This window comes from Syzygium oleosum, unplaced genomic scaffold (genome assembly GCF_021117445.2).
Source record: "Syzygium oleosum isolate NSW1041296 unplaced genomic scaffold, Sole_v2.1 Sole_v2.20, whole genome shotgun sequence".
Classification (NCBI taxonomy): domain Eukaryota; kingdom Viridiplantae; phylum Streptophyta; class Magnoliopsida; order Myrtales; family Myrtaceae; genus Syzygium; species Syzygium oleosum.
In genome coordinates, this window is record NW_026607504.1 from 2297804 (window position 1) to 2351063 (window position 53260).

Consider the following 53260-nt stretch of genomic DNA (forward strand, 5'->3'; position numbering starts at 1 on the left):
CAAATCCTAAAACTTGTCAATTTGATCCAATCAACTCTTTCCATTGATTGAGTAATGGCTACATTACAAGAAGGCCAAGACTTGCTGCTAGGTCTTCGTCTGCAGATGTATCAACGTCTAAGAACCAAAAGAAAGACCAAGACTTGTTGCTAGGTCTCCGTTCGCAGATGTATCAAAGTCTATGAACCAAAAGAAACGTCAATAGATAGCTTTTGATTGATGACATATCAACCGTTGGTAAATTCGAAATAATATATCATGTTATGCGCTAATGATTTTCCATGTATCATTAGTACCGGATCCCGTGATGTACGTCAAGACCGCTTGGATTGTCCCCTGCAAAGTACCGGAGACCTGCTCATGAACACCGGGGACGCAGGAACTAGCGTTGGGGTTTCCGTGCCCAAGCATAGAGTTTCAGATCAAAGCGCTGATACCAAGTCATATTTTGGAAAATATGTTATAGTTGTTCAAAAAAGAAATCATTTTCCTGAATTTAAGCATAAGCTTTCCGTTGACTAAAAAAATATTTTCCGTTGACTCATTTTTCTATGCAAACCAAACGCCAGAAAATAAGAAAAATATTTTCTCCCCGTAAAACAAACAGCGCCTTATATAAGAAAGCTTAGAGCCAAACGTTATAGGGCGATCGGAATATCTTGCTTAAAAGGTGTTTTAATATAGATCAACAAACAAGAGATTAAGGTAAGGAGAAAGACACTGAAGCATGAATGATTTGAAAAATATTTTTTTTCAAAAAATAATTGCTTGTATCGCTTACAAAAATGAATGAACGTAAAAATATTTTCATAGTTCACAAAAATATTTCGATATAAATTGTTATCGATAATGAAATTTTTTTTCATTAATTAATTATTTCAAGTGATACAAGTGATTAATTTTAAGAAAATGTTTGGAAAATCATTCATTTTTCGTGAAACAAACGGAGTCTAAAAGTGCTATAACTTTCATATGGCGTTTACTTTAGTGTTAAAACTTTTCAAGTGATCACTTGTATAGCACATCGGTGAAAAAACGACCACTTGAGTGCTCCGGCGACAAATTTCAGTGATTTGTCCTACGTGATTTTTTTTTTAATGAAATTTTAATTCCGTACGGCTTTCTTAACAAAAATTAATTAGGGAGGTGGCGCGAGACCTCGAGGAGAGCTATGACATGCTAGACCTGAATTGGAAGGTGGGCAGTGATGAAGGCGTGGGTCGATTCCCGGAGGTGATGATCATGAACAAATGTTTCATGCTTGAGATCTTGAGGACGACGACCCATTCGATGGACGATAAACGCGTCCAACGACCCCATTGTCGGTAACTACGGGAAGCTTTACATAATACCTCTGCGCTTGGTCTATTTCAAGAATCACGTTGAGCTAGTCAATTCTTGATGGCCAACATTTCTTGACATCATAAATGGGGACAACAACATTGTACGAAGCTTAAACCCCGAGACAGGAAAATCTCACGCTGTGTTTGGGAGAAAGGGCAGAAGAAAATCGGGGTCGTGGACGTCGACAAGTTAAATTATCTATAATATGGAAATATTATAGTTCTCAATTATTCCCTCAAATTTTCTCGCCCCACCGTTTTCTCTCCTTTTTTACAAGCACAGCATGCTAACATAGCAGACCATTTACAGATTTAGTGACTACTCCCGCCAAAAGCCCTTAATGTATGCGCGCTTTTCTGAACTTACTAGCTATTTTTTCGGATTGGGTATCCCGGGTTTGATGTCTGATATATCGAGTGAGTCGATATTTTGCCAGCATTCAATCTTGTAATGTTCTTATCACACGTAAAACACAGTTACTCAGAAACTTTGCTCATCACGGACGCGAGAGGGAGAGAGATATACCTGGATTTTGTTGGGCTTGAACCACAAGGACAAATCCTAAAGCTAAAGGAGCAAGCAAAGAAAACGAGAAAGCTGTAGTTGATCTTAGTGGCTATGGCCCAGTATATTTTATTGCTACTAAGTATTTTGTTTCCTCGTTTTCCTTTTGTGCACTTTATATTCATATAGGAAAACAGTTTCCACCAATGACGGTAATTAAGATTTTGATATATCTGGAGAACATGATCATAAGTTTCACAAATTTGAATCCAACTCAATATAAATCCTAACGTGATTATATCGATTTTGGAAGTCATATAGGATTGACTCCTATTCAGACGACAATTATTGGAAATTAGTTTCTTCTTCTATAGGTAACACTAAGAGGATACACGACCCCATCTGCAGTTAATAGTTGACTAAGTCATCGCTACAGTACAAGAAGACCAAGACTTGCAGCTGGCTCTTCGGCCGCTTGTGTCCAAGTCTAAGGACCACAATCAATGTCAATAGACAGCTTTTAAATGATGGCAGATGGACCATTTTGTCGTTGCTACCAATGACCACCACACAAACTCTCGGTATCAAAGAACATTACCATGGTTCGGATAAATCACCTTCGCTTGCCATGCGTCTATCACCTTACACAGATCATTGTCTATAAAGTTATGGCAGTACGACCGACTCGATCCTCCACATGTCTCTAGTGTAATCAATGGTCGCTGCTCAACTTGTACGATCCAGCCAAATTCAAGATCGACATTGTTACACCAGTCACTAGAGCAAGAAAGCTCTTAATGAAGCATCTTATATAAGAAAGTTTAGACCCAAATGTTATAGGGCAATCGGAATATCTTGCTTGAAAGGTGTTTTAATATAAATCAACAAGCAAGAGATTAAGGTAAGAAGAAAGACACTAAAGCTCTGCGAAAAATAAAATATTTCAAAAATAATTTTTTCTAAAAGATTATCGCTTATATTGTTTACAAAAATAAATGAACGAAAAAATATTTTCAAAGTCCACGAAAATATTTAAGTATAAATTGTTGTCGATAACAAAAACTTTTTCCACTAATTAATTATTTCAAATGATACAAACGATTAATTTTAAGAAGATGTTTTGAAAATCATTTATTTTTCATGAAACAAATAGAGTCTAAAAATGTCATAATTTTCATACGGCGTTTACTTCAGTATCAAAACTTTTCGAGTGATCACTTGTATAGCACATCAGTGAAAAAAAGATCACTTAAGTGTTTTTAGCGGTAAATTTCAATCCTACATGGTTTTTTTTAATGAAGTTTTAATTTCGCATGGCTTTCTTAATAAAAAATAATCAGAGAGTGGTGTGAGACCTGGAGGAGAGCTATGACATGCTAGACCCGAATTGGAATGTGGGAAGCGATGGACGCATGGGTCAAGTATTGGAGATGATGATCACGAACAAATGTTTCATGCTTGAGATCTTGAGGTCCATGACGCAGTCTATGGACGATATACGCACCCAATGACCTCATCATCGACAACCATAGGAAGCTTTACATAGTCCCTCTCCGCTTGGTCTATTTCAAGAATCACGTTGAATCAGAACACCAATCACTCAATTCTTATTTTTTCTGTGCAAAAACCAAGGACAGGGACCAGCATAAACTGCAATTTCTTAGATTTTTTAGCATTTATAGAGACCTACGGGATTATCCTCACTTGGAGGAAGATTTTTCACCCAAATAACACTTGCTCTCATCCCCCCTCTCGGCGTCATCTTCCTCATCCAATCCAAGGTCTTGCAACTCCTCTTCTTCAATGACCTCAACTCTGCTTCTACTAGGGCTCTCGCTCACAATTCTGCAGGTAATCAGCTGCAATTTTAATAGTAATTTCAAGGGATTAGGGTTAGGGATTGCTTCTTCGCCCTAATTTAACCCCAACTTGTCAAATTTGGGGCAAGAACTAGGGCCAACGGTATAGTTTTTGCTGATTGGATTTCTCTGGTTAGTCACGTCAGCCAATATATAATAAATCAATGCTATGTTGGATTTTCCGGTGAAAAAAATCACCGATGACACTTAAGTAATCACTTTTTTTATTTTATTTTATGAAAGCCACTCAAGTGATTGCTCGAAAAATTTTTGACAATGAAATGCGTGTTATACGAAAGTTATAGCACTTATTGTGTCCTTTCCCTTATTAAGGTATAACACGGAGCAATGAAGGGATGCGTCACCACACAAGCAAACATGAAATTATCTATCGTCTTAAGCTTGCTGGGATGCTGTTATTTAACATTTAGGAGGAACTCGCAAGTTGAATTAGATTATCGTGATTGGGTGTTCATCTCTAACACTACTTATTTAGCATGGCGGTGGTGGTACACTTATCGGCATATGAACAATTACAGCTTCAGCTAAAGATTCACACATTAGACAATTATGTCTTCAACCACAAAGTTTAGGAGGACACAGAAGTTCTAATAAAAGAAAGCTCACGGAAGGTCCGGTCACCCCCCATGTTGTTCCAAAAAAGGAAAAAAGAAGTTAGGCTTATTTGTACCTCTTAGCATATACCATATCTTACGACACGTAAGCTGAGCCTCCAAAAGAAATAATCTCAGTAAACACGTAAGGTGATGATGATTTGAGGTAAATATTACCTAAAACATCATAGGACTTCACCCATCTAATACAAGGCTTGAGGTGTCACGGGATAAGTGTTGAATTTCCACATTTACCTTGCAAGGGGGGCACTATCACAGTCGAACCTCAGAGCGGCCATTTCAATGAAGCCGCTTGATTCCATCCCACCATTTTCCACTCTTTGGCTTGCCATGTCTTCGGCCAAACACCCCTTCAGTTTAGCTAAGATGTTACTTGTGTCTGGCCTCTTAATTGCAGATGGTGAAGCACATGACATCCCTACCTTCACAGGTTTCCAAGCCGTGCTTATGTTGGAGCTGTTCGTATATTCTTTGGGTCTACAATGCTGTCTATGTCTCCTCTTTCGATGATTGGAGTCACCCACTGAAGCACGTGGATGTCACCCTCTTGGGTTCTTACTGAAGATTCACCTCCTCTCTTTCCAATAAATTCTAAATGCTTTTAGGGGGAGTGAACCACTAACTCTAGAATCATATAAGGAGGGGTAAACCACTAATTTCTAAGAGTGATCTAGGGGAAGTTAAAAAAAAGACTTTTATAAAGGCTAAAAGTAGCCAAGTGATCTCATTTGTTGTCTGTGTGCAAGAAATTCTCCCAACCATTGTTGTAAAGAGTGTCTCTAACAAAAAAAATGGTATATTTTCTTTGATTGAGTTCTCGATTTATCTCGACAAGCAGAATCAGAACTTCTGATGCGTGCATCCAATAAATATGGTATCAAAGCAGGTGGTCAGGGATTGTGAACCTAGCGATTAGGAGACGTGGTACGCGAAGATAGTGGTCCGAGACCATTGTACATGAGCAAGCAGTCCACGATCAGAACACGCCAGAGTTTTGCTAGTGCATAATCAGGACTGAGACCAGTTGGTTCGGAAACAAGCTTACTTAGTACAGTGCTAGGCATTGTAACCAAGTCATTGTCGCAACCTCCCCGGACCGGTCTCGCCACCTAGGGGGTTTGGCTAATGAATTATTAAGTTTAAACTTAACTCGAGTTCTCCCAAGCCCATACCAATTCGCGAATTAAATTCTTAACATGCAAATCAATTTTATCTAGGAGTTGCCATAAGTAAAGCGTAGGAGAATTGCTTTACTTCTACGAACTAGAAATTCAATAGGTTCAGGGACTTGATTATACTAATAAACCAATTAGTGCCCTTTAGTACCTAAACTTATTCAATCACTACCTAAAGTGTTCATGCAGCAATCTTACCAATTGTGAGTCCTAAAGTGTCATCCCTAACCAAGCTAGTGGAAGCAACAATCAATATATGGAAAGCGTGCAAGCAACGGCCTAACATGCCTCTAATCGACCATATGCAAGGTTGAATTAAACACGTAATTCAAGACATGCGAATCAAACAACATGAAGTCAAGCATGGCACTAATCACACAAAAAGAGTAAGAAACGGCAATTCCAAAGCCCAATTTTAGTTTTTTAATTTTCGAATTTTTTTAATTTTTTAATATTAAAATAATACTATAATATTATAATAATACGGACCCGGGCTGGGCCTCTGAGGCCCAGTTCGAACAAGGGCTAAGGGTTGGGCCTTGGACGCCAAAGGCCTAAAGAAAGGAATGGGCTCAATGAAATCAAGCCCAATTCGGCCACTACAAGACCAAATCCAAGCCTACTCAGCCAGAAACAAACCCAAACAAGACAAATTAAGCCCAACACTCACTACTCCTACAATAGAACTAAGCCCAAATCCACCAAAATAACAATCCAAGCCCAAGGCTCACTAAGTCTAAATGAGCCCAACGTCCACTACTTTTGGTCGCTCCATCACCAATTTTCCAATCCCAGAACTGCTCCTCAATGTCGTCTTCTTCGAGCACATCCAGAATACTCAAGATCACACAACGCCGACACTTCAACGACAATCCAAATCGATTCTATCTCGGGTCCCGTAATGATACATTTCACCATCAACTAGCACTAGCCACCGGACCACCTCGGCCACCATTCCGATTGCCAATCCTCCGACATTTACGGGCACAACCAAAACACGACCGAAACAAGCAAATAGCAGGAGACCAGTAAACAAACCAGCGGAAGAGATTAACGTTCGGATCACAGGTTTAGGGTCACCGCCTCACAGACGAACGCAACCGGATGAAATGCCCACACAAGAATAAAAACGAACAAAAGGAATATGGACAGATTTAATTGCTATGGCAAAGGAGTCCAACTGCTCAGAAATCAATGGAATCCCTCTATAATAGCACCCGTGTTTGGGGTTAATTCCATAAAAAAAAACGCCAATTTTAGGTCGAGGGACAATTCTGGCCCGAACTTTTTTTTGTCCCACAAAAAAGCACCAACTTTTAATCGAAGGACAATTTTGGCTCGAACTTTTTTTTGTCCCGTAAAAAAGCACCAACTTTAGGTCAAGTGATAATTTTGGCCTCAACTTTTTTTTGTCACATAAAAAAGCAACAACTTTCACTTAAATCCCAAATCTGGCCCCCATTGACTTAGAACCATTAATTATCTAACTTGATTATTCCACTTTAGTAATAAATCCACGTGGCTTGCTGACTGGATTTAAAGTAATATTCATTGTCTTATTTTCCAAGCTACAATTTGAAGAATAACGGTGAAACTGTTCGTCTCCTTCACTTCACGGACAAGTCAAAAATATCTCCAGATTGAATCTCTCTAGCCAAACGTAATCTGAAACTAACCACCGCCTGTCGACAGACGCCATGGACGAGATTCGCCAAGCTCACCACCATAATCTTCTTTCTCATGAAAGTCAACGGGGAGCCATATTTTGGATTATGATGAAAGTTGGTGATTTTTTATAAGCTTAAAAAAAATTGGAGCCAGAATTATTACTCGACCTAAAGTTGGTGCTTTTTTACGGGACAAAAAAGAGTTCGGACCAGAATTGTCCCTCAATCTAAAATTTGTGCTTTTTTATGGGACAAAAAAAAAATTCGGACCAAAATTGTCCCTTGATCTAAAATTTATGTTTCTTTTTTAATTAGACCCCCGTGTCTGTATACACTCAGAGTAGTGCGAAACCGGAGACATATTTGTACGAACTCGGTTCAGAACTTTTGTCAAACACACGGCGGGCATCGACTGAGGTGAACCACAACAGGCATTTGGGACATGGGCCCAAGCCAAAATCCGCCCATAATCAACAAACGAAACTCAGCACCAACAATATAAAGCACGAGAAGCTCAACGCACGAAAACCAGAGTCGGGGAGCCTGGGTCCGTAGATAAGACATAATAAAGGCGTTGGAGCGCAAGACCGCGGCGTCCCTGCCCGGCTCGGAGACGGCGGCTAAAGGGTAAAGGGTGCGCTCGATACAAATCGTGCCATGGCCGACCGCTTTGATGTCTCCGAGCCAAGATCCTCGGGTGTGGGATCTCGGAACCAAGAAAAGGGACTCACCGGAAATACGGACGCCGAGGAGTGAGGTGTCGGGGACGCCAGTTGGAGGTCGTAGGGATGGGACGGGGGACACGTAGTTGGGTCAATGGGGCGAGGCTGAGCGCCGCTCTTCGATTTCACTCTCGAGTTCCCTCTCACGATAAAGGATGGCCAAGCATCCCCAAACTCTCAAGCACCTTCCCTCTCTTGGAAGCACCCGGCCATCACTCTCCCCCCGCGCTCTCTCAGCCCCCTCGGCCTTTTGTGGCCGGTCGGTCATGCCCGACCGCCCCTGCTGTGGCCGGCCTGGCCCCGACCCTGAGATCGCGCCGGGCAATCCCCTGCCATGCCCTGCACCTGCTCTGCTTGTCCTTCGCTGTCTAATGATACGTGCTTCTGCTTCCCTGCCTTCTGTCGCTCCTGTCATGAGCGTGAAGAAGAAGGGGAAAAGTCGGCAAGGGCCGGGCCGGGCCGGGCCGAAAAGAAAAGGCCAGGAAAGAGAGTTGGGCCGTGGAAAAGAAAGATAAGAAAGAGAAGGAGGAGGGCCGGGCCCAGGCGAGGAAAGAAAAGAAGAAACAAAAAAGGGGCCGGGTCGGACCGGCCCGAATGCCTTTTTTTTTTAATAACTCTATTACTTTTAATGCAAATGCTCCTAATATTTATATATTATGCAATTTAATGAAAATTATTTTTTTCTAGGGGTTAAAAATTAATTCGTAATTTTCTATGAAATTAAACCATAAATGGATAGTCAAAATTTATGTGTCAACAGTCATGATGGCATATATTTCGAGTTCGGTTATCGGCATTGAAAACTCAACAACCCAAGTTGTAATAATTAGGGTACCTGTGTTCAATTTTACCTACCGGGTCAAGACTTGTGAGATATCGTTGGCGGTAACAACACCACACACCCACGGATGATAACTAGTTGAGAAAGTAAAAGATAAAAACTGGAAAGGCGCTCTATGTTGTTGCAGTGACCATTGAAGATGAGTTGCTGCACCACATTAAGAATGTTAGGACTCCGAAGGAGGTGTGGGATGCCTTGATGGCACTGTTTGCAATGACGAACGATGCCAAGCTGCAATGTTGGAAAGCAAATTATTTTCGCTCTATGGTGTGAGGTGCTGCCCCCGAACCCCCGCATTCCGTGCGCAGGAGTCACATGTCGTTGGATCATACTTTGGTTTCCCTAAGCTCATGTGAGCGTGCCCTATATGAGAAACAAGGGTCCCCGAAGTATTCGCCAATTCCAACAACGTCAACATTTTCTACTAAACAAATTGACGATGTTAACTTTGGGGCTTGATTGAACAAATTTGATAAGTTTTAGAACTTGATTGCATTTTTTAAAAGTTTTAGAACTCAATCGCACTTTCGCGACAAATTTTAGGACTTCTAGAGAACATATCACTTTGTTTTTTTTTTTTTTTGTCTAACTTTGATTTCTTGTTCAAAGTTGGGCTTTTGGGATCTCTTTTTCTAAAGGGAACAGTACAAAAAATATCATAAACCTATTACATTTTTGTCAATTTAATCATAAATCTTTCAATTGTATAAATTGAATCCTAAACCTTTTGACAATTTGTTAATATAGTCAATTTGATCAATTTTGACCAGAAATCACTGACTTGGATGCCAATCGTCCTACGTGGCATGACCGCCGTTGACATAGACAAATTTTATAATCTTTTAATCTTTTGTTTGAATTTTTGAATTTCTTTCTTTTCTTTTTTCTTTTCTTTCTTTGTTTTTTTTTCTGACTTTGGGCCGGCGAGAGCCTATGCACCCTCGCCGAACACATGTTGAGCCCTCACCCAAATCCAAGAGAGTACCGCGACCCTCGCCCTCGCGGCCGTCGCCTAGATCTGAGCGAGGCTGCGAAGGCCCTCATCCAGACCTTGCCTATGGCTAGCGAGGATTAGCCAGCGACCTCACCGGCCCACACGCTCAACCCCCCAAGCTTCCGATCGGAGCCGACCCACCTATCCAGGTGTATATACCTGGCGGGCTAATAGGACTGCATTCATTATTTTAACAAGCCGGTGCCCACATGTCCAATCCCTCAAGTTGGGGGATAGCTTTTCTTCCCTCACCCCAGGGAATGCCTCCGTGTTTTACGTTTCATGATTCAGACGAAGTAATTTAAAGACATACTTCGGTCCAAAACTCACTAATGTATATATAAAGAAAATAACATTTGAAATAATGTTGGATCAAAGGCTAATATTCAAAATACACTCTTTTGCCAGACGGCTGGTCCGAAAGTCGAGTTAAATTAATTTAGGGCGTAAAAGATGAGGTATGCCCTACTTCTTTGGAAACCACAGAATAAGAGTAATCATGTCACAAACACAGAGTTGACTCTTACTAGTCTATGGTCGTCGGTCGTCGTCATTATAATATTATTAATATTATTAATTCGGTAATCAATTTACATCATGTCGCAAAGATTTATGTCAAAAAAACGTTGTGTTGATTCTTAGGCTCCGTTCGTTTGGCGGAAAATATTCTCCTTTTGGAAAATATTTTCCCGGAAGTCATTTTCCTGGAAAATGTTTTCCCGGAACATAATTTTCCGGTATTCGGCAACCAATATGAAAAAGTTTCGGAAAATATTTTTTGCCGGCGGCCGGCGGCGGCAGCGGCGGGCGGCGGCGGCTCGGCGGCGGCGTCCGGCGGCCGGCGGGGCGTCCGGCGGCGGCGTCCGGCGGCCGGCGGGGCGGCCGGCGGGGCGTCCGGGTCGGCCAAGCGCCCGGCGGCCGGCGGTGGGTGGCGGGCGACCGACGGTGGCGACCGGCGGCGGGCGACCGACGGCGGCGACCGGCGGTGGCGGCCGGCGACCGATGGCCAACATCCGGCGCCCGGCGGCGGCGACCGCGGCGCGCGGCATCCGGCGGCGGTGTCCGGCGGCCGGCAGTGGGCGGCGGGCGACCGACGGCGGCGACCGGTGGCGGGCGACCGACGGCCAACATCCGGCGTCCGGCGGCGGCCGGCGGCGGAGGCGGCCGGAGTCCGGCGGCGGCCGGCGGCGCGGCGGCGGGCGGACCGGCGGCGGCCGGCGACCTTAGTGAAGAAGAAGAAGAAGAAGCTCCGGAAAATGATTTCCGCTTTTGAATAAGCGGAAGTCATTTTCCATAAACTTAGGCTATTTTGTGAGGGGGGGAAGGAAAATATTTTCCCACGGAAAACGTTTTCCGCCCCCCGAACACCGGAAAATCCGGAAAATATTTTCCGGGAGAATATTTTCCGCCAAACGAACGGAGCCTTAAAGTAGACCCTTTTTTCCCCGTAACATAGGCTCTCTAGTCTCTCTCTCTCTCTCCCTTCGGTTAGTTTGTTATATTTGTTTTTTAGCAAAAGATATAGTAAACAAAAACAGCGCCAAGAGTTTATAAGACTTTTCATAGCACTAGCGAATTAATTAAGACTATTGTAAAGAGAATCACTTTTAATTCGCATTCTCTTTCATTATGGAAGCAAGAATCTTATCACATGATTCACCTACATTCTTTACCTTTTACGACGGTATAAAAGAATAATTCCCAAGTGCTTTACAAGAAAAGCATTGCACTAATTACACCATGTGCCGCACTCGAGCACAACAAAACGATTTTTGCTTCCATAATGATAGAGATTATGACACTCCCGTGCATCGCACTATGATTAAGAAAATTAAATAGAGAAGAGTTTTGTCTTATTAAAAGTGAATTCTACGTCCACATTTCTAAATTGAAAAGATGACAAAACCCATTTCACTGATCGAGAAAAAAAAAAATCTTTGGTTGTCATCGTCTAAATTTGTCGGATGCTTTTTTGCCAATCCAAACTAGATTCTTGTTGTGGAAAATGGTTTCCTTTCTCAAAAAAGAGGAAATAAAATAGTAGGAAAATGAGAGCGGCGTCATCAAAAGTCAGTTCCTTTGTGCTAATGATTTGATTCTTGTGTTCATCTAGACAGAGCAAATATTATTAAACTATCATTAAACAGATTAAGTTTAATAAAATTCTTGTACTTCACTGGTCGAGAAAAAGAATCTTGGTTGTCGTTGTATAAATTTGGGGAATGATTTTGCCTTTTCAAAGAGATTCTTATTGTGGAAAAGGGTTTCCTTTCTCCAAAAAAAGGAAATAAAATAGTAGGAAAATGAGAGCCGCGTCATCAAAAGTCAGTTCCTTTGTGCTAATGATTTGATTCTTGTGTTCATAGAGCAGATATTGTTAAACCATCATTAAACGGATTAAAATTAATAAAATTCATGTGCTTCGTTTTATGATTAAACAAAGGTTTTATTCTTTTTCTGTAGGCCATCCGGAGAAGAAGGGTCACTGTAAATTGTTAGTCATATCCGATTGTGTTCTTCTTGTGCTAACACAAGATGTTTTCTTATTGAAAAAGAAACTAAAATGGCAATGGAATGGACCGGATCATCTGTTATGAGACGACAACATTATCATTGCTAAGATTTGCTTCAAATTGACGAAATGTATTCCTTTCATCTGGTGATCATATATCTTCTTCTTTTCCATGTTTATGTCAAACCCCATCTCTATCGAAGTGTTTAATTACTGCAGTTTCTCTGGACAATACCTTAATTCTCATGGTAGACCAACAAAGTCACAAGGAGGAGGGAGAGAGAGAGCGCGTGCGCTTAATTTGTGAGATTAATTATGACGAAACAAAACTAAAGAGATTAATTAATTGAGCAGTGGTGAGGAAAAGCCATTGCCCGTGCAGTGCAATTGGCATAATTTGGGGCTTTTTTTCAACCAACTTTACTTTTGTCGTCCGCCGTATAGCAATTTGCTCATGCTTTGCTTTTTGGTCTTTCAAGGAGTAATATAATAGGGCTAATACCATAAAAAAAAACTTCAAATTATATTCATTGTGACATAAATACCCCGAACTTTTTTTTTGCTTCATAAAAAGCCCTAAACTTATACAAGAGTGATAACTATACCCCGTATGAAAAAGTCGATTTTTCCGCACTATTTTTGTTGCAAACATGTAAATTAACATGTTCACACCATTAATCGATGTTTAACAAACTATTTTATTCCCTTTAACTAATATCTTTAAAAATAAGTGTCGACGTTGTCACATTCTATGTTGAAAACACTAGGTCGGTCTCAGTTAATGGCAAAGGCCTAGCAAAGTATGGCGCCTCTTCTTAGGCGCACCTCAGACACTCGCACAGACGCGCGGGGAAAGAGGGAGTGAGATCTGTCTTTCTCATCGACCAATCGCATTTGATTTTTTGGTCTTGGTCGTCAAACTAGGGACTTTCCGTTCCGACCATTTTTCGTCTGTATAAAAAGCTAAGCCTCCTTTTGTTTCATGAAAATTAACTGATTTAAAAAATATTTTTCTAAAAATGATCATTTATATCTCTTGAAATAACTAGTTAATGAAAAATATTTTCATCATCCACAATAATTTATGCCTAAAACATTTTCATGGACGATAAAAATATTTTACGTTCATTCATTTTATTAAGCTTCACAAGCGATCAATTTTAGGAAAATATTTTTTAAATTATTTATTCTCCGCGAAATAAACGCACCCTAATAAAAATGAGAATCCTTTTGAGAACACAAGAGATTATGAAAAGCCAAAAGAACAAGCAAGATGAATCGACTAGTGTTCTCCGAATTAGTGTCCTAAGCGCCGGCCAACGGAGGTGATTATTCTCTTCTAACAAGACAATCTCGTCGAAAATTAACAGACAGAAGGCAGCATGGTCATCAAAGAAAGTGACAAAAAGACGAGTTTGAAAGAGGGATGGATTCCCCTCTACTACGAGGGATAAGGGAGAGCATCAAAATTCCAAAAATGCCCATTGCGATATTGTCCATCCAATCGACTTTCTGTTGAAATTAGGGGTGTGCAAAGGAACCAGAAACTGTCCGAACTGCTCAGAACTGGACCAAATTGGCTCGGAACCGGTAGTTCCCGTGAGGACCGATCCGATTCCCGGTTCTAGACGTGGAACCGCTCACCCGGACCGGTAATGTATACACACACACACATATAATTTTTATGAAAAATTTTAATAAAAAAAAAGAAAACATTTTTAGAAAAAATGAAAACCCTAAAATCTCTAGTTTGAAACTCAACTCTCAACTACCATCAATTCACGGCCGTACCTCTAACCGCTCATCGCTTTTCTCTCTCACTCTCAGTCACCTACATTTGTGTGAATCTTGGTAAGACCGATTCCATGGACCCACTCGGGAACCGAACCGGACCGGCAATCCGATTCTCGGGTGGTTTCGGGTGATTCTCAATTCCAATTTCTCGAAACCTATCATTAATGGGTGGTTCCTGATTTCATGTTGGGAATCGCTCGCCAGATCATGCTCACGCGTAGTTGAAATGATTTTATAGTCAGAAATGTTATGAAGAAAATGCTGAGGTTTGATTGGTTTTCCTGTAACTACTCCATTATTTTCTCTGGACGTGTTCTTATTTTTTTATTTTTCGCGGCCTCTTTCTCAGTAAAGTACATTGGGTGAGAGAGAGAGAGAGAGGGAGAGATTTGCTAAGCTGAGCAAACTATTGCTATGGTGAGCTCAAATGCAGGAACATTATTGAGCCTCAAAGGATTAAGTTGCGAAAACAAGCGGAAGAACAATAAAATAGATAGAACAAGAAAATAGATCAAACATGAGATTTACGTAGTTCGGTCGATGTAATATATATCTAAGGGAAGAACAGTAAAGAGTTCCATCATACATCAAGTAATACAATGGAAATTACAATTACACTCGAGTTACTCAGATATTCTCAGCTTTCAATTACACTCAATAATTTGGCTCTCACAATTCCTCATGTAATAATCTCTCATTCTCACAAAGTAATTGAAAATCTTATGTGACATCCGGAAAATTCCCGCATTAATTAATATATAGGAATTTGAAGGCAATAAATGTCCCAAGCGGAAATTATAATTGGTTCATTTACGTTGTATTATAGGGAGATGCGAATTGTATTTTCTGTGTCTGTAATTTTTGGAAGGTGATTCCATCAGAGTAAAAGTAATGAATATATGCTTTTGGGTCGATTATCTAGAGTGGCGATGAAGCATGTAATGCCACATTGGTTGTTAACGGAGATTAATATGTCCTGAGTTTACGTCGGATAAGTAGTGGGTTAGAAATTTACTGAAAATATTTAATATTGTCCCTAGATTAAATAAAAATGTTTGATACATGTTCAAACTAGTCCTTGGACTATATGATAATGTTCAATGCTATCCTTGAACTTAATTTAATAGAAGAATGATATTGGACATTTTTATATAGTCTAAGCACTAGTTTGAACATTTCCAAAAGTCAAGAACTACATTAAATAAATTAAAGTATCAGAGACGACAACATATTGGGTTAAAATTCAGAGACCACATTACACATTAAACCTAAGTTTAGGGATCATTTGTGTCACTATTCCTAATTTAACAACAAGCTTCTCGAAGCTCAATTTTCACCTTAGATTTTATAAAACTTAGCTCATAACCTTTCCGTCACCACATTCTTTACCTACCAAATTTCTCGTCACCAATAATTACTCATCCAATCCAACATCACTTCTCCTCCGATGGAGCAACCAAGGCAAGGGACTCAAAGTAATTACCTTGTGAGAGCTTGTGAGGTATCTTAAGAGGAGTGAGCTTTAAGATGTCCTAGATTACCGAGAGGTTTACCAACTGGAGACATCAATCTTATCAGCAAATCCTTATTCCTTCACCATGTTTTACTTTCAATTTGCTGTGCAAAAATGCACAGGTACGAAACTAGTCAAGTTAGCTTATGCGACAATCATCTTTCAAAGTTAAGTTCGAGATGAACGGAAATCAATGCAACATAATGCGGCGATACTGTTTACTGAGTTCAACCTATATAATCAGATATGTAACATGTCGCTTCTTAGTCATTTTGTTTTTCGTGTCGGCCTTAGAGGACCTCTGGTAGCACAACGATTGAATTGGCACTAGAAAAACATGTAGAAGTACGGGAATTACCATCATCTTGGGCTGTTGGATCATTGGGGAGTCCAGCATTGCCATAGTACTCGATGGCATTGAGGATCGGCGGACTTCTAGATTGGTTCGACGTGGGACTGATCGAGTACATGACCCAGGACTCACTAAGTAGAGGGGAGACTACAGTCACTGGTTTTAAGCACTTGAGCGCCATCCTCTTCGTGAATTGATTACCATTGATGGAAACTGCGAAAAATCTTTGTTGGCTACTCGGCAGACTCTTGATTTCGGCAAAATGGAAGCATAAGATCCATTTATCTATATTGTCAAACGTCATACTACGACTCCAGGAGAAACTACCATCCCTCATGGTTTGCGCGGTGCTAAGAACTTCCCCCAGAACCTTATGCGCATGGATTTTGGACAAGGATGTACCAGATGCCCCGTTGTCGGCGAGCGAAAGCCAGTTGCTCTAGTTTTGGCCATACCAGACGCGATCATAAACATCGTCTTTGTACATGGTCAAGGCATTTTCACAAATAGTTGATACGCTCAGCCATTGAGAAATCAATAAAATTGCAAATTTTCAAGCGTCTATGCCTTCGATTAGTGGACTACTGCCATCAGTCAGATTCGTGCACGATTCAAGTAGGCGGGCGCTTGTCTGGAGACTTTAAGCAGACCGTGTTTCGAATTATTAATTGGAGTTTCCAGCAACACTCCTTGTATTTTATATAATAAATACTTTAAAAATTGAATGAGTACCTCATATCGAGCATGCTTAACGAGGGCCTGAAGACATTAAAGGTGATTAACAAATGAAGTTTTATATACTAACACAAATAGTAATTGTCAAAAAACGGAGTGGTCCAATGAAAAGGTCCAAAGTAAATTATCACGTCGTAGTTAGCTTAAACTCTCGCATAATTTACTAAATTATCAAATGCAAACAGTTTCAATCGTGAATAAGCATCTCTTCATGAGATTCTATTAGAGAATTGAGTGTTCTAGTCAAAGCTGTCAAATCATTTTCCAAAACGACTTACCTTGCATGCACAGGGTCTAATCCGACGTCGTACCGCCCGGCCAGCTTCAAGAACGCAGGTTTAATTCCATAGATGGTACCCAGAGCTGTAATGAAAGGTACTCCACTTCCTGTATTCACAACACCACCCGAATATATTCTGCTTGGGGGACACACACGATCTCCTTGTACCAAAACTTACGGTAGTAGATAATAAGAGTGATCGGTTTCCGGTCTGATCCGATTCCAAGGTAGAACCGGGAATCGGATAGGGAGGATTAGTTCCCAAAATTAGGAACCGGGACCGGACTGGTTGGTCCTAGAACTAGTGGTCCGGTCCGGTTCAATGGAAACGATCACTTTTTTTTTTCCCACTACTTGATGCCATCTTTTCGTGTTGAATTAAGTGATATGTATGTAATAATCCTCAAATTAAAAAGAAGAATAAAAAACATGCTTTACTTAGGGTTTAGTTCACATTTTACTAATTTTTTTAAAGAAATAAAACAATAAAAAAAAGTATATATTGTCGGTCCGGTCCAGTTCTCTTTGGAGTCGGGAATCGCACCGCCCGGACACCGGTTCCACTTTTAGGAACTGGGAACCAGACCAATACTCCCGGAAACTAGACCAAACTGGCCGGTCCGGTTCAGGTGGTTCTTGGTTTGGGCAGTCCGTTTTGTACACCCCTAATAGATAGTGAACAAATAAGTAACATCGATGTACATGTCGAACGTGGCCTTAGAAAAAGAAGGCCCTATAAAGTTCGTGTTGTTCTTGCGTCCCTCTGGTTTTAGCGTGTTCTTTGTTCCGCTCGGAAAGCTCCTTGAATTGTTGAGTTGTTGTCCTATGTATCCATTGGGCCTTCTGATAACGTCCTTGCTTTCTTCGGAGTCTGTATCCTTCGTCCATCTCATAGTATGTGTTGTATCCGTCATCAAGGTATGTATTAGGTGCCTGGCAGTCGATACTTATGAAACCTTGCAATTCGGAAAAATTAGATCCAAATGATCAATTTATTCTCAATTTCTGCCCTAGCAGCTCAAGAACTAAAAAGCGGTCATCTCTTATCGGGCCTTGAATCAATTAGGTGTCATGAATGTTATTTTTTTCTACAAAATTAATCCTCTCTCGTCAATTCTAACCATACACACTTGCTAGAACTGAAGTATAAGTTTGGTTTCGTGTTTATCATTTGACGGCGTCCTCAGAGAGAGAGAGAGAGAGAGAGAGAGAGAGAGAGAGAGAGAGAGAGAGAGAGAGAGAGAGAGGTGGATTATGTTGGGCTAGAGCCAGCAGCTTCAGTCGCGGGGCTAATAAAGAAGCAACGGACGCACACAAGAGGGACAAAGCTGATCAATTTACATAATTGAAGATATTACATGCAACCCATATTAGTATTAGCTTTACACTAGTACCCAGGATCGGAGGGGGTAGGAATAGGAGAAGTTCACATTGGATATAATAATAATTGGGACAATGACACAAACGGTCCCTGGATTTTGGCTCGATGTGCAATGTAATATCTAAACTTTTAATTTGTTCAATATGGTCCCTGTGTTTTAACCCAGTATGTAATGTTATCCTAAACTTTTAATTTGATCAATATGGTCTCTAAAATTTTGGTAAATGTTCAATTTAGTCATTATATTATATGAAAATATCAAATATTATCTTTCCATTAATTTAAGTTCAAGGACAATGTTGAATATTTTAGTAAAATTCAAGGATTAAATTGAACATGTATCAAGAGTTCATGATCACATTGAACAAATTAAAAGTTGAAGAATAACAGTTCACATTGGGCCAAAGTTAGGAACCATCTGTGTCATTTTCCCATATTAATTCATTTTAGTTGACTATATTAGTTAAATTTGGTCTGGCCTAAATATAAATGATAGATTTAAACTTTGGGGTCTCTTTTGTTGTTCCACTTGCTCCATTCCATGATTTATATCATAACGTGGAGGGAGACCGCATAAAAATTTGACGAACAGGGTCACATATGGGAAATAAATTGAGATAGAACCCGGTTCTAAGATCATGTTAAAATGTCCAACTCAAAAAATTAAAACTTTTAGATGGAGGGAGACCATATGTATATAAAGAACATGTAAACCTTGTAAATAAGCGATGTGTGATACTTTAACACGGTCTTTAAATATTAAACAATATCTTCATACAATAGTCAAGGGTTTTAAAATAGTTAGCATTGATTGAACAAACTTTCGACACACAATAGACCCACATTAATAGAATCAAAATTAAATCGTCTCTCGAAATATACTTATTTATCCGAGATATCGTTAACTTAGGTCTTTGAGCAAAATTGAATCTAATTAATTAGGTGAAATTGGCACTCCCTTTAGAATCATGGAATGACGTACCTTGGAATGCATTTGAAAGTTTGTACTTTCATATTATTATTCCTAAATGATCCCTGATAAGAGTGATTCATACGGTGCTTTTATTGATGGCTCGAGGAAGAAAAGCATTGGACTAGTTACACGATGTACCCCACGCTCGAGAAAAAAAATAATGAATTTTGCTTCAATAATTAATGCACATTGCACTACGATTAAAGAAATTAAAAAGCAGAGACTTTGCTATAGAAGAAGTGAGTTTTGCTTTAAACTCATTTTATTCGACCAGATAAAAAAAACTTGGTTGATGATTTTTCCATTCAAAAAGAGATAAATTTTGCGGAAAATGGTTTCTTCTTTAAAAAAGAGAAAGCATTAAAAGTTGGTTTCATTGTGACAATAATACGATTTTTGTGTTCATATTGACAGAGTAAAAAATGTTAAACTATCGTTAACTGAGATTATAAAAAAATCTTCAGCATCTTTTTATGCTTGAACAAAGGCTTTATACTTCTTGTGCTAGCACCAGATGTTTTCTAATTACAAAAGAAAGTAAAATGGCAATGGAGTTGACCGCAACTTTGGTCGATCATCTACTACGAGACAACAACATTATCATTGCTAAGATTTGCTTTAAGATTTCCTGTCATCTAGTGACGATATATCTTCTTCTTTTCCATGTTTATACCAAACCATATCTCTATTTCACTCCAGTTGCTCTTGATAATGTCTTGGCTGGAGCGATGATGGTTATCTAATTATCAGAATCATGTTGGCTTTGATTAAGGTTCTCTTGATTTAGCTAGCAGTGTAAGTCGATAACTTAGCGAACGTTCTATTTGTGTAAAATAGATGACGCTATTCAGACTCTTGAACTCGAGTTCAGGACACACTTTCTATGTCATAGTCAAGGTCCCCCGTACCCAGAACAGAAGGGTCATCACATACTTATGTCCCGGTTTGCGAAAATTCCTGTTGGTCTATGATCATTAACAGGCCGTTTTTCCTGGTTTGCTCTCTATGATGAGCCCTCATTTTTTTCTGAATCCCTCCATTGGTCACTGCTGACGGGGCTATTCTGTAGCGCATCTGTGGATCCTTTTTGACGACTCAGGCAATGTTGTACCGGAGGTGCACATCTTCTCCGGCCACGTAGCTCTCATCTAGTCAATGATACTGGTTGTTGCATTGGAACGCCGAGACAGAAAGCCTGTTCTGCATTCTAAGAATTATATGAGATTGGGATTGCCTTTTATCAGGATATAAGCATGTTGCATATTATGCATTAACATAAGTCAAGTTCACCAATGATCCATTTATTATTTTGAGCTCACCCCAGAAAGAAGAAAGATAATTAGTCTCCCCCTCTCCCCCTCTCCCCCCCTGAAGGGACGTATCGAGAACCGAAATAGAACGATCACGCAGAAAACAGAGAAAATAGACGATGCATGAATTTACCCAGGTTCACCCTCGATTAGGGTTACTTCCTGCAAAGAGATTTCATTATGTTTTTCAGTTTACAGCCACTCAACTCGTTACAATGATCAGAAAAACAAGCAAAATATATATATGCCCCAAACGGGCCCAAAACCTAAACCTATATGAAATCTCTTAATCTCGCACTATACGGGCCAGCCCAAACCCGCTGAGGTTTCGGGGGCGCCCCCCCGAGCCCCCGCCCGCTCACCGGCGAGCGGGGCAGCCGTCCGCTGACCGGTCAGCGGAACCCCCGTCAGGGGCGCTGCCCCCGAACCCCCGCCCGCTGACCGGGCAGCGGGGGCACCCGTGTCGGGGGCGCTGCCCCCGAACCCCCGCATCCGCACGCACGGGTCACATGTCGTCGGACAACACTTCAGTTTCCCTAAGCTCACGTGGGTGTACCCGGTGTGAGAAACAAGGGTCCCCGAAGTTCACACCCCCCCCCACACACACACACACACACACACAATTGCGAAATTATTGCTAATTACCCAATGGTGTTGACTCAAACTGAAATCTCAGCTGAACTCCAAGAATGTCCCGTGAAGGCCTCCTAATGCCGATTACCTCATCCATGGATAGCCCCAACCTCCCAACCACCTCTCCCCAAACTCAACATGGAGTTAATAATTTCGCAGTATTACCAATGCCATGAATTGACATAATGAATGGAGAAAGGAGCGACGAAGGACGGAAGGATATCATTGCTAGACAGCAAGTTTGGAAGTTCAGTGACAGAACGAAAAGGGAAATGGATGATGCATTTAAAGTACAAATTTGAGGGAAAAAGTTAATCTAACCTTAAAAAAAAAAAAGGATAGCCTTTCTGGATTGGAAAAGTTCTGCTACCTTGCCAAAGGGGCACTGTCAGACCGGAGCTCCAAGGAGACCATTTCAGAAGAACCGCTTGATTCGCTCACCAGAGACTCCTTCAACTCTGCCAATATTTGATTTATGTCTGGCCTTTGAATTGCCATTGGTCGTGTACAAGACATAGCAATCTTCACTACTTTCCAAGCCAAGTTGATGTCGAATTCTCCTTGTAACCTTGGATCCATAATCCTCTGTATATCACCACTTTCAACGATAGGAATCAACCATTGAAGTATGTGCATGCTGGTGCTGCCATCCCGGCTTCTCATTGTTGCAGGTTGGCCTGTGATCAACTCAAAGAGTATGATTCCGAAACTATAAACATCACTCTTCTTGTTTAAGTTTCCAGAAGATTGAAACCTGGGAGGAGGAAAAAAAATATGGATCTTTAGATCAAAGATGAAATCCTAGGCAATGTCAATATATCTATGCAAATAAAGATCCTGAACTGAACCAGAACAATAGTATTGAGTTTTGGCCATTACTCAGGGTCAAGGTAGCCAGGAGTGCCCGCAGGACAAGTCGACACGTAAGAGTCATTTTCAGTTGCAAAAGCTCTTGACAGGCCAAAATCAGCTATTTTGGCTCGGAAATCTTCGTTCAGCAAAATGTTAGTAGTCTTCAAGTCTCTGTGGATGATGGGTGGCTTGCAACCATTATGCAGATAATCCAAACCTGAAATCCTCGCAGAAACCGTGTCAATAATGCCAAAGCAATGACAGGAAGAAAACCTACAATTGTGTATATCTCATTCAAGTACCTTGTGCTACATCAACAGCTATTTGTAGTCTCTTACTCCATGTCAAGACCTTCAGATGGTCCTCTGGTGGTTGCATCTTAACTTTACCTATGAGCAAGAAATAGAGGTTTTCAGCATTATTATACAGAGGAAACAACACAACAGAACATAAACACGCACCTGATAAATGTTGCCTTAAATTTCCATTAGCCATGTATTCATATATTAGTGCCATGTGCCTAGAATCATCGCAATATCCAAACAAAGAAACCAAGTTTCCGTGGTGAACAATCATTAAGAGTTGAACCTGCAATATCACGATTTTGTATTGTCATAATGTATACTGATAATAGTCTAAGAGGAAGTTTCTGAACGTACATCTGTGTAAGTGAGCATTAGTTGGTGTAAGCGAGTATTAGTTGAGTTTAAAAAGGAAGAACGATTCCATCATCCTGTCTGACCTCGGCTTGAAATTCCTTGTACCCTTGCTTTGATGATTTAGAGAGCATCTTCACTGCAACTACAGTGCCGTTCTCTAGTGTACCAAGATATACCTTTCCAAATCCGCCTTCACCAATCACTCGTCGAAAGTTCCCAGTGATTCTTGAAACCTCTCCATACTTAAAAGGTCGATTTTTTAATCTCAGCATGCTTTCACTAGATCCTGTATCAAAAAGTTTCCTATGAGTTTTGCGACTACACTTTGGATGGTAGACTTTCGAGGCAAATAACTCCAACTGCGTCCTCAACAATTAAAAGACGTAGGAAAGATTGACGGGGAAGAGGACCAAAAATCAAAAGATCTGGCAAAGGATTATCTGTCAGCTGCCATTAATATGCTTACAACTATGTTCTTTGCTCAATACATACAGACAAGTTTGAGATTGTACAATCAAACTTTCTTTTATTGAGCATTGAAATGTTAAGGACAAAGTTGTATTCTCAAGTTGTTATAAGTCCTTCGCATGCATAGCACGGTTACTTTTGGAAAGGAAAAAATCAGAAATTTATTGTCGATAAGTTAAGCTAAATAATGCACTCTCTCTTTGTGATGCTGATGCGACCATGCTGTGGTAATTACTGTCTCTCTCCTCTCCATTTTCTTTTGATCACTATGTAACTCAGATTACTAGCATTTTGAAATTTTGATTAAAGGCACCTTTATTCCTGATTGCAATGACGATGAGATTGTAAAATAATACTCTTAGGGTGAGTGAGAAGCGATAGCAAGTTGCTGAATTGTATATTCTCAATAAAATTATCCTTGAAAAGACATTGTTGCAGATAGAACTCTACCAAAGGAAAAGCAATGTCAAGATTGTCGTCAAATGCAATGTAGATTGTGCAAACAGGAAAAGGAAGAAAACTTACCAGCTATTCTTTTCCGTTTAATTAACCAAACGATGGCCAAAGCACCAAAGAGAACTACAAAGAAACCTGAAACTGATGCAACAACCGGAACAAGGATGTTTTTTTGTTTCTTCTTCCGCAAGCAACGATCAGCTCCGCAAAGATTCGTGTTTCCTGTCAAACTGCCACAAAAGAATGAAGGAGCTGAACTTAAATTCCTATCAACAGTGCCATATGGTGATGACAAGTTGGCCTTCTTATTTGCTTTTAATCACATTAAAAAAAAAAAACATGTTGATAGTCTTGCCACCCTATAGAAGTTGCATCCGACTCAACGAGAGAGAGAGAGAGAGAGAGAGAGAGAGAGAGAGAGAGAGAGAGAGAGAGAGAGAGAGAGAGAGAGAGAGAGAGAGAGCACCTCATGATTAAAGTATTGTCCAGAACCCTTTTCTTAAGAGCTTCAGGAACTGATCCAATCAGGTTGTTTCCACTTAAATTTCTGCAAATTTAGCCATGATTAGAGGTTTCTCCACTTGAAATAATTTGCTGCTTCATTTTGCCACATTAACTTACAGATATCTAAGATTTTGCAATTCGGACAGAGTTTCTGGTATTGCTCCCGTAAGCTGATTGTTGGACAAATCTCTGGAAAATACCAAGTTTAGAACACCTAATATCAAGTTAACCAGCTCCATAGCCAAAGCAGGATGTTTCCACACACATTAGGGCAACATTCAAAAGCCTACATCTCCTAAACCACAACCTTAATCATTAAATCATGAGTTGACTCCCGGCGGTGCTTAATCAAAAGCTAAGTAGTACCGACACGTGATACGACACGCTGATACGTCATTTTTCAAAAAATAGAGAATTCCGACACGTTAGGACCCTTTGTATATTAAATATATATTTTTATATATACATAATAAATTATCATTTTTATGGTTATTTCAATCAAATTAATTTGATTCAAAGTCACAAATAAATAAATAATAAAAAAGAGCCTAGAATGAATTTACACTAAATACATTAATCCACCATTTGTTAATATCATTCATTGTTTCGAATTGACAAATTCAACTACATTCCATTCCAATAATCCATAAATTTACATATTAGCAAGAGAATCTTTCAAATCAGTGAAAGAGAAATTGAGAAAGGGAGAGCTACAGAGAGAGAAAGAGGACATACATATCAGCGATGAGTTTCTTCTTCGGAAAAAGTGCCAGAAAAGTGCTAAACTTATTGCATTTGTGCCAATTTAGTCATAAATCTTTTTTTGGTACAAATTCAATCATAAATCTTTTGTTTTGTAACAATTCAGTCCTTAATTTTGGCCGTATTTTGCTAACGTGGACACCGGCTAGCTTACATAGCACTGCCGGCGATGACGTGGACAACTTTTAATAATTTTTAAATTTTTAAATATTTTTTTTTTTTTTTAGCTTTCCCTTTCTTCTTCCTTCTACCGATCACCGATCTGGCAACCGGCTGGAGGCCAGGACCGGCAAGCCCCACTAGCCACTGGTGAGGCTCAAGCCCTCTCCAACAGCTAGGCGAGGCACGACCTCGCTAAATTTGGTGAGGTTGGGCCTTACCCATGGCCCCCGCCGGATCTAGCGAGGGTCAAGTCTTGCTGGCCATGGATGAGGTCCGACCTCGCCAAATCCTCGCCAGATCCAACGAGGTCGTACCTCACCTAGCCGCTGGCGAGGTCGAAGGCTGCGAGCTCACAACCACTGGTGAGGTTGAAGCTCACCTCGCCAGTAGATAGGTGAGGCTTGTCGTCGCAAATGGCCGATGGGGCTCGCTAGAGACCGGCGAGGGACCTAGCCGGCCCTAGCCTCCAGCTGGTCGCCGGTAGGGGAAGAAGAAGGGGAAAGAAAAAAAATAAAAAAAATTGAAAAATATTTAAAATATTATTAAAAGTTGTCCACGCCATTGCCGGTGGTGCCAGATAAGTCGGTCGGTGTCCACGTTAGTAAAATCGAGCCAAAATTATCCGGAAGAACTGAATTGGCACAAAGAGAAAAGGTTTAGGACTGAATTAGCATAAAAAAAAAGGTTGAAGACTAAATTGGCACCAATGCAATAGGTTTAAGACTTTTCTGACACTTTTCCCTTCCTTCTTCTTCTCTTTTTCTATTAAGGATTCACGATTAGGTTTTTTTGGGCTAGCTAGGTATATTATTAATTTTTGGGTGGCTGGGAATATGATTTAAGTATATATATTTTTGATAGATTTACATTTTGACCCCTAATTTATTGAAAATGTTTAAAATTGACTCCATGCATGTCGGGATGATGGACTCGCGTGTCGCTGGTGTGTTTGGAGCGCTGATCATGTGTTGGATGTCTAATACATGTTGACCATGTGTCGGTCGCATGTCAAATGTGTTGGATGCATCACCGATGCGAAGGCTCCCTGAGAGTGTCCGTGCTTCCTAGATCAAAAGTGACGTGCAGACACAACTAAATCAACGACCGTGATACTTACAAGTATTCCATTGCTGATAGATGTGAAAAAGATGAGACTATTTCGCCTGTCAAATTGCTGGAGCTCAATTTCCTGACCATCATAGATCAAAGGAGAGGAACCTGTCATTGCCATCTTCATGAAGGCAGCATTTTATGGTGCTATAAAGATAAGTTTGTGCGCTCAATTCTTCAGAATGAAAATATTTTGAGTCCTCCAGGTGTAAATGTTTTAGGTACTAGAGACCTTTCATAATCGCCAATCTCATTCCTTGCACGGGTCTCACTAGCTCCTTGTACTATAATTGACGGTTATTTGACCGTAGAGTACATAAAAGTTATTTTTGGAGGACATAATACTTGCTCAGCAAAAATGCAATTTGGAACGCTTAAGTTATAAATTGGAAAGTCGGCTATTAGTGAAAAAAGTTGTGCATGCATGACAACTTGCATCGAAGAAGGGAGAATTTAGGCTTCGTTTATTTCACGAAAAATTAATAATTTGGAAAAGTATTTCCCTAAAAATAATCGATTGCATTATTTATAAAATTGAATGTATGAAAAATATTTTCATCATCCACAAAATTGTTAAGACATAAATTGTTGTCGATATTGAAAATATTTTTCATTGACTAATTATTTCAAGTGATACAAGCGGTCATTTTTAAGAAAATATTTTTCAAATTAGTCATTTTTCGCGAAACAAACAGAGCTTTACTATCAATCGATGAGTATATAACTTGTCATGACCAACCTCATCCCTCGGGAGCAAGTTCTCCAATAGAAATACTCAAGTGGGTAACTTTTTGAGATGGGTGTCAACCTAGGGATCAGTTTGTGAGCTCACTTCAATACCATGTGAGGCTTAAGAGTGTCAAAAACTCCCTCTTTTATTAAAACACTGAAGTTTCCATCATGCCCCCATAGCCTAGCAGCACTCTCACCCCTTTGACTTGTGAATTGGTCCATTCCTGCTCCCTTAACAATCTTAGAAGCCCCGTGAGTGCCCTAGCAAATACTCTCCGCCCTCGTCAAGCCAAGTTGCAATATATACTGTTTTGTCCCAAAATGAGTACTCAAGATCAGTACCGGAGGGTGTAATACTGTAATAACTTTTTACAGTATCCTGGCCAAATTCATCTGGACGAAGCCCAAAATGGCTACTCAAGATTGACTTTTGGGGGTAGGTGTCAGATTTTCAGTCGCTTTATGTGCTCTGTCCCACTTCATGTGAGACTTTGGGTGTAACATAACTACAATCAAACAGACTCCAAGAACTTGACGAAAGCATGACAAAGTTTTCGGTCCATCTGAAAATTCACTCTGAAAGGTTACATTCACCCTAAGTGTTCTTTTTTTCCTTCTCATTGATGCATAAAACTTCCGGTTTTCATGAGAATGAGAATTATTCATAAGTTTTCGCCTAGAAAACCAATATCATCAAAGTAATAGTGACCGGGGACTCACACCAATATAATCCTTGGAGGATTTTCAGAGCTACAAGTTAGACCATCCCATGTGCAGTTGCTTGGTACACATGGATCACCTTGCCAGCTTTCTCTCTTAATGTGATACATTGCTTTGATGTCATTGATAGCTTTCACTGTAATTTAAATCACAAAAAACATTCTATTATTTAAGAAGAAGGATAGAGATGCAAAATGTGGTTACGATCACATATGAAATATATAGACTTTGAGCTTTCAAAAGAATTGTAACAATTCAGGGCTTCAGCTTGAAGAGACATTCTAGCAATTATCAAGCAAAAAGTAACCAAAGCAGAGAAATTAGCAGATAGCAGAGTAATACTAAGCCACGCCTGTTGATCCCAATAAAATCGAAGTTCGCGAATAACATAAAGACCCACAGTGGAGACTAGAATATTTAGCATAGGATGACCTAAATTCTACTTATTGAGAATGGAACATCTGTCTAATTAATATTGATGTCAATTGTAGCACAACTGTACAAAGTGTATGTAGACAATAAAACATGCAGAAGAATAAAGGCATACCATCATCTTGTGCTGTGGGTACATTTGGAAGATCGCCAATTGTATAGAACTCCACGGCATTGAGGATTGGTGGATTTCCAGACTTATTCGTCGATTCAATTGAGAAGGTGATGTTCCACCCGCTAACTGGAGTGGAAACTACGACCACTGGCTCTAAGTACTTAAGGCTCACTGTCCTTGTGAATTGATTATCATTCATGGAAATTGTGAACTCCCTTTGCTGGCCGCTCGTCAGTCTCTCAATCTCCATGAAATAAAAGTACACAATCCATTTCTTTGTGGAGATCGAAGGCCAGTGTAACTTCATGGGAGAACTGGCATTTGTAGATCTTTGAGCAGTCCGAAGAACTTCCCCGGGAACATTGTACTTATACACATCATTGTCGACAGATAAATCAATGGCAGATGTGGTGTTCAGTATGAACCAGACAGTATAGTTTTGAGCATACCAGATCCGATCGTAGACATCGTCAGGGTACCTGAGTGAGGCATTTCAACAAACAGTTTAAGAGCAAACAATTAAACAATTGACTGAGTGACTAGCAATGTCAGTTCATATGGATATGCGACAGGATTATTGAAGCTACTATATTCAACACATTACCAGCTACTATATTCAACAGAAGTCAACTGATACGGACCTATAACACGTTGTCTGCATATACAATAAATCAGTTTTCGTATTGTTCAATTTACGTAATTAAACAAAAAATTTATTGGTTTTGAAGCATTTCCTAGATGCTATGTTTTGTTTTCTGTTTTTTTTTCCCAAGCAAACAAAGAGATTGGACGGGTTGGCACCTGACTTATTAACTATTGAAATGTTTACTACATGGAATGTATCAACTTCAAATGTTAATCATATATTTAATGTAAAATGAGTATTATCACCAAACTTTCAGAGAGAGATATATTGTTAATAGGTATTCCGTGGACACTTGCTAAGAGCCTAAGACCGCTAAAAATAGTCAAAACGCAAACCGACATGTTTTGAAAATTGAAAAACAAAATACTTCAAGAAAGTAGAATAGTTTAAAGAGAAATAGTCATATTCTCAAAGAGTCAAAGTATAATCAATAACCCTCAACAAGTGTCCAAGGGACACTCTTTAAAATTTTCATATGTACTTGTAGACTCCGTCTTCAGAAGTAGACATCTAGTTCCATTATATACTAGACATAATCCAGACATAATCCGTGCTTTCCGCGGATTGTTGTACACACTTACTATAAAATCATATATAGACACTTAAGCTTAAAAAACTTATCGCACTAACGTATTAATAATATGACCCTCTAATGTTAACATAACACGAATCATTTCGAGGAACTTATATAAGGGAATAGTCAAATGGTAGTTTGACCCATTATATTTCATTTGTGCTTACTATGTCTCAATTACACATAATTTAGGGAAAATTAACAAAAATGCCCTAAACCTATTATACTTGTGCCAATTCAATTCTAAACCTTTTAATTTAGCTAATTTAGTCAAAAACCTTTCAATTGTGCCAATTCAGTCCTAAACCTTTTGACGATTTGCCAATTTATGTATAAACCTTAAAGGTGATGCTTAGGGAAAATGTTGTTATCATATATTGACTAGCAAAAAAGCATATGTATTTCCTATAAATGAAGATTTGACATTTATAAGATTTTACAAAATCATCTTATCACGAAATATTTGAATTATTAATTATCAACAGAAAGAAATATTGACACCATTTAAAGGAATTGAACATATAGATATGGAAAGAGAAAAATATTTTAACATTTGAATTTTTTTATATGATTGTTTCTCAGATAGAAAAATTGTTAAATTTGAAAGTTGACATACGCGAGAGACACGATAAAATTATTAATTTATGGATTTTTTTATTTATAGAATATTTACAAATTTTTGGAGAAGAAAAAGAAAATTGTGATCGCTTAAAAGTATGAGGTTCTCCTTATTTTAAATAATAGTATAGATATAAATTATACTATATGTCTTCTCTTATGTTCACTGATTGGAAGAAGCTAAAGATTACAAAAATTAATAGCTGGCAAACCCCATGCTATGCAAATTCTACACAGGAAAGAAATTTCTTTTGTAGATGATACCTGTACAGCCATTACCGTAAAATAAAAGAGTAAAATTATGAGATTATGACTTTATTAGTGTGTGACTTAGTAAGAAAATATTAAAATCAGGAATGCCTGCCTGGTAGGCTGGTAGTACGTATACACGGGATATAAATTACATCTGTTGACATCACAGACCAATAATAAGTGAATTTCCTCATATTCAGAAAATCAATTGATTACCTGATAAAAGACTTCGAGCTCAGTCCGATGTCGTACCGCCAAGAGAGTGGCAAGAATCCAGATCCCAATCGATAGATGTCATTATCAAGAGGTCTTAGTTCCAATGCCGAAATGAAGGGCACTCCCTTGCCAGTATTCACAAGGCACACTTGTATATCATCTGCCTGGGACACGTACATGATTTCTTCACAGAAATACGTCGGAGAGTTCACCGTGGCCCAATAATTAACGCCGATGTGTAGGTCGAAAGAAGGAGTTTGATTCTTCCCATCATAGTTCCCATACCAAAATGTCGCCCTGATCAAATATGTGATGTTCGTGCCTCGGTCTGGTCTTAAGGTGTAACAGTTCCTCGTTCCGTTGGGAAAACTCCTTAAATTCTTCGAATATTGTTGATTATATGTATATATGACCTCCGACGATACCTGCATGTTCTCTCCGAAGTCTATGAACCTTTCATCCGTTTCGTATGTTATGTTGATTTCCTCTTCGGTGTATTGATTAGGTGCCCCACAATCGATGCTGATAAAACCTTGCAAGTTCAGAGAAAAGAAGAAAAACTCGATGAAATGGAATGATGGTGTTTCTATCGGATCGTTGGAACAAGTTCGGCGAATCTCGATCGTTCACACAATTCCATACTATTGTATCTACCGGGCGTCGGATGGGAATGAACAGAAAGAAGAGACCATTTTGACTTGATTAGAGGTCATAACTAATGGACGGACATCGACAATACAATGGCCAACATTTCCTGACATCGTAGAGGGGACAATAATATGGTCCGAAGCTTAAACCACAAGACAGAGAGATATCATGCTGTGTTTGGGAGAAAGAGGAGAGGAAAATTGGTGTCGAGGATGTCCACAGTATTAAATTTTCCCTCCTATTCCATCTTCCAAATAATTTATGCTCTCTCAGTTTTTTTACTCAGATTTTCTTCCGCCCCCTCCTCTCCTCTTTTCTCTCTATTTTTCAAGCAAAGCATGCTAACTTAATAGACTATTGCACGATTTTGAGACAGAGAGAGAGAGAGAGAGAGAGAGAGAGAGAGAGAGAGAGAGAGAGAGAGAGAGAGATACCTGCATTTTTTTGGGCTTGAACCACAAGGACGAGTGCTGAAGCTAAAGAAGCAAGCAAAGCAAACGAGAAAGCTGCAAGTGATCTTTCCATTGTCATCGAGCAGCTTGAGATTGTCCAAGAGAGAAGTGTAAGGAAGATATGCATGCACGCAATTTGTTGATATCATGAGCAGTCGATACGATAATTTGACAATTGACACCATCTTAATGCCCATGAGCCTAGTATTTTTCATTGGTAGTCACCTCTATATCGTCTGCTAGGACCACCGAACGGACCATCGGTATCAACGAATTCAGACCGACCACGTTCGCTTGCCATTAGGCATCGCCGTGTTATCTGGGCTAAGTCAATATCATTCACAAAAGAAAAGGCAAAAAGACTTTTGCTAAGAAAATTTAATGCATGATGGTTAACCCGAGAAATGGGAAGTCGTAGGTTGCTTTCAACGAAAATGATAACAAGAGAAATCTATTAAAAACATTAAAAAGCACCTTTTATCGGTGAATAATGTGTTATGGAAAGGGGGGAAAATTGTTCAAAAAGTCCTAAACCTATTATAATTCATCTATACATTTAGTCCTAAAAATGTTGACAATACCGATTAAGTATTAAACCTTTTCAAAATTTGCCAATTTAGTCTTAAACATTTTAACGAATTGCTAATGTAATCCTTTTAGCCAATTTTTCCTAGAAATCAATGGCGTAGCAGTCCATTCTGCAGCAGCCTTCCTACGTGGCACAGTCTGCGCTGATATAGATAGTTTTTTTTTGCCAATTTTTTATTAATTTTTTGTTGATTTTTTTTTTCTTTTATTTTTTTCATCGCGGGCCGCCGGCCACTACCCCAGGGCGAGAGCCATAAAGCCCTTCTCAGCTGCAAGCAAGGGTCGCAACCCTTTCCTAGGCCTTCGTTGGCCACAACGAGGGCGTCAGGGGCCTTGCCCAGGGGCCAATGAAGGTCAATGGCCCTCAGCCAGTGGCTGGTGGCTCCACTGACCCCGTGAAGCCAAAGAAGCAAGCAACGCAAACGAGAAAGCCGTAATGGATCTTGCCATTGTCATCGAGCAGTGGAGATTTTTGAAGAGAGAAGTGTGAGGAAGATATGCATTACGGCTTTATATACCGAGCAGTGGATGAAGGATACACTAGCTTCATATATACCGTGTGATTCATTTTATCACAACAAGGAGGGAGATCACATATATATAAAAAATATATACTTTATTACGTCCTTTCACATTCAAACATGATTTGACATGTCAAATTTGGCCAACAGGGGTTGCATATGTGAAATAAATTGGCGCAAAACCTTACTCCAATACTATGTTAAAAAATTCAACCCAAAATATTAAAATTATTGATGAAAGGAGACTATTTATATATAAAGAGCATATAAACCCCGTAACAAGCGATGTGGTGATACTTCAGCACAACATTTAAATATTAAGGGTTAATACCACAAAAAACCCTAAACTGGTACACTTGTGACACATTTACCCCAAACTATTTTTTTAACCATAAAAAACCCCAAACTGGTACACCTGTGACAATTTTACCCTGAACTATTTTTTTGACCACCAAAAACTCCAAACTGGTACACCTGTGATAATTTTACCCTGAACTTACCACAAAAAACCCCAAACTGGTACATATGTGACAATTTTACCCTGAATTAAAATTTTAATTTTTTTTTTTCGAATTTTTATTTATTTTTTATTCTTTTCTTTTTTTTTTTTTCATCTTCAGACCCAGGCCGGTCGCCGGCCCGGCGACCGGCCAGAGGCGGAAGTCGGCGAGGGCCGCCCTCGCCGGCGTTAGGCGAAGCGACCCCTCGCTGCGTCGGGCGGGCTGCCCTCGCCGGCGTCGGGCGAGGGCCGTCCTCGCCCGCCAGGGTAGGGCGACCCTCGCCGTATCGGGCGACCCTCGCCGGATCGCGAGGGCCGCCTCGCTCGCATCGGGCGAGGGCCGCCCTCGCTTGCATCGGGCGAGGGCCGCTCTCGCTGAGTCGGGCGAGGTCGCCCTTGCCCCGAGCGGGAGAGAGGACGGGCCTTGCCCGACGCAGGCGAGGGCCGCCCGACGCAGGTGAGGGCCGCCCGACGCCGGCGAGGGCGGCCCTCGCCGGCTTCCGCCTCTGGCCGGTCGCCGGACCGGCGACCGGCCAGAGGTTGAAGGTGAAGGAAAAAAAAAGAAAAGAAAAGAAAAGAAAAAAAAAAAATTCAAAAAAATAATATTAAAAATTAGTTCGGGGTAAAATTGTCACATGTGTACCAGTTTAGGGTTTTTTGTGGTATGTTTGGGGTAAAATTGTCACAGGTGTACCAGTTTAGGGTTTTTTATGGTCAAAAAAATAGTTTGGGGTAAATGTGTCACACGTGTACCAGTTTAGGGTTTTTCGTGGTATTAACCCAAATATTAAATAGTGTCTTAATGCAACATTTGAAGATTTTAGAACGGTTAGTATTGATTCCTCAAACTTTCTACACGCAATAGTCCCACATTAGTAGAATAAAAAATTAAATCGTCTGTCGATGTACACTCATTTACCCAAGATTCCCATTAATTCGGGTCTTTGAGCGAAATTGAGTATAATCAATTAGGTGAAATGGCTACTACTTTGAAATTTAAGGAATGACATGCTTTGGAGTGCATTTGAAAGTTCGTACGCTGGTTTTACTATTCCTAAATGATCCCAGAGTGATTCATTCAGTAATTTTTATTGATGGCTTGAGCAAGAAAAGCATTGTACTAATTACATGACGTACCACCACACTCGAGAACAATAAAGATGATTTTTGCTTCAATAATGCACATCGCACTAAGATTAAAGAAATTAAAGAGCAAAGACTTTGCTGTAGTAAAAGTGAGTTTTGCTTTCACATTTGTAAATTTGAAAAAGAGTCTTCGTTGATTGATTATTCCATTCAAAAAGAGATTCTTGTTGTGGAAGATGGTTTTCTTTTCCAAAATAGAGAAAATGGAGTTGACCGTTTCTTTGGTCCATCATCTACTATGAGACAACAACAACATTATCATTGCTAACATTTGCTTTTAATTGACGAACCAAGATATTTTCCTTCAAATGTGTTCCTTTCATCTAGTGATAATATATCTTCTTCTTTTCGATGTTTATATCAAACCGTATCTCTATCACAGTATTTAGTTACTCCGAGCGATGATGGTTATCTAACCATCAATGTAATGTCAGCTTTGATTTAGTTTCTCTTTAATTCGCTACAGGCGGAAGTCGACAACTTAGCGAACGTTCTATTTGCGTAAAATAAATGACAGCTATTCAGACTCTAATTTCCCTATCTTCTCTCTTCTTATGGTCTCAATTATTCTGTCACAAGTGATGAATCAATTGTCACTAAAAGTGACTTGACTCTTCCCTTGTCTTTTAACTAGATCAGAAAAGCTTTTGTCAATTCTCATGGCAGACCGACAAAGTCACTAGAGTAATGACGATGAAAGGGACTTGAGTTCAGCACACACTTTCTACGTCCCAAGTGTTTCGACTCTGTGGTTCTGTTGTTGCCGGTGGTGCTGCTTGATCAAAAGTCTCCGAACCCAGAAGGGACATCGCATACTTATGTCACGGTATGTGCAAATTCCTGTTGGTCTAAGATCATTAACAGGTTCTTTTTTTTCGGTTTTGCTTGCTAGAACGAGACCTCATTTTTTTCTGAATCCCGCTATTGATCGCCACAGACTGGACAAATCTGTGGCACGTCGGTTGATCCTTTTTGGCGAATCAGGCAATGGTATACCGGTGATGCACATCTTCTCCGGCCACGTAGCTCTCGTCTAGTCAATGATACGGGTTGTTGCATTGGAATTCCGAGACAAAGCCTATTCCGCATTCTAAGAATTAGAGAGATCGGGATTGCCTTTTATCTGGATATAGACATGTCGCAGATGTATGCATTATCATAAGTCAAGCTCGAGTCTTGTTAAAGCAAACTATATATGAAATTGAAAAGAAGATTAGACATTTTTTGTGGGTTGGAAATACAGAAGGCCACGGATCACACAAAGTTGCTTGGGAAGTTGTTTGTTCGCCAAAAAAGGAAGGAGGTCTAGTGTTGCCTCATCTAAAATTATGGAACAAAATTTTGCTTGGCCGTATGCTTTGGAACCTCATAAATTGTCCGTCATCTTCCTTGTGGAGTAAATGGGTTCATAGTACCAAGTGTAGAGGCAATTCGATTATGCAGCTTGAAATCAAGGGCTCTATGGCATGGAGTTGGCGTTGTATTCTTCAACTAAGACTAGCTTTAGCTTCAATCATATCTAGACCAAGATATTGTTGCCAAGAGGTATACGATGAAACCAGAAATGTGAGACCGGCTGTGGAATGGTCCCAATTGATCTGGAAAGGAGGTATTAGCAAGCATAACTTCATCGGCTGGCTAGTTTGTAGAGATAGACTACAAACAGCAGAAATCATAGCACGTTGGAAGCCTGAAATAGATATTCATTGCAATCTTTGTATGTCTGGTCTGGAAAGCAGAGACCATCTATTCTTCCAGTGCACCTGGACCGGAAGCATTTGGCGCACTATTCTTGCACAATACGGAATTCGACGCCCTGTAGAAGGATGAAATGATGAACTTAAATGGATGATCAAGGCTACAAAAGATAAGGACTTGGCGGCGAGACTTCTGAAGGTATCTTTTCTAGCGATCATATACTGCATTTGGATGGAGCGTAATCGTAGACGCTTCCAACAAAAGTCAAATGACGCTCTTATCATTTTGGCTAAAGTTCGCAAACTTGTCAGAGGGCGAGCTTCGCACTACAAATCTTTTAGACCGTCCCGAACAAATGAAACTTTGGCTACTATATGGAGACTCCCCCACTCCATTTTTTTGTAATCTTAGTTCTATTTGTAAAGCTGGGGAATGCCCCTAAACTTCTGTACGTCATCTTATAAATACTACTTACATTTACACCAAAAAAAAAAAAAGCTCGAGTCTTGTGTCCATAATTTGTCAACGATGCATGTGTGTATATCCCAGGTTGCTTGTGAGAAGTACTACATTAGGACCACCAGAAAGAAAAAAGATAATTAGTCCTCGTTATAAATTTTCTTATTCTAGCCCCTCAACATTGCATAATTGTTGCTACTTAATCAATTGTGTTGATTCCAACTGAAATCTCAGCTGAACCTCAGGAACGTACTGCGAGGGCCTGTTAACGCCAATTACCCCATCTATGGATAACCCCAACCTCTGGATCACCTCCCCCCAAACTCAACATGGAATTCCTAATTTCACAGTATTAGGAATGCGATGAACTGACATTATGAATGGAGAAAGAAGCGACAAAGGACGCAAGGATATCATTGTTACAAAGCAAGCTGGTAGACACTCTGCTCTTAGGAAGCAGTGCTAGAGCAATTCGAAGATTCAATCACAATAGGAAAGGGAAATGGATGACGCAATAAAAAAAATAGTACAAATTTGCAGACAAAAGTTAATCTTTTACCTAAAAAGAAGACAACCTTTCTGGATTGGAAGAGTTCTGCTACCTTGCCGTAGGGGCACTGTCAAATTGGAGCTCCGAGGAGGTCATTTCAGAGGAACCACTTGATTTGCTCACCGAAGACTCCTTCAACTCTGCTAATACATCATTTATGTCCGGCCTTTGAATCGCCGTTGATCGCATACAAGACATAACAATCTCCACTACTTTCCAAGCCGAGTTGATGTCGAATTTTCCTTGTAACCCTGGATCCATAATCCTCTGTATAACACCACTTTCAACAATAAGAATCAACTATTGAAGCATGTGAATGCTGGCACTGCTATCCCGCCTTCTCATTATTGGAGGTTGGCCAGCGATCAACTCAAGGAGTACGATTCCGAAACTATAAACATCACTCTTCTTGTTTAAGTTTCCAGAAGATTGAAACCTGGGAGGAAAAAATAAACAAATAATTTATCTTTTAAATCAAAGATGAAATCCTAGGCAATGTCAGTATTTCTATGCAAATAGAGATCCTGAACTGAACCAGATCGATAATATTGAAGTTAAGTGATGCCGAAGCGCGAAAGAAATTAGGCTAAACAGAAGAATCGAAACGATAACGAGGAACAAACTGTTCTCCTAATCGATTAACAATCAAAATATCCAAAGTCTGCTCAAACAAAACCCTAAAATAAGCTTATATATCCCTAAACCTAACCCTACTAGGATTAATAAACATCAAAAAGAAAAATTACGAAACTGCCATTTACTAAATTAACCCAAAAAAATACTAAAATAATAGAAAAACCCATATAAACGACCCTGAATCGCGAAAATCCATCGTTAATCACAGCCAATGGCAGTGAGTATTGATCAGCATGCCGTTCCACTTCAGCCGACCAAATTTGAGCTCAATCCGAGATCGTTGACTTCGAGCCCGTCGGTTCGTCTAGTCGCATAACGGGTCCGCCGGTCCTCTAGGTGCATCATCCTCCCCTGCTAGAGAAAGATTCGTCCTCGAATCTGCTTCGTCTTCATTGTCGTCAATCTCTTCAGGATCTTCTTCCTCTTCAGCATAGTAAGGTGACAAATCTGCTATATTAAAAGTTCCGGATACATTATACTTACCCAGCAAATCGATCTTGTAAGCATTGTCACTAATTCACTCCAAAACTCTGAAGGGTCCATCAGCTCTAGGTTGAAGCTTGCCAAACCTACCCGCTGGAAATCGTTCTTTCCTAAGGTGAATCCAAACTAGATCACCTTCCTTGAAGACGACTCTTTTTCTGCATATATACACGCGTTGCTTATACTTCATGTTCTGCTTGTTGATCTGATTATGGACCTGGGAATGCAGCTCTTTGATATACTTTGCATGTTCTTCAGCTTCCGAACTAAATTGCTTGAGAACTGGTATCGGTGTGAGATCCAATGGAGTAATTAGATTACACCCGTAAATCACCTCAAAAGGAGTCTTGCCTGTAGTTCGGTTCTCAGATCTGTTATATGCAAATTCTGCCTGAGGCAATGCCAAGTCCCATTGTCGCGGATTATCTTCAATCAAACTCCGCAGCAAATTCCCTAAGCTTCGATTGACAACTTATGTCTGACCATCAGTCTGAGGATGATGAGAGGAACTAAACTTCAAACTTGTGCCCATGTACCTCCAAAGAGTGCGCCAGAAGTGACTCACAAACTTCACATCACGATATGAGGTTATGGACTTAGGAATTCCATGCAGCTTAACAATCTCCTGCAGAAACAATCGAGCAACCCGTGAAGCATCATAGGACTTGCTACACAGGACAAAGTGGGCCATCTTTGAGAACCTATCGACAACTACCATTATTGAATCCTTACTCTGCTGCGTTCTTGGCAAACCCAAGACAAAGTCAAGACTGACATCCTCCCACGGTGCAACTGAAACAGGTAGAGGCATATACAATTCAGCATCAGTACTCTTGGTCTTTGCCACATGACATACCCTGCACCTATCTATAAAACGCGTCACGTCACGCTCCATCCGAGGCCAATAAAAATGTTCACTCAACAAGGCCTTCGTCTTATCCACGCCAAAGTGCCCAACTAAACCGCCTGCATGTCCCTCAATAATAATAGATTCCCTCAAAGAATATTGAGGAACGCACAATCTGTTACCTTTAAATAGTTAACCTTCCACGATCTGAAATTGCTGAAAAGGCTCCGTTTTGCTCTTCCTCCAGATATACCCAAAATGAGGATCATCAGCATATAAATCTTTAAAAGTATGAAAGCCTAGAACTTTTACCTGCATTGTAGACAGTAAAGAGTGTTTTCTGCTCAATGCATATGCCACACTATTTAGCACTCCCGTTTTATGCTTGATGGAAAAACTGAAAACTTGAAGGAACTCCACCCACTTCGCATGCCTTGTGTTCAATTTGTGCTGCCCATTGATATATTTCAAGGTCTCATGATCAGAAAATAAGATAAACTCTTTGGAAATAAGATAGTGCCTTCAATGCTCCAAACTCCTCACAATAGCATAAAATTCTTTATCATAAGTTGAATACTTCTTTTTAGCCTCATTCAACTTCTCACTAAAGAATGCTACAGGTTTACATTTTTGACTCAGGACACCCCCAATACCAACACCTAAAGCATCACAATGCACTTCAAAAATCTCATTAAAGTCAGGAAGCACGAGAACAGGTGCTTCAGTCACCTTCTTCTTTAATAATTGAAAGGCAGCTTCCGCCTCCTTAGTCCACACAAATTTATTTCCTTTTAGACAATCCGTCAGAGGTGCAATAATAGTACTGAAATCCCGAACAAATCTCCAATAAAAAGATGCAAGCCCATGAAAGCTACGTACCTCATGAATATTTTTCGGAATCTCCCAATTTGTAATAGCCTCAACCTTAGCTGGGTCCATTTGAATGCCCTCCTTTGTTACTATATATCCCAAAAAAGGTCACACAATCAGTCAGGAAGTGACACTTCATGGTATTAGCATATAATTTCTGCTCCCTCAATGTCTCGAACACCCTTCTCAAATGCTGCAAGTTTTGATCAGTCGATGCACTATAAACCAAAATATCATCGAAATATACGATGATAAAATGGCCAATAAAAGGACGAAACACCTAATTCATTAGTCTCATAAAGGTGCTCAGTACGTTAGATAACCTGAAAGGCATCACCATTCACTCATACAGACCATCTCGAGTTTTAAAAGCGATCTTCCACTCATCTCCAGGACGCACCCTAATCTGATGATATCCACTCCTCAAGTCTATCTTCAAAAAGATAGTCGCTCCATACAGCTGATCAATTAAATCATCAAATCTCGGGATAGAAAAGCGATACCTGATCGTGATCTTGTTGACAGCTCTGCTATCCACGCACATTCTTCACGACCCGTCTTTCTTAGGAACCAACAAAGCTGGCATTGCACAAGGGCTCATGCTCTCTCGAATTGCACTCTTTTTTAATAGTTCCTGCACTTGCACTGCACAAGGGCTCATGCTCCTTATGATTCATTCTGTAAGCTGCCTTATTAGGAATAGCAGCTCCTAGAACAACATCCATACAATGCTGAATGTCCCTCATGGGTGGCAATCCAGGTGGCAATTCCTCTGGTACGACATCAGCAAACTCTTCAAGTATAGGCAGAACTTGAGTTGAAATTTCTGGACTATCAAGATTCTGCTCCATGACTACAACAGCAAAAAGCTCTGGGGCATTCACCGCCTCCTCCTGGAACTCTGATTTGGAAAGCATATTACTTTTCCCTTCTTTTCTCAAATCTGAAGGACCCGGAGTAATGGTCTGACCATCCTTCTTGAAGGTGTACGTATTTTTGAATCCGTCATGCTGTGTTTTCCTGTCAAACTACCAAGGTCTTCCTAACAGAATATGACAAGTATCCATTGGAACTACGTCACCCCACACTTCATCAGTATATTTCTTCCCAATCGAGAAGTGTACTAAACACCTCTTGCTCACTTTTACCTCATCCCCCTTCCTAAGCCATGACATCTTATATGGTTGAAGATGTTCGACAGTTTTCAACCCCAACTTTTCTACCATAGTGGTAGATATCACATTCTTGCAACTTCCCCCGTCAATTATCATACTACACACATTTCCCCCACTAATGCACTTAGTATGAAAGATATTATGCCTGAGCCACGATTCATCATCTACCTTAGCAATATTTAAAACCCAACGCACAACTAAAGACTCATCAGAATCGACATAGACAATGTTCTCCTGATCTGGATCCGCATCTTCTTGCTCTCCATCAGATTCATCATAAGTTGGGTCTTCATCAAAAGTTGAATTATCTACAAGTGTCACAAACTGTTGGTTTGGACAATCAGCAGCAAAATGCCCGAGTCCTTGACACTTGAAACATCACTTGCCTACAGCTCCTCCCCTGCTAGATCCAGCACTACTCTGTTATCCTTTTGTTGCATATTTTGAACCAGCGCCCTTAACTGCCGCCGGGGCTGAAGAACTCGCTGCTTTCCCTCGAGACTCTTTATTTGACCACTTGGAACTGCTGCCTGACCACTTAGAACCGTTGCTAGACCATTTGGTCTTACTGCTCCTTTTAAACTGCCCCTCTACCTTTAGGGCTAGTCTGCACACATCCTCATATGTCCAATACTGCTGTAATTGGACAACATCAGAGATCTCATATCGCAACCCTGCCAGATATCGAGCAATCGTCTGCTTGTCTTCCTCCGCCACATCACAACGCATCCGCAAACGATCAAATTCCTCTGTAAATTCCTCAACTGTTTTATCACATTGCTTGACGTTATGATACTCGATAAACGCCTCTTGCCTATAATGGGTAGGCAAAAAAAAATTTTGCAACAACTTTTTCATCTTCTCCCAGCTATCCACCTTCGGCTTCCCCTCTCTAGCGCATTGCTTTTTGACGTGTTCCCACCAAATCGAAGCATGTTTTCGCAGCCTAATAGCCACTAACTTCACTTTTTGCACCTCAGTTAGGTCTTTAAGATCAAAAGTCCGTTCTACCGTATGTAACCAATCAATAAACTCATCAGGATGAGCCTTACCATTAAACTCGGGAATCTCGATCTTCATCCCAAAATTTTGAGAAGAGTGCTGATTTTCAGGTCGTACTCCTCGATACCGCCCCTGGTTCAGAACCTCGAAAGGCTTTACGTCCTCCTCTTCATCATCGGATGGATCCTCAGATTCTGCTTCTTCTTCGGATTGAGCATCAAGCCCTGCCTCCGCAAGACGTCACTCCAAATCCTTGATTCGCCTTCTCTGTTCCTGAATTTCTATATCTCGCAGGTCTCTCAGACGCAGCTGTTCATCTGCATCAGGAACGACTCCATGCCGCCAACCTCCACGAGCACGCTGTCTTCGACCACCTCGATTCTGTTCAGCCATTGATTCAGGTAACCTATGCTCTGATATCAATTGATGCCGAAGCGCGAAAGAAATTAGGCTAAACAGAAAAATCGAAACGATAACGAGGAACAAATTGTTCTCTCATTCGATTAACAATCAAAATATCCAAAGTCTGCTCAAACGAAACCCTAAAACAAGCTTATATATCCCCAAACCTAACCCTACTAGGATTAATAAACATCAAAACGCAAAATTACGAAACTACCCTTTACTAAATTAACCAAAAAAAAATACTAAAATAATAGAGGAACCCATCTAAACGACCCCGAATCACGAAAATCCATTGTTAGTCACGGCCAACGGCGGTGAGTATTGATCAGCACGCCGTTTCGCTTCAGCCGACTAAATTTGAGCTCAATCCGAGATCGTTGACTTCGAGCCCGTCGGTTCGTCTAGTCGTATAACGGGTCCGCCGGTCCCCTAGGTGCATCATTAAGCCATTACTTGGGGTTGAGGTAGCCGGGAGTGCCTGCAGGGCAAGTTGACACATAAGAGTCGTTTTCAGTCACAAAAGGTCTTGACAGGCCAATGAGCCAATTTGGCTCGGAAGTCTTCGTTCAACAAGATGTTTGTAGTTTTCAAGTCTCTGCGGATGATGGCTGGCTTGCAACATTATGCAAATAATCCAAACCCGTAACTCCTTGCAAAAACCATGTCAATAATGCCAAAGCAATGTCGGGAAAGAAACTACAACTGTGGATATCCCATTCATGGACCTTGTGCTGCATCCAAAGCTATTTGTAGTCTCTTACTCCACGTCAAGACCTTCGGATGGTCCTTTGTTGGATGCATCTTAACTTTACCTATGAGCAAGAAATAGAGTTTTACAGGATTATTTTAGAGAAGAAAACAATAGAAAAGAACATAAATACGCACCTGATAAATGTTGCCTTAAATTTCCATTAGCCATGTATTCATATATTAAAGCCATGTGCTTGGAATCACCACAATATCCAAACAGAGAAACCAAGTTTCCGTGGTGAACAATCATTAAGGGTTGCGCATGCAGTGTCACGAGTGTGCATTATTATAATGCATATTGACAATAGTCTAAGAGAAAGTTTTTGAACGAAAGTCTCCGTAAGTGTCGGCATAAGTTGGTTTTAAAAGGAACAGTGATTGCATCATCCAATCTAACCTCGGCTTGAAATTCCTTGTACCCTTGCTTTGATGATCTAGAGAGAATCTTCACAGCAACCATGGTGCCGTTATCTAGTGTACCAAGATAAACCTTTCCAAATCCACCTTTACTAATCACACGTCCAAAGTTTCCTGTGATTCTTGAAACCTCTCCATACTTGAAAGGTCGATTATTTAATCTCAGTGTCCTTTCACTAGATTCTGTACCAAAAAGGTTCCTATGAGTATTGTGACTACCCCTCCGAATAGTAGACTTTCGAGGAAAATAACTTCCCAAAGTAATTGCCTCCACAACAATTAAAAGACATAGGAAGTGTTTCTCTTAATAAGTTTTAAGAGCTATATTAATGGAGAAGAGGACAATAATCAAAAGATCTGGACAATAATCGAAAGATCTGCTATCAGATCGATAATTGTTCTTTGCTCAATACATAAAGATAAGTTTGCGATCGCATAATCAAACTTTCTTTTAGGGAGCCTTAGAATATTAAGATCAAAGTTGTACTCTCAAGTCGTTATAAGTCCTTCCCATGCATAGCACGGTTACTTTTGAAAAACAAAATCAGTAACTTTATTAAGTTAAGCCGAATAATGCACATTCTCTTTGTGATGCAGATGCGACCATGCTGTGGTTATCCCTGTCTCTCTTTTCGCTCCATTTTCTTGTGACCACTATGTAACTCAGATTACTAGCATTGGGGAATTTGGATTAATGCCAACTTTCCTTTATCCCTGAGGTCAATGAGATTGTAAAATGATACTCTGGGTGTGTGTCTGTGTTTGTGTGTGTGCGCGCGCGCGTGTGGGTGGGGGAGGAGGGAAGAGACAGCAAGTTGCTGAGTTGTATATTCTCAACTAAATTATCCTAGAAAAGACACTGTTGCAGTTAGAACTGTACCAATGGAAAACCAAAGTCAAGATTGGTGTCAAATGTAGTGTAGGTTGCGCGAACAGGACTAGTAAGAACACTTGCCTGCTCTTCGTTTCTCCTATGTGGGAATTCACGTTGGGAGGTTGCATTGATCTTAAATGTTCTTTCTCGTTGATACATAAAACTTCCAGTTTTCACGATGAATAAAATTTCTTTTTAAGTTTCACCTAGAAAATCAGTATTTGATAAAAAGTGCCAGGGGACTCACAGTGATATAATCGTTAGAGGATTTCCATAGCTACAATTTAGGCCATCCCATGTGTAGTTGTTCGGTATGCACGGATCACCTTGCCAATTTTCTCTCTTAATGTGATATGTAGCTTTGATGTCATTCATAGCTTTCACCGTGATTTAAATCACAAAAATGATCTATCATTTACAGAGAAGGATAGGGATGCAAAATGTGGTTGAACCCACATATCATTTTCAGGGCTTCAGCTTGAAGAGACATTCCGGCAATTACCAAACAAAAAGTAGCCAAAGCAGGGAATTAAGCAGATAGCAGAGTAATACTTAGCCCCACCTGTTGATCCCAACAAAATCGGAGTTCACGAATGACATAAAGACCCACCGTGGAGACTAGTATATTTAGCATAGGATTCCCTAAATCTCACCTACTGACAATGGTGTTGAGTTTCGCGGCGTAGCTCTAATACCACTTGTTGAACTCAAGTTGATATTCCAACTTAAAATAAAACACTCTCTTAATATTACAAGTGCACTCAAATACACACTCATACAATAGGCATATCTTTATGCCTGACACTCAGTGGACTCTCTACACTAATGCCACACACTACAACACTTTATGAAGACCCCACTCACGTATAATCCTCACTGCACAACACCACACAACTCTCTACACCTCTACGCTCACGCACAAGGAGCAAGTGCTCCTATTTATAGGCTGCTAAAGTCGGTGGACTCCTGCAAGCATTCATCGCTTGCTAATCTTGCTCTGGCAAATTTCCTCCAGAGATTTCTAGATGTGGTGTGCAAGTTGACAAGTTACTTGACTTGTTGCCTTATTTTTCTGGAAATATCTAGAGAAAGAAACTTCTAGAAAAATCTAGTGGAAGAGAGAGAGAGGAGGAGGTGCTCTCTCCAACAAATGGAACATCTATCTAATTATTACTGATATCAATTGTAGCACAACTGTACAAAGTGCATGTCGACAATAAAAACATGTAGAAGAATAAAAGCTTACCATCATCTTGTGCTGTGGGTACATATGGAATATCATCAACGGCATAGAACTCCACGGCATTGAGGATCGGTGGATTTCCAGACTCATTTGTCGATTCAATTGAGATGGTGATGTGCGACCCGTCGAATGGAATGGAAACTACAACCACTGGCTTTAAGTATTCAAGGCTCACCGTCTCTGTGAATTGATAGTCATTAACGGAAATTGTGAACTCCCTCTGTAGGCCACTCGACAGTCTCTCAATCTCCGCGAAATGAAAGTACACAATCCATTTCTGTGCGTCGATCGAAGGTGTCCACTGAAAATTCAAGGGAGAACTACATCCATTGATCTTTGAGCAGTCCGGAGAACGTCCCAGGGAACCTTGTACTTACACGCATCGTTGCCAATGGCAAATGTGGTGTTCAGTAACAACAAGTCATCAAAGTTTCGAGTTGTCCAGATCCGATCATAAACATCGTCAGGGTACCTGAGTGAGGCATTTTCACAAACAGTTTAAGAGCAAATAATTAATCAATTGACTGAGGGACTAGCAAATGCCAATTCATATGGATATGCAACACAAATATTGAATTTACCATATTGAACACATTACTAGCGAAAAGTCGATGCTCTGGTTGGTTACGAAAATCATAATATCTCACTGGTGATTCAATGTAAAACTTGAAAATTGCAATATGATGTGCAGTTGATTATATTTGTCAAGAGAAGTTAGCGGCCACGGACTTGTAACACGTCTGTACATACAAATACATCGGTTTCGTATAGTTCAATTTACGTAATTAAACAAAAATTCTATTGGTTTTGAAGCATTTCCCAAATGGAATTTTTTTTTCTTCTTTTTTGCGGGCTAAAAGGGTTCGGACGACGTTGGGATCCATTTCTCCCACTACTGAAATATTTCTTGGATGGAATGCGAGGACTTCAAAATGGCAATGTATATTAATCATGTATTTTATGTAAAGTGAGTATTAGCACCAAACTTCAGAGATACATATTATTAACTAGTGTCATAGTGATACTAGTTAAGATCACTAACATTATAAAAAATGCATACTGATACATGTTTTGAATATTGGAATACAACATATCTCAAGAAATTAGAATACTTTAAATAGAAATATTCATATTTTCAAAATATAACTAATAGCCCTTAAAAAATGTCCTCAGAGCACTTTTATTTTTCGTATGTGTATATGTAAAGTCCCCTCTTCCGGTGTAGACATTGAGTTCTATAATATACTAGATAAATCCGTGCTTTGCACGGGTTGTTGTGTTCTAATGTTAACATAGGATTAATCATTTTAATAAACTAATATATGTCGCGACCTACCTCTCGAGCGTCAAACTTGATGAAGCAGGCTTAGAGGTAAGTGTTTATGAAATGGTCCGTATAGCATATCATAAAAGACGGCTTACCGAAGCGTTAATATTTTAGTCATCCATACGGTCCATTAATCATGAACGTGGATTTTCCCTAAATCCATACCTCGCGTAACAGCGGATTGATTTTATCTTTTTTAGGAGTGACCACTAGCCTAAGTCGAGGATCGGCTAGAATACCTAACCGAACACGAGAGTTTCGTTTTGGTTTCTACGGAAACCAAAGATTATAAGTTCGGAGACTAGTTTATGTTAATATTTTTATTAACGCCCTTTTGGTACCGCTAAACTTATCATGGTTGTTATCTAAATTGTCATGCATTTGTTTTTTACCATTTTCATGCCAAAACCTTAGTCCACTAAGTGATCATGGATCTTGTTTTTGTGTTTTCATTTAAGATTTTAAACTAATCCTATCTTAGTATAGAAAAACGAAGAAACAAACAATTGTATTGAAAAGCATTGCGTAAAGTAAACACCCAAGGTATTAAAAGAACGAGCTAATTCTAAGTGCAAGAAGATAAAACCTGCAAATCGTCGGGTGTTTATTACAACACAAATTGAAAACCTGAGACATGGTCGGGAACGAATGAATTGAATGCAAATTGAGATCGGATTGGACATCAGTCTATCACATCCGTTAATTGAATACAAATTGAAACCGGATTGGACATCGGTTTATCGCTTCCGTCTTTTACAACTTTAGACTATCTCCTCCGCGAACCACCTCTTGGGTATTGGTTTTTACATCCGTAAGATACATTCATGACAAATAATGCACAAGGGAACAACCAAAGCAAAGCAAAGATGCAAGCAATTCACTAATCAAACACAGGCCTCGAGATCAGCCTTTGCTTTGCATGCATTTCGATTTACCCACCCACTTAGTCATCTAACATGATTTAATTAATGGTTAACGATAACGAGCTACCATTTACATTCACAAAATAGCAACTCATATCAATTAGCCCCTAAAGTCGGTATCTAAGTGAACACCTTAGCTACCCGCCGAACATGCACGGGGCCTAACATACATCTAACAAACACATGCATAATAATTAGCAAAGCATGCATTCAGGCCCATGGGCCTTGTTCCTCATCCTATCAAGCAATGGGAAGTGGGCTTCAATAGGAGAACCACTTATTCAATTATAATTGCTAATTCAGACCCCATTCTGTTTGAGTGTGATTAATTGGCTTAATGATGTTCAAATGAAGTAATTCAGGTGCCATTAGAAAGATAATTTCATGAAGATCAAATTTTATGAAGACAACTTTTTCTAATTCCCACCAATTTTCACGAAAATGACAAGTTTATCCTTGGGGACAGTCTGAACCCGGTTTGAATTTGAATTCAAAGAAATTGTGGGAAAAAAATAGTGACCGTTATCAAAACCCCGCCAAAATTTTTAGGCAGTTAGGATTATCCGTGTGTGACAGCTTTCATGTTTTTAGTTTTTGCTAAAAAGCCGTCCAAATTTTTATAAAATTCGTTTTTTCTGAGGACTCGTTTGCAAATCATTTTTTTAGGCCAGGAAGACCTTATCTGAGATTTTTAGCAAATTGACCCCCTAGACATTGCTATTAGGCCCCAAAAATTTCCAGTCTATATAATAAAACCCTAATGGAAAAAATTTTAGTTTTGATTTTTTGCAAAAAAGGACTCCAAGTTTATCAAATTCGGAGAAACATATTTTGGATTTGAGAGGAAAGAAAATTAGATCTAGACACAGATACTGACTAAATCATAAAAATTCCTTTGAAAATCCAAATGAACTCCGATTTTGATAAAATTAATGTTACTGGAGAGCTCTTGATCTCAGTATGAACTTTTGTTAAAAAAAAATTTCAGATTTTGAATAGATGATTTTGTAAAAATCGAAGAACACATGAAGGTCGGTCAGAAATTCATCTCTCATAGAAACTAAGTCTAAATGACGATGCTAATCGACCTAACCTAACATCTTTTAATTTTATGAAAATTTTATAGTAGATAGATCTGAGTGTTATTTACAACTTTCATGAAGAAAGTTTTGTCAAATAATGAACACAGAAAATCATAAAAATCATCCAACCGAGCAAGGTCATTCAGTATCACAGAAAAACAGAACATAACATGATCATTCCAGATTCTGATGTCAACTTTCGAAGGAGTTTTGACCTAGCAAACGATGTCCGTTTAAGACATGCAACCCATCAAATCGAAGCTCAAGAAGTATTCTACGACTCTCTAGTTCATCACTTCACAAGATTCTAACATTTTTGAAATCAAATCATCATCACAAGCAATCAGGTCATCAGGATCGGAGGATGAGAGATTTGAACTCACCTTGTGTAATGATACTTTAACGCACAACCGAGCCATCCGGCCTCCATATTCAGCTCAAGGACAGCACGGAGAAGCCTCGGAAAGCTCGACAAACCTATGAGAATCAAGTGTACAAGCTAAATTGAGAACCGACTCGGTTTTGCACAAATAAACTATCAATGGAAAATTAAGTAAAACGAAGCGATACGGTGGCCGTTCGAAGGGAGGCCAGCCACCACAGCCACGTGAGGACGCCAAGGAAAGTCGCTGGAGGCTTGAGATCGCCGGAAGGAGCTATCGGATCTCTGGATCAGCCGGTTGAACTGGCTGGAAGGCTCACCGGCTCGGTTGCCGGTGAGTTTAGTCATGGCCACGGTTCGGAACCGGCGGTTCCGCTTCGTGGCCAAGTATGAACCGGAACCGGAACCGCCCATGGCGGTTCCGGTTCCGGGCCGGTTCCGGTTCCGGTTCAGGTTCGGAACCTGTAACAGCCCGAATTTCGACGTAATTCCGAGATCAATAAAATTGACAATATTTCGCATTTCATTTTAGTAAGTCTCGCCCAGAGCTGATCACTCTCGGGATACTAACCAATGGGGTATGGCTAACTAGGAAACGGTACGTGGACTAGGGACTCGATAGTGAACGGGACACCAATCTCGAGATACGATGAGTGAATATTTTGGGCCAACGTGGGCCAATCTTAGGAAAGGTGATGGATTTGGTTTGGCCAAGGCCAACGATGTACAATCGGATCGCAGGTGATTCTGCAAGACCGAAAGTGCACGTGGCCAACCAGTCCTGAACCTGAACCTAACGATCGTGATCTTTGGAACTAATGATAATTTCTCATTCTCTCAATGATCGGGACCGTCATAATTCGAATAACCCTAGGTCGATACGCGTATGTCCTAAACAGCCGCCCGTTAGCCAGAGACCCTGAAATTGAAACTCGAGCGAGTTTTGATCACGAAATTGAGCCCGGATTTCGATGTCGATTTTCGAAGGCTTAAGAGACTATTTTTGGGAATCTGACGTCATATTACGCTGGCCACACACGTTTGGAGTTAGTACGAGTAAAAAGTGGAATTTCGGTCCGGGGGTGAAAAATTACGGTTTTGCCCCTGTGGGCACCGAGGCTGGATTCGGAGGCCGTTTGAGGTTATTTTTCGCGGCCAAGGTCATTTTGGGGTGGCCACGCACATTTAGAGTGGTTTTGGCCAAAAATTGGAATTTCGACAAAAAATTAGAAAAATAATATTATTTTATTCCCGAAACTTCGCAGTCGATTTTCGAGGGCTTAGAAAGTGAATTTCGCGAATCCGACACCATATTATATTGGCCACACACATATGGAACACGTATGTGCGAAAATTGGAATTTCGCCCTGGGACCGGAAAAATGACGGTTTTGCCCCTGGGCTGTTTTCGGGTCCGAATTTTTGGGAAATTTTTGGGATAAGTAACTATGATTATCAGCTGCATTATTGGCACCAAAGACCCAATTGCCCCTCAATTATTTAAGCCTATCTCTTTAGAACCGTTAGATTAGGGGCGTTTTGGTCATTTTTCACGGATCGGCGACACGTGGCACTATGGGCTGCCCTTTCTGACCAACTCAGACCAGTTTTCTCTCTCCTCAGGCCTCCCTCTCGGCAGATCAGCCCAGCCACAGCAGCTTCTCCCTCTCTTTCTCTCATTTTTCTCTCTTGATTTTGGCTCGCCGGAGCTTGCCGCCGGCCACCGGAGCACCGCCGTGCCCCGCCGTCAACCCCCACAGCCCCTAGCCTCAGCCTCGCCTCAGTCCAGCCCTTTCTCTCTCCCTTTCCCTCTATTTTTCTCTCTTTTTCTCTCCCGGTAAAGCACCGCCGCCGCGTCCGAGCCTCGCCGGAGCTTCGCGGAGCTCCGATCGCCCTTCCGCCGCCACCCGGCCGTCCGGCTTGTCGGTGCGTCGCCGTTCGTCGCCGGCCGTACGGTGTCCGTACGGTCGGTACTGTAGCAGTCCATACGCCGCCGTCCGTACGGCCGTCCGCGGCCGTCACCGCCGTCTCGCCGGCCACCGTTCCCGCCCACCCCGTACAGTCCCCGTACAGCGTGAACAGTACCGTGAACAGTGCCGCGTGAACAGTACGCGCGCCGGGAATTCCGCCGCCGGTTTCACTGTTCGTCAGTGATCGGCCGCCGTTCCCCGTCGCCGTGGTCCAGAAATTAAGTGAGTAAAATTCCTAAACCCGGATTAGGACTGTTAGTGCGTTTTTCTGGACTGGTTTAGGTATTATCGGTACAATTTGGACTGGCTTAGATAGTATCAGTGTGTATTTCAGACTGGGTTGAGGACGGATTGGTAAAAATTATCATTTGGAAATTTAGTGGATTAATGAGAATTATTTGGGGAGATTAATTGGATTAAATGACCAATTTAGGAGCCCGTTGGAAAATTACCGGGTATGTCCGGGTTGACTGATTGTACGTCAATTGTGCTTAATTGTGGTTGATTTCCTCTTTGCTATGTCGTATGTGGTGTGGCTGATTTTATGGAGTGCGATTGGCCATTGTTTGGTTTACAATGATTTACTGATTTGTGAATCGCACGTTAGGCCACACGGTATTAATTGGGCCAATTAAGCACGTGTTGTGACATTGGGTGTCTGAATTATATTGGTGCTCGTGGTGCATTGCATTGCATAACATGGACACGCATTGCGTATGCCAAGAGTGAGGCATGTGATGAAATTGCGCGAGAATGCGTGTCTGCCATGAGCATGTGATCACCTAAAATACCCTGAAGCGTTATACGCTGGGTTCAGATAATAATGAGTTGTGTGATCACCTAAGGACCTTTGGGTCATGACCTTCGGGTCGATACCGTCCTCATGCACTTTGAAGCAGGACGATGCCCGGTACGTCCGGAAGGCGACCATCCTCATGCACTTTGAAGCAGGCTCTGGTTCGCAAGGAGAACAGTGTTGCGCCTCATGCACTTTGAAGCAGGCTAGAGACACTGGACCAGATCGGTTGCTGCGCCTCATGCACTTTGAAGCAGGCTAGACGCACCGGGCCGTGAATGTTGATGACTCGAGTCGTAATAAATAATAAATTGGGCGATTGCCAGTGTGCCAGTATGGGCCAGTGGGCCGGGAAATACACGTGACATGTCGACGACATTTGCATGCATGAACATGCATGGACTGGCATGCGAGTGTGTGATCCTCGGTGCATGAGCATGTGATTGGCATACGTGTGATAATATGTGCCACGTACGTGCCATGATTATTATATATTGAACTGTCTAACCTGCAGGGTCGGAGAATTATTTGATTGTTGTTGCATTATGGTTTCAAATATTCATTTCCGGTCAGGAGATTGCATGCTAGCCTAGCCTAGGTTTAGGGGTTGAACTCACTGAGATTCGTCTCACGGTTGTGTAAACCGAAACATTTCAGACCCCCAGCCGTAGGATGCCGAGGAGAGCGCCTCTTTTTGGTATACCGCAGTTCATCCAGCGGTCATCTAGTGTGCACCCTTGTGGGGACGGACCTGCAGCCATGGTCGAGGAAGTTGAGGAGCCGAAGTGTTTTTCATTGACCCCTTTTGACTGAGTGGCTGCTGACTGTGTGTTTCCTCTGCTGTTGTCTAAATGAATTGTGTAAAAAGTTTTCTTTGGTACTACTAGTATACATACTTTCAGAGGTGTTGTTTGCTGGTTGTGCTACCTTGGTCTCATGTGTTTTATTGTCAGGGTGTATATATATATATTTATATACGTGCTTCTGCATGTGTTTGATCTCTGATTGGGCGCTGG

The 53260-nt window shown here is 40.6% G+C and overlaps 1 protein-coding gene and 1 pseudogene across 11 annotated transcripts; both read right to left on the reverse strand.

Moving 5' to 3' along the window:
- Positions 1-20133: 20133 nt before the first annotated feature.
- Positions 20134-31769, reverse strand: LOC115684020 (putative leucine-rich repeat receptor-like serine/threonine-protein kinase At2g19230). 11 transcript variants are annotated; one of them, XM_056320414.1, is made up of 14 exons: positions 31585-31769; positions 30503-31024; positions 28197-28675; positions 27650-27785; positions 26205-26276; positions 24281-24352; positions 24126-24206; positions 23795-23889; positions 22819-23021; positions 22538-22664; positions 22379-22465; positions 22104-22293; positions 21595-21978; positions 20134-20481 (listed from the first exon to the last, which is right to left on the reverse strand). In XM_056320414.1, exons 1-14 carry the CDS (start codon positions 31749-31751, stop codon positions 20430-20432), a joined length of 2667 nt encoding a protein of 888 aa, XP_056176389.1. In that variant the 5' UTR covers positions 31752-31769; the 3' UTR covers positions 20134-20429. The 11 variants fall into 11 exon arrangements, with proteins under 11 accessions (XP_056176389.1, XP_056176387.1, XP_056176384.1 ...); XM_056320412.1 differs by having other exon boundaries at positions 22379-22441; positions 23729-23889; XM_056320409.1 differs by having other exon boundaries at positions 22379-22459; positions 23729-23889.
- A 5186-nt stretch (positions 31770-36955) lies between these two features.
- On the reverse strand, positions 36956-49827 carry LOC130140642 (senescence-induced receptor-like serine/threonine-protein kinase; annotated as a pseudogene).
- Between the last annotated feature and the right edge of the window lie 3433 nt (positions 49828-53260).

What these genes read in the sequence shown, in the direction of transcription:
- LOC115684020 (XM_056320408.1), bottom strand. Translation starts at nt 31,751, where the DNA reads ATGATATCAACAAATTGCGTGCATGCATATCTTCCTTACACTTCTCTC. An exon ending in GACAATACTTTAATCATGAG is followed by an intron (nt 23,890 to 24,125) that starts GTGCTCTCTCTC and finishes CTTTTGTGGCAG; the next exon opens with TTTGACAGGAAACACGAATC. An exon ending in TAAACGGAAAAGAATAGCTG is followed by an intron (nt 23,022 to 23,728) that starts GTAAGTTTTCTT and finishes TTTTTGATACAG; the next exon opens with GATCTAGTGAAAGCATGCTG.